This window comes from Lissotriton vulgaris, chromosome 4_1 (assembly GCF_964263255.1).
Source record: "Lissotriton vulgaris chromosome 4_1, aLisVul1.2, whole genome shotgun sequence".
Classification (NCBI taxonomy): Eukaryota; Metazoa; Chordata; class Amphibia; order Caudata; family Salamandridae; genus Lissotriton; species Lissotriton vulgaris.
In genome coordinates this window covers 908,672,565-908,744,653 of record NC_141691.1, presented here as the reverse complement: position 1 = coordinate 908,744,653, position 72,089 = coordinate 908,672,565, and positions in this window count along the sequence as shown.

The window sequence follows — 72,089 nt, the reverse complement described above, 5'->3', positions numbered from 1 at the left end:
GAAGCTTGGATGCGCGCGCAGCTGCATGACGTGTGATTGACGGGGTGCAGGGGTCTTGACATTTACACTGACGGAAAGAGACAGAAGTCTGGCATGTCAGATCAACTTGTACTTCTATCATATCTGATATCTGATGTTTAGGAACTATACTATCTGGGCGGAAAAGGTCTCTAGGGTAGAGGCTGTTCTATGCTAACTGTGGATGCGTGTATGAGCGCCTAAGTGTCTACATGTGAAGCGTGGGGGCACGGGGCCTTCCATGGAAGCATGGCAACGGAGGCTATGAATTACTTGCATTAAGACAGATCGGCCCTTTTTGGCTCTGCAGCTGGAGAGGATGTTTACAGGATCTAGTAGGCAGGAATGTATTCTCGGGGAGCGGAACAGATAACTCGAAGGTTATAGTCAGTCTTGGCAGAAAGCAGGCTTGAGCTGAGCGCAAGGGGCCGCGCTGAATGTAGGACAGAGTTCACGAGTACAGAGGTAGCCTGGGCAGAGTCAGGAGCCACAAAAGAGGTTCAGATGGCAGGAATTCAGGGCCTACTCAGGCTAGAGCAGGAAAAAAGTGAAAAGTGTACTACAAAAAGACGGTGGCATAGCATACTTAGGAACGGACTATATAATCCATTCATGGTGCTTCTGAAAGAGGACAAGTTGACGGTGGACGCAAATGTATTTGCGTCTTCATAGCTGGCACAGGAGGGAAGTTACATGCACGTTAAGCTGGTACATGGAGTCGGTGGGGTACGCGCTAGGGAACACATCATGACCAAAATTTAATTTTCCTCATTCCCTCCTTGTTCCCTACGGACCCTTCATGAAATATCGATCCTCATGAATCGATCAGTCTGTTCTTGTAACATCATTTGTTCTTCTTTCTTTTGGTTACGTTTTGAGTGAAAACTGGAATGTTCAATACAAGAGGTGGCACACAGTCCACAGATCGCTGGCCCACACTGCAGGCACAGGCAACAACTGAATACTAGGACTAGGCCAATGCCTAGGAAGGATAGGATCTTCCATCCCCAAGCTGTTAACGTTGTCCAGAACCAACCGGACCAAGTCCAGGTGCCTGGATTCTGATGTATCTGATTTGCAATTTTATGAAGACGGGTGATAGCTTGATATACAGATGGTGCATTCTGTGGAATGAAAACACAGCAGCTTGACCCGATGACCTTACAGGCTCCACCTCTATCTGCCAAGATGACGTCAATTACAAGACGATTCTGAAGAACAACAACCCGCATAGCGGACTGCTCTTCTGTTAAGTTACCTAAGGCGGAGGTAGTTTCATTTACTACGGCTTCAAGTGTTCTAGTTAATCTGCGTATTAATTTACTATTCTGGACAGGGCCCAAGAAGAAAAAGAATCCTTTATTAAAATCAGTGTACTGTTCCCATGCCGTTTCCGTGTAGTCGACAAGGGGGGCACCTCTTCTGGCTCTATTCTTTACTAGATTGCTATTTCTATGGTAATCGGAAGGGGCTAGAAAAACAGGTGGCAGAAGGAATGCAATGTAACAGGTACCATCCCAATCTGGAGGTAGGCGAATGTATGCGGTATGACCACAAACAAAGTAAGAGTGACTGATAGCTTTGAAAGATGATTTTCCATCATCACTGAATTCGACCACAGTAGTGCATTTACTATGACCTAAGTGTACTGAACCTTTCTTCTTGATACATAATTCACCAGTGACTGGCAGTACTGACATAATAGGTAGAACTGGTGTGGCTTCGGATTCGACAGTAAGAATCATAAGGCTAATTGTATAATTACCTAATCCATATACTTCATTTTCTAGATCAGTTCCTATTCTAGTGGGGAGTCCCTCCTTATCTGGGTAACAGATGTCTAGTAGGACCAAGTTCAGGTTTCCCCAAACCCAACCCCCATCGAAAACAGCAATGTCGGGATCTAAAGAATTAATTATCTTAAACCATGCTCCACAGGAGCCATTGTGAGAGAACGGATACGGAAAGAGAGGCAGTGCTCCCTTGTAATTCTGGTAGGGAGGGAGTCGGCCACATATCCAGCAATTTGTAGCATTGTTAGTTTGATGAGAATGATGTAACATACTAATGAATGTATTGTTGCGCAGCGCGAGTCTGTAGGAAAGCTCATGAGGAGGTAACTCACTAAAAGTGTGTTCAGCAGAGACATTGTAAGCAGATTGTTCACGCTTGAAGATAGGATAGTATATAGGTAACAAGATGCTAGCAACAATTATTAATATACTTAGAATAAACATTATTATTAGTGTCACTATACAGTGACTACGAAGTGATTTGCAGTATGTTCTTTTCTTTTCCTCTCTCTCTCTAACTCGATCTAGGGGATACATGTCAGAAACTATTTAACCGATTCACCTAGGGGAGGACTTAAACAATTAAACTGTCTGACTTGCTAGATCGTAACTTCATACGGTATTGTTCTTGAGGAGTCTTTTCTTTCTTGACTTCGGTAAAGTCTTTGGAATCACAGTCTCTGGTGGGGGTGGGTGTGTCTTGTTCCGGTTTCAGTCCTGGGAATGTTTTGATATGGCTTAGGTGGACCCACCCCTTTCTGCCTTCCAATTTGACTGCGGTCTTTGTTGTAAGAAGAACGGTCTTCGGAGACTTCCAGCGGGGCTCCAATGGACTTTTCCTGTCGAAGTTGCGGACGAGGACAACGTCCCCGGGGCGGACGTCATGCGGCTTCACATCGGTGTTGTCAGGGAAGGCTGCGGCAACCTGTGAACGACATGATTGGAGTGCAGACATCAAGGAGGCAAGGTAATCTGTCAACATATTAGAATCAACATCGGTTATCTTTTTAGGAATGGGCGTCCCCCACATATTCGGTGGTCTGCCAAAGACCACTTCGTACGGAGATAGCCCTGATCTCGAATGGGCGACCATTCTCATATAGAATAGTGCCACCGGCAGGGCGACTATCCAGTCGACCCCTTTCTCCTGACATATTTTGGCAAGGCGAATCTTTAATGTCTGATTATGCCTCTCAACAAGGCCTGCGGCTTCTGGATGTCGGACACAATGGAACTTCCACTGGTATCCCAATAACAAGGAAACTTCTTTCATTAGAGCAGACGAGAATGGCTGACCGTTATCTGAGTACACGACACGGGGCAAGCCGTACCGTGGGAAAAATTCACGAACCAACTGTTTGGCAGTGGTCGGAGCAGTGTAATCTGGGACTGGGTATGCTTCGGTCCAGCGGGACAGAGCACAGACAACTACGAGAACATATTTAAATCCTCGACAACGGTCCATCTGGATATAATCCATCTGGAGGACTTCAAAAGGGTGATCGGGAGGATGAAATCCACCTTGCTCTACAGGGACGCTTTTACCTGGATTGAACTGACAACAGATCATGCAAGTACGCACTTTCTGTTTTGCTGCTGCTCGTAAGTGTTTATTGTTCCAGAGATTTTGCAAACTGTCTAGCATTGCTTTTTCTCCTAGGTGGGCAGGACTATGTGCTGTATTTATCATGACTTGAACCATAGAGTCAGGGAGAAACCATGTAGATTTTCCCTTCGTCATCCAACCTTGATCTGTCTGGATCCCTCCTAGTTCGGTCCATTTCTTTATTTCGTCTGCAGTAGCATGTGTCTGAATGTCAATAACATCTAGTGTGGGATCCCTGACTGTCATGCAGTTTGTCGGATCTGTTATCTTCGTCGTGTCAGTTGTCTGAGTGTGAGTCAGTGCTGTATGTTTTGCTGTCTGATCTGCCAGGTCATTACCCTGGGAAACAGAATCTGTGGCTTTAGTATGTGCCTTACACTTCATGACTGAAATCGCTGAAGGCAGATGTATTGCTTCTAGCAGTGCTTGAATGAGAGGACCATGCTGTATCTTTGTACCATGAGAGGTCAGAAAACCTCGTTCTTGCCAGAGCATGCCGAAGTCGTGTACGACTCCGAACGCATAACGGGAATCTGTGTATATGTTAACATTTCTGTTCTTCGCTAGAATACAGGCTTGGGTCAGAGCGATGAGCTCTGCTGCTTGGGCAGACAATGTATCAATACGATGTGTTTCTTTAACTTCGGTTTCAGTGGTCACTGCATATGCGGCTACTAACTCTCCTGTACTTGTTCTCATGCATGAACCAGCCACATAAAGTGTCAGGTCTGGATTTGTCAATGGAACATCTGTTAAATCTCGTCTGGGCTTTGTTACTGCATTAATAATCTCTATACAATCATGTGGAGCTGGATCTGTCATAACTGTAGGTAACAATGTTGCTGGATTCAAGATACTGCAGCGTCTGATTTCTATGTGTGGCTGGAATAATGTCAATTCGTAACCTGTCAGTCGTGCTATAGTCAAGTGTTGAGTCTGGGTTCTGTTTAACAGAACCTCTACAGAATGTGGAACTTGTACTGTTAACTGATGACCTAAAACAATTGAGTCGCTTTGTCTGATTGCTAACGCTGTTGCTGCTACTGACTTTAAGCATGCAGGGAGTGCCTGTGCTACTGAATCCAATGTGCTTGAAAAATAAGCGCAAGGCTTATGTGAACCTGCTTGATCTTGAGTGAGGACAGACAATGCTGTACCGTCACGTTCTGTAACAAAAAGTGTAAACGGTTTGCTGTAACATGGTGTCGCTAAAACTGGTGCTTGGCATAAAGCTTTCTTTAATTCCTCAAAGGCTTGTGTGTGTTCCTGAGTCCAAGGGAGGACAGTCGAAGTTGCTGCCTCCTGTGTTGTTAACTGGATGAGTGGTTTAGCTAGAAATGCATATTGAGGAATCCATTGTCTGCAGTACGAGGTGAGGCCTATGAAGGCCCGCACTTCTTTTTGTGACTGGGGTCGGGGCATGTTTACAATTAACTGAATGCGATCGGGAGTGAGCTGTCTCCCCACTTTGGACAGCAAGTGACCCAAGTACACAACTTGCTGAACACAGAATTGTAGCTTCGAAGGAGACACCTTGTGTCCCTTGTCGGCCAGAAAATGCAGAACTATCAGAGATGCTTGTTCACATTCGGGCTCACTTCGTGCGGTGATCAGTAGATCATCGACGTACTGTAGTAAAGCGGTATTAACTGGCATTTGGATACAATCTAGTTGTCTTTTCAGTGCTTTACTATAGATGCTGGGGCTTTCTGTAAATCCTTGAGGTGCGCGGGAAAATTTGAAACTTCGTCCATTTAAACTGAATCCGAAGAGATATTGGCTCTCCGGGTCAATGGGTACACTGAAGAAGGCGTTCTTGAGGTCGATTACAGTAAAGAACGTTGCTTCTGAATCAATGGCAGTTAACAGGGAGGAGATATCGGGGACCACAGGATATTGTGGTACAATGCATTTGTTCAGTTCTCGAAGATCAATCACCAGCCGATATACTGGCGGTGCATTGCGGTCTGTACGTTTAAGAATTGGAATGATGGGTGAATTACAGATATTGGAGTCGGTCTCTACGACCACTCCCTGGGCGATAAGCTCTTCAATAATTTTCAGTAAAGCCACTACAGCATCGGGTGGTAACTTGTATTGTCTGATTCTGGGTAAAACAACTCCTGTCTTGAGGGTGACACGGTATGGTGTGATATGCATACAACCTACATCTGCTGGGCCTTTTGCCCATAAGTGATCTGGTACATTCTTCAATCTGACATCAAAGTCACGTAAAACATAATGACCCTTGAAATCCCGTAGAAAGAGTCTGACTCCCTCCGGGGAACAGCAAATTATAGCTCCTAGAGCCTTCAGTGTTTTAATTCCTAACAGATTTTCGGGACATGATTTCGTAAGTAACAAATCTGTAACTCGAGATAATGGGCCCACAGCTAGTGGTACTGGTTCTGATACTTCATTTACAATAGGCTGTCCTGAAAAACCAAGGGAAACATTCTGTGAACCTGAGAGGGGTGCCCCTGGGACTTCATTATGACTTATAGTAGTGCGACTTGCCCCTGTGTCAATTAAAAACTTTCTGTCTTTTCCTAATACGTGACTATGTACATAAGGACCTTCTTGATCTACAGGAATTTCAATAAGAGGCAAATCACTTTCCCTCCCTAGGCTGTTTCATGTATAACGCTGATAATCTGGGTATGCCGACTGGGCATACTGGTACATCTGTTGTGATACTTGTCTAGTTGCGGCAGCGGGCTGTGTTTGAGCATGCTGTGGCTGCGGTACTGCTACTGTCTGTACGGTATGGGACTGATCATGCATAGGCTGTGTATTCTGCATTGGCTGTTCGTTCTGTGAGGTCTGTTGTTGACCCTGTTCATGTCTAGGCGGACGCGGTCTTTCTTTAGTTTTACCTGTCTCGATGTTATGTTTCAGGACTGGACATTCATGGACGTAGTGACCTGGCTGCTTGCAATAATTACATGTCCCTTTAACGGGAGCGGCAGAATGATTGGTCTGGGCCCCACCTTTTCTATGACCCTCGGCTGGAATGGTCTGAGCTACTAACATTTTCATTTTCGTGTCTTTCATACGTTTCTGTTCCTGATCTTGTTCTTCCCTAATTCTATTCTGGTGATATTGTAACATTTGTAACATCTGTGATGGCGTATTTGCCTGCCAAGTACTTTCAACCTTGTACACTCTATTTTTAACTAGTGGTAGGGCGTTCTCTACTAATTTTGTTACAAAAAGATGTGAATATGACTCGCTACTAGTTTTTAGGCCACTATTGATAATGAAACATTTCTCGAATCTTGAATAAAAGTCACTAGTATCTTCATCTTGTTTCTGTTTACAGGACGAGATTGCGTCCCAATCTTCCTTTCGAGTTGTCAATAATCTTGGCAGAACCTGTACTATTAAACCTGGTAATGCTTTAGTCAGATCCCCAAGGCCTAACCCTGGGACTCGTTTCTTTTCTTCGTCTTCTATTTCCGCCCATGCTATCTTTGACTCTCCCACTTCCCAATCCTTCTCTTTTAATTTCTCGTAAATGCCCGTGGGCAACAATACCTTTAGCATTTTCATAATATCATCATACGTGTAATCTCCCATCAGTAACATGTCTTTAAGCTCTCTGTGAAAACCCGCAGGGTCTTTATCATGGCACGGAACTAATTTCTTCATTTCTAACAGTTCTAACTTAGTCAGTGGTGTGTGAACATACACACGTTTCAGAGTATGATCCTCACCCATAACTGGATGTACTTCTCGTAAGGGATTCTGACTTTCAATGCCACCACCGCATTGCATGTGGTACATTTTTCTTTCTGGAGGCGGGGCGGGAATATATTCAGAGCTCAGGAAGGTGTTATACTTACGTCGTTGTTCTAGAATTATTTGTATTAATTTGGTACTAAAACCTCTCCATCTATCCATGAGTAGTGCTTCTAATGTTTCATGTAAGGGACCTGGATCAGAATGATGGTTTCTGAACTTGATGAGGAGGTGCTGAATCATGTATACACCTGCTATTTTCTGTTCTTCCGGGGAAAGGTTCAAGAATGTCTGCACTAACGTGTCATCATTATATATGTCTGGGTTTTCGGCCCACAACACGGCTGACCGGGCTAGTTCCTGTTCATCCATAGAATTGAGTACATGGTACCCTACTCGATCTCGAAGCCTTTTATCAGTTTCCTGGAACTGATGCTCAGAAGAATTCGGATTTGTTAAAGCAGAGAAAAGGACTCTCTTGCTCTCCGGACGGACACCTTTCCTAAGGTAGTTTCCCCTACCTACATATGCTATAATGTCTGTAGATTTTCCTGATGTTTCATCTTCATCTTCCTCCTCGGAGGAATTTTTATCATTTTCTTCCTGATGTGCAGTTAATACTGCCTTACTAATTTTCTGGGACATAGTGGCTATGCAAGTCCCCTTGTCATGTTTTGCGTCTGCTATATTTTGGCCCCACTTGTTCAATGCGTCTAACTCACTTTGATCTGTCCCGGGCCTATCTCGTTCTCTTATCACACAATTAATGAAGAATCGTAATATCTGTTTTTGAATGTCAATTTTCTGTTTATACATGGCAGCTTTGACACTGTCGGGGTCTTTCCCTGTCTGTATGAATTTGTATAGTCTGTCGAGAGCTTCCTGCATTCCTACACAGCATAGCAAGTTATCGGTGGCAGATCTTAAGCGTAGTGATGCTAATACCATTAGATCGTCTTTTCCGGGTACTGGATCATATCTGCAGAATGACATCCTATCTTTGAATGCCTCAAGCCGGGGTGAGTAGGGAGACTGGAAAGGATTCTGTGTGTCCTTTAAATGCAATCTGTGTGTCGGTGGCGGGGTCTGTAGACCCGTTGTCGCACCTCCTGAGGCGGATGCTTGGGCATTATCTCTCCGCGGAGTCTGTATCTGGACTTGAATCTGTCGTTTAGTAAGATTAGGTAGTACTGGTTTCGTTAGATCCGTCTTGAGTGGAGGAAGTGGCGGAGGTGGCGGAACAGGGGAGGTCTGTCGCGGTACCGGCGGAACATTATCTGGGGGCGCAGTGCCACCCCCATCCCTGTCAGTAGGCAGGGCACGAACAGGCAGATTGGTGTAAGCTGGTGCTACATCCTCTAGATACGAATTCAGGAATATGTCTTTAGTAGTTTTATGCATTACTTTAGTTGGAACTAATGGTGTCGGTAAGTTTTTCGGTATCTCTGATTCAGGTTCGGATGTGCCATCTGCTATGAGATACATACCGTTTACAAGATTATTTCGGGCACGGTCTATTTGTTCTGTTTTTACTCGGATCCCTTCAGTAACTAATTCGTTTTCTCGTTCTTTATCTGATTCTTTAAGTCTGTCTTCTCTACGAAGTGCTTTGTCAGCACGCTTACGTGATTCCTTACGCCAAAATTCTATGGCGTCCTTCTGGGATTGCCTAGCTTTCTTTTTCCATAATACTTCTTCTACCCTCATGATGCACTCAGCATCCCACGTTCCGGTAACAGGCCATCTGTGTCTCTCATCTAGGTGCTTGGTGTAATCGGCCCATAAATCTAGATATAATATGGCATCTATGCCGTGTTTCTGATACATAAAATTGCCTGGAGTGTCCCTAGGGGGGATAGGAATTTCTTCCTCTAGTAACCCTTTCCTAGTTCCGATCTGTTTTAACTTGCTGAGGAACGGCATCCTGCTTACTTATTGCTGAACGCTAGGTCTTTTATTCCTTGATACGAGTTGCTGGTTGATACAAGAAATACAATAATACACAGTAAAACAGTCACATTCATACCACAACATTAATCACATGAAAACATTGAAGACATAGCTAACTAAGTGTACTGCTCAACAGTACGGATACACTGCTGTAACAGTGCAGAAATTCGGAAGACTTGATATACTGCTAAACAGTACAGATACACTGCCTAAAAACAGTGCAGACCGGACTTGCGTACCCAAACCCGTCTAGATACGACCCAGCAATGGTACTCACCGGGAAGCACGGAAACAGAAGGCCTCGGAAAACTCGACTGGACTCGGCTCGGAACTTCGGAAAACTTCGGAGAACTTTCGGAAAACTTCGGAAAACTTCGGAAAACTGGTGGGCCTCTTCACACCTCGGACCTTGCTTCTTTCGGCTGGGCTCTGGTCGGGATCCTCCGCACTCCTCACCGCCTCGTCTGGGTACTGATCGCAGTCTTCGTCACCTCCGTGGGTCAGAGGGGGATGCAGGAAATCCTGCCAGTACACGTGTAGTCCGTCTAACTGATGGCAGGGGACACGGATTGCAACGCACCTTCCGGCGCGTGAGGTGGGGGAGGGGTCCCTATTCGGGCGCCAAAATGACGTAAATAATTAATTTACTCTCTTAATTTCTATGCAGGTAAGTACTTAATCAATGATAACTCAATCAGAAGGAAAGAAAACAGAGTCCGTGGTGTTAGAGTTTCTAAGGGTTTTATTCCTCATAAAGGAATCAGGATATCATGTTCTGACCACCACAGGGGTGTCAGAAGGGATAGATGAGCGCGCTCTCGTTTATTGACAATACATAGCTTATATACTTGATTTACATCATAAGGTTCAATGTAAGAGGCGTAACAGCTGAGAGAAGACAAGATAACAGTATACACGTGGTACCAATACATCATCAAGAGGCGTAAACTAGGCGTGAACTAGAGGTGTGTGCTAGAAACGTCACTGATAGGTGACGCAAGTGGGTGGCACCAAGGGGTGGTGCCAACAGAATGTTGCAATGTCAGCAGAAATCGGAAGCTTGGATGCGCGCGCAGCTGCATGACGTGTGATTGACGGGGTGCAGGGGTCTTGACATTTACACTGACGGAAAGAGACAGAAGTCTGGCATGTCAGATCAACTTGTACTTCTATCATATCTGATATCTGATGTTTAGGAACTATACTATCTGGGCGGAAAAGGTCTCTAGGGTAGAGGCTGTTCTATGCTAACTGTGGATGCGTGTATGAGCGCCTAAGTGTCTACATGTGAAGCGTGGGGGCACGGGGCCTTCCATGGAAGCATGGCAACGGAGGCTATGAATTACTTGCATTAAGACAGATCGGCCCTTTTTGGCTCTGCAGCTGGAGAGGATGTTTACAGGATCTAGTAGGCAGGAATGTATTCTCGGGGAGCGGAACAGATAACTCGAAGGTTATAGTCAGTCTTGGCAGAAAGCAGGCTTGAGCTGAGCGCAAGGGGCCGCGCTGAATGTAGGACAGAGTTCACGAGTACAGAGGTAGCCTGGGCAGAGTCAGGAGCCACAAAAGAGGTTCAGATGGCAGGAATTCAGGGCCTACTCAGGCTAGAGCAGGAAAAAAGTGAAAAGTGTACTACAAAAAGACGGTGGCATAGCATACTTAGGAACGGACTATATAATCCATTCATGGTGCTTCTGAAAGAGGACAAGTTGACGGTGGACGCAAATGTATTTGCGTCTTCATAGCTGGCACAGGAGGGAAGTTACATGCACGTTAAGCTGGTACATGGAGTCGGTGGGGTACGCGCTAGGGAACACATCATGACCAAAATTTAATTTTCCTCAGACTAGTGAGTGTTGCATGGGCCTAGTCTTTCTGTGCGGTGTCTTGAATGTAAGCATCATGGAGGGCATGGCATTGTGCTGATTTTTCTGTTTTTTTTTCGATTTTTTTGGGGGTGTATAACTGAACTGATGTTCCTCTGTCTTCCATTGCTTTTAGGTGCACAAGACTCAAGAGAACCACCAGTGCCAGGAAGAAGTTCTGCAGCGGTGTGTGTGCAGCATAACGTCACGCGACGTCACGTCTGGCCTCAGACAACTCTGCAACTCGTGCAACTGCGGCCTGCTGTTCTGACATGCTCTGAAGAAGATGGCCTCAAAAAAAGGTCTCCGTAGCTCCTCTAGCAAGAAAGTTGCTAGTAAGGAGCAGAAGAAGCAAGTTACCAAGGAGGCTGGTGTGCCGCCCGCCGCGTTTTTTGGGAGTAAAAAAAAAGGTACGCCTGCAGCAGCAGCGGGATCTGCTGGGGACCAAGCTGGGAGCAGCACCCCCGCTTCATTGGGCTCAGTGCCTCCACCACCACGCCAACTTAAGTCAAAGCCCTTGAGTGCTTCAGAGGCAGTCAGTGTACTTCTTCAATCACCATCGACCAGTGATGTTGGCTCATCGCAAGAAAGTAGCAGCAATGTCCCTGAATCAACACAGGTTGTTGTAACTCATCTGACAAGTGTTGAACAACCACAGCCGCAACAACAACAACATGTGCAAGTACAAGCCCAAGTACATGTGGAAGGAGAGGCAGCGCAAGGAGATGCGCAAGCAGAGGTGCATGGAGGGTCACAAGTGCCCACAATAGATGTTCCTCCCGAAGTAGGGGCACATCAGGAAATTGACAATCAGACCGAGGTATCAGTTGAGGAAGCCACTCCTCCTGATGATCATTCATTGTCTTCCACATCCCTAGCAAGGAAAAGATCAAGGGGGGTGTCTACATCTTCTTCAAGCCCACCTCCTTCTGATGATCTGGATGACGATTGGGAACCACCACAGCCGTCTGAGAGTGAGGCACACCATGATCTGACAAAGATACCTAAGCATAAAAGGGAGGTCGTCGAAAAACTCATAGCTATGGAGTGTGATGAGGCTCAACAAGAAGTGACGGATACTGCTGCTGATGAAGCCTCTCACGACGACGAGCCAGTCATCATAAAGGTCACTGCAGCCCCAGCGGGCATGCAGCAAAGAGACATTTTGACCCTATCCCGAGAAGCTGCTGAGCGTGATGATGATGTCGACGAGGAGGCAATGGAAGAAACACCACAATCATTGGAGTTAACTAGTACACCAACACCTACCGCTTCCATATTTCTAAGTCGCCAGAAGGGACCTCCATCCACCTCGACCTCAATTAGTGGTGGTGAAAGTGCAAAACGTACTGAAGTTCGGCAATCCACATCCTCCACTTCATCTGGCATTAGCAGCAGGACCACCACCACCAGTATCGCCGCCTCCTCCGGCCCCCAAAGACATTTCAAGTCTGCAATTTGGGACTTCTTTAGTGTTTGCCCAAAAAATGAAAACATAGCCATTTGTAGCATGTGTAAGCTTCGAGTTAGTCGTGGTAAGTTTGGTTCCAACTATGGTACCGGAGGCCAGAGAGGTCATCTTGAAAGAAAGCACGCTGTCAAATGCTTTGCGCACCTACAGGCGATCAAGGAAGCCCGAATTGCACATAATGCTGTTTCATCTGATGATGACGAGGAGGAAGAAGACGTGTCAAACCCTTCACTTACACCCAGTACCCCTGTCAGCAGCACACCCCATGTGAGCCACACTAAGAGTGTGGGAGAGAGTGATACACCAATGCGAAAAAGTTCATCAGTGAGCGTAACTGGGTTGAAGATATCATTATCATCATCCCGTAAATCCTTGGTCCAGGGCAACATTAAAAAGATGTTGTTTACAGAAGCGCAATATGAACGCAACCACCCACTGACGCGTCTGTATAACACTAAGCTGGCTAAAATGCTAGCTCTGGACCTTCTCCCTTTTTCTTTTGTAGAAGGGGTTGGTTTTCTAGAATTAGTGGCAGCGCTCTGCCCTAAATGAAAGGTTCCTAGCTGGTTCTATTTTGCCCGAGTTGTGGTTCCAGCACTACATGAAGATGTTCTGGAGGTGATTGGGGCAGCTTTGCAGAAGAGTGCTGTTCACACTATACATCTGACAACAGACATGTGGACCAGTGGCGCAGGCGCTGATTACATGTGCATCACTGCACACTGGGTCTCTTTTTCAGGGGTTAAAGCAAAGCTAAACGCAGGTGTTGACGCGGACAAAGTTTTTAAAGCTGCTCGGAAACATGCAACACTAGCCATGTTTGGTTTGGAGAAACGTCACACAGCAGAAAACATTTTGGATGTGTTTAACACAAAGGTCCTTGACTGGCTGTCCCCCAAAAAACGCCAGGTTGGTTATGTTTCCACGGATAATGGCTCCAATGTAGTTAAGGCCATGCAGCTGGGTTACTATTTCAGAGTGCCGTGTTTGGCGCACTGTATAAACCTGGTTGTCAAAAAATTCTTGAGTGATAAAGGCAGTGCAGCGTACAGGGTAGTGGACACCTGCCGAAAAATGTGCAAACATTTCAGCCATTCTTTTAAGGCCCGGAAGCATCTGAGGAGCCTGCTATATGAACGTCAAATGCCAGTGAAAGCACTCATCCAGGAGGTGGCAACACGTTGGAACTCAACCTTCTACATGCTTGAGCGTCTGTATGAGCAGTATACGGTACTCGATCACTATTTCTTAACACAGGGTACAGCTCAGAAGGAGGACCTGAGGATGGGTGCGGCGCAATGGGACATAGTTAAAAGCCTGACACGCATGCTTCGTCCTTTTGAGTTCTTCACGCGTGCAGTCAGCAAGGAGGACTGTAATTTGGGAAAAGCTATCCCATTGTTGTACATGCTGGAGCACCAACTGAAGGAGGTGTGTTCTGTGTTTCAAAAAGATGAAGAAAACCAAGACCCTTTTGTTCTGGCGGAGAAATTATTAGAGCACCTACAAGGTGATGAACGTCTTAAAATGATCCACTCAAACCAGCATTACATTTGTGCTACTATTCTGGATCCACGCTACAAAAAGGCGCTGGCAGGCCAAGCATTCTTTCCTTTTGCTGATGAAGATGTTACAAAGTACAAACAGTGGCTAGCCTCCTCAGCCAAGAGGTTTGAAAGAGAACGGCAGCAAATTGAAGGAAAAGGCAGTACATCAGCATCAGCAGGCCATCCCCAGTCACAACAATCCACTTCTGCACCTGTGGCTGCGGCACAAGTGACCTCTCAGCCGTTAAAGAGACCGGCAACCGGATCATCTGCACCACCAGACACAACAGTAACATTAGAGGCTGAAGAGGATTGGCTAGCTCGGCTTGAGTTTGGTTCTCAAAAGGTCACAGCAACAGCTAAGCAAAGTGGAGGAACCTTGGATGAGGACCTTGAGTCGATGGTGAAGGACTATCTGAATGACTCAACAGAGGTCTATGTTAATGCTGACCCATTGGCGTATTGGCATGGGAAAAAAGAATTGTGGCCACAGCTCTGCTACCTGGCTTTAAACTACTTGTCTTGCCCACTCGCAAGCGTGTCTTCTGAACGTGTTTTCAGTGCTGCTGGTGGCATTGTAACTTCCAAACGGAGCCGCCTCTCGCCCAAAAATGTGGAGAGGTTAACAATGATCAAGATGAATAAGCACCTCATACCACCAGATTACAGAGTACGAGAAAGCACGCCGGATGAAGACGAGGTGGACAGCAACATAGATGAGGGAATTTCTTCTCTGTCAGGTGACACTGAGCTCACCCTGCCTGAATTCGCAGAGTATGATGACGAAGCCTTATTCTTATTCGTGGACCGTGACACCGAGCCCTGAAAATGAGACAATGAATCAATAACTTTCTTTTTCGTCCTTATTCACTTTTATTCCTGTGTGCCTGTCTTTCTTTGTTGTGCACAGTTAATATAATTCAAACTTTAATCACCTAATGACAAAAACAAGCCCATCAGCAGAACTGTCTTCACTTGTTTGCTTATTGATTTGAAGGTGCCGCAGTCTGCATTCCTCAGGTTCACAAGTTCAGAAGAACATGCTCCTCTATCCTCCTCCTCCAGACTCCTATTTCCATCAAAGCAGAGGGCTGGTTTACGCCCAATGAAGAAAGACTCAGCACTTGTGGGGGTGTTGTTCTACCTCTTTGCGGGTGAGTTGACGGCTCTGGGGCCATTGCTGGGAAGCTCTAATACCGGATAAAAGTGGTTTGGACCAAATCCGAGGCGGAATTTTATTTGTGTTTTTGCTGACTTGCTTGCCTTTGAGGTGCTCTTAGGGGGGGTTCCGGCTGTTTGTGGGTGAGTTTCGGGGTCTGGGAGCGCTGCTGGGACACTCTAATCTTGATTGCATTTGCTTTTCAGGAAATCCGTGGTGGTAAACCGGACTTATGGCCTAGCTACACAGCGCGTTTGGACCGAAGGCCGAGAAATATTGTAAGTATGAGAGTTTGCTTTTGGCCTGTTTGGGGGTGTTATGCTTTTTGGCGGGTGGGTTGGCAGGTCTTGGGGCATTCCTGGGAAGGTCTAATACCGGATAGAAATGGTTGGGACAAAATCCACGCTGATTTTTTTTGGCTATTTCTGACATTTTGCTCAATGTAGCGTTTTCGGGGGCCTGTTTGGGGGGCTTCCTGGTGTTTTTGGGTGGGTTTCGGGGTCTGGGAGCACTGCTGGGACACTCTAATCTTGATTGCATGTGCTTTTCAGGAAATCCGTGGTGGTAAACCGGACTTATGGCCTAGCTACACAGCGCGATTGGACCGAAGGCCGAGAAATATTGTAAGAATGAGAGTTTGCTTTTGGCCTGTTTGAGGGTGTTATGCTTTTTGGCGGGTGGGTTGGCGGGTCTTGGGGCATTCCTGGGAAGGTCTAATACCGGATAGAAGTGGTTGGGACAAAATCCACGCAGATTTTTTTTTGGGCTATTTCTGACATTTTGCTCAATGTAGCGTTTTCGGGGGCCTGTTTGGGGGCTTCCTGGTGTTTGTGGGTGGGTTTCGGGGTCTGGGAGCACTGCTGGGACACTCTAATCTTGATTGCATGTGCTTTTCAGGAAATCCGTGGTGGTAAACCGGACTTATGGCCTAGCTACACAGCGCGTTTGGACCGAAGGCCGAGAAATATTGTAAGTATGAGAGTTTGCTTTTGGCCTGTTTGGGGGTGTTATGCTTTTTTGCGGGTGGGTTGGCGGGTCTTGGGGCATTCCTGGGAAGGTCTAATACCGGATAGAAGTGGTTGGGACAAAATCCACGCCGATTTTTTGTTGTTGCTATTTCTGACATTTTGCTCAATGTAGCGTTTTCGGGGGCCTGTTTGGGGGGCTTCCTGGTGTTTGTGGTGGGTTTCAGGGCCTGGAAGCACTGCTGGCTATGGATACTTTACTTTGCAAGAGGTTTGAAGCAAATCCATGGTGGCAGAGGGGAGTTAGGGCCTAGCTGCAGAGCGCGCGCAGAGTGATTTGGGAAATTTGCAAAAAAATGACTAAGTCCCCATTTTTGTACTTTTGCTCTTTGGCTGTTTGGGGGTCTTCTACTCGTTTTCTCCTGGGTTGACGGCTCTTGGGCCATTGCTGGGAAGCTCTAATACCAGATAAAAGTGGTTTGGACCAAATCCGAGGCGGACATTTTTTGGTGTTTTTGCTGACTTGCTTGCCTTTGAGGTGCTCTTTGGGGGGTTCCGGCTGTTTGTGGGTGAGTTTCGGGGTCTGTGAGCACTGCTGGGACACTCTAATCTTGGTTGCATTCGCTTTTCAGGAAATCCGTGGTGGTAAACCAGACTTATGGCCTAGCTACACAGACTTATGGCCTAGCTACACAGCGCGTTTGGACCGAAGGCCGAGAAATATTGTAAGTATGAGATTTTGCTTTTGGCCTGTTTGGGGGTGTTATGCTTTTTGGCGGGTGGGTTGGCGGGTCTTGGGGCATTTCTGGGAAGGTCTAATACCGGGTAGAAGTGGTTGGGACAAAATCCACGCGGAAAAGCCTTTTGGCACTTTCTCTAACTTAGGGTTCGTTAGGGTTAGCCCTAGCAGCAGGATTGCATGTGCTTCGGGGTGTTCTAGATTTTTGCAACTGAGTTCTAGGGTCTTAGAGCAGTCGTGAGAATGTGTAATTTTGGTTGCAAGTCATTTGAAGAAAATCCATGGTGGGAAAGGGGGGATTTGGCATAGTTAAAGAAAGCCTTTGCCACTATTCTTAACTTAGGATTCGTTAGGGTTAGCAGTATTTCTATTGCATGTGTTTGGGTGGGGGGGTTTTCGAGTCTTGGAGCGATGCTGGCTATGGATACTTTTGCTTGGTTGCTTGCAAGTGGTTTGAATACAATCCACGGTGGGTTAGGGGGTATTTGGGCCTACTTTTACTTTCAAAGTACGTTTTGTCACCAGTTTTCTGCTCGGCCTCGTTTTTTGAGATTTGATTGGGGGTCTTCTACATTTTTGCGACTGGCTTTAGTAAGGGTCTGGGTGGGAGCACTGCTGGGAAGATATAATTTTGTTCTAAAACACAGTTTACAGTACACCTAGCTTGAGGCAAAGATCCGCTACATTAATTTGCCCATACTTAGTTATCCTTCAAAAGGTGACTCAGACAGAGTACGCACTTTCAAAAATATTGTACTGTCTACTAGGAAAATCAAAGTGTGACTTTTTGCACTCCACAGCCTACATACCTTATATTTATTTATCAGTGGTGTTGTAATATTATATCACTTCCTGTTTTTCATTGAATAATTACAGGCCAGGTTGCAGTCTGTGCAATGGGGAAAAAAGGATGGAGTCAGGCTTCACCTTAGCGAGCCGCAATTCAGCATCCGCCAGGCAGGCAGTGGACAGGGTGTCTTCTGGTCACCAACATTGATGGACGAAGCGTCAGATGGAATGGAGGAGTGCCGCTAATAAGAGGAATTTATTTCTGCATGCAACTTACTTACCAAATTCAACAGGACAACTACAACAACATACAGATACAGTATCCATTGTTTTTTTCTATGACTCTGACTGCATTTCTTGGATCTCTCTCTGCTTCTAATTTGATCCCTTAACACATCACTTAGTCCACTCCACTATCACATCTGCACCACACATAGTCATTTGTAAGTGCTCCTACGTAATTGGCAAGTCGCAGCACGCCCCAGCCCGTAGAGGACTGGGATGGCCCCAATGATGAAGCATGTCACCAAGGGGCAACCCTGGTGAGTGAGGGGACACCTAGAAAAAGAGCAATTTCTCCTTTTCTATCTACTATACCTTCCAGACCAACCCCATTGAGTGTTGTGAATGGATTTAAAGTGACCAGCAAGGCTCTCAGGTATCTGGTAACAGAGACCTTATGTTGAATATAGTTATCAATATTTCCACACACGCCCTGTACTGTCGCATTCTTTCTTCCACAGTTGTCGAAAGTACTACTTACTTTTCACTGACATGCATGCAGTAGTGCATGCACTTTCAAAGATTGATGGATAGGTTTGTACCCAAAGATTTGTTTATGTTCAATTGTTTGTCCATGCTGTGTTTTTTTTACAGGGTGTCTTCTGGTGACCAACATTGATGGACGAAGCGTCAGCTGCAATGGAGGAGTGCCGCTAATAAGAGGAATTTTTTTCTGCATGCAACTTACTTACCAATTTCAACAGGACAACTACAACAACATACAGATACAGTATCCATTGTTTCTTTCTTTGACTGTGACTGCATTTCTTGGATCTCTCTCTGCTTCTAAATTGATCCCTTAACACATCACTTAGTCCACTCCACTATCACATCTGCACCACACATAGTCATTTGTAAGTGCTCCTACGTAATTCGCAAGTCGCAGCACGCCCCAGCCCGTAGAGGACTGGGATGGCCCCAATGATGAAGCATGTCACCAAGGGGCAACTCTGGTGAGTGAGGGGACACCTAGAAAAAGAGCAATTTCTCCTTTTCTATCTACTATACCTTCCAGACCAACCCCACTGAGTGTTGTGAATGGATTTATAGTGACCAGCAAGGCTCTCAGGTATCTGGCAACAGAGACCTTATGTTGAATATAGTTATCAATATTTCCACACACGCCCTGTAATTGTCGCATTCTTTCTTCCACAGTTGTCGAAAGTACTACTTACTTTTCACTGACATGCATGCAGTAGTGCATGCACTTTTAAAGATTGATGTATAGGTTTGTACCCAAAGATTTGTTTATGTTCACAATTGTTTGTCCATGCTGTGCTATTTTTTCTTGTCTCCAAAACCTTTCCCAAAAACCCCTGTACCCATCCATTTTTCAAACCCTAACCCTCTTCCCCCGGGCTGTGTGGTTTTGATTGATGTGTGACTAAATTACAGCAATAAATCCACACACTTGCTGGGGAGGATAAGGTGATAGCAACAGGCTGGTGAAGAAATCCGAGGATATATTCTTACTCTGCGTGACAAAGACCCATGGCTAATGTCAAAGAACTTCAACCGAATTAGTAGTTATACTTTACCATTTGTTAGGCTACAATGTGGCACTGTTCTAGTGTACTGTCACCTGCTATATTCTCTATTGTACCGTTGTATTGCTCAGGAGGACAAACCAGATTTCATTTTCTTTTTTTTCATAGGCATGCAACTGCCACTGTGTCACACCACTAGTACCACCGCTATGAGGAAATTTTATCCGCCCAGGATTGCCAACCTTATTCGCTGTTTCCTGTGGAGCCAGCCCTGGGTCTAGCCCTACTTTCAAACACAAATTACAGGTAAGATAAGCGTTTGGTGGGAGGGAGTATAATGGAGTATTAGGAGAGACGAGAGACTGACGGTAGTACTACTAAAGTCCTAGGACTCTTGAATTCACTTCACTTACTCTGTGAGAGGCACTTAGTGTTGAAAACATTTGGGCATTTACACTTAAAGGAAGAAAATGGAACTAAACTTTCAGGAAAACAAAGTTACTGTTAAACCCCCACCCACCAGGCAAGCAGTAAAATACAGGTATGCTCAGATAAAGTTTGAAAAAGTATATTTATATCCCTAACAAAATAATCTCCCGCAAGACACTCCCTAACCCCAATGGTTGTCCTTTAAAAGTCCCAAACCCAACTCCCGATTCCCACCCCCCAAAAGTCTCTAAAAAAGGGGCAAGGGACACTATGGGTGGATGCTGTTTACTTTTTGGGCCAGGGCATCATACTCCTGGCGGAGCAAGGCGTGCTCTACGCGGAGCCCCTCCAACACGTTTGTAAAGTGGTGGAGCTCCTGCTGAAGGCGGGACACCCTCAGGGTACTGCGGCGCAGGCGTGCCTTGCAGTTGCAATGGCTGTGAGAGACAGCTGTTGTCCTTGCTGCTCGGCGTCGGCGGTTGGCTTTGGCAGCCCGGCTGAGTCTGGCTGGGCACTGTGCTGGGTGGCAGCCCATAGGGGCACGGAGGCCGATGGCATTGATCCTCCGTTGCCGGGCCGCTCTAGCCAGCTCCTTCCTCCTTGTTGGTTTGGAAGGAGCATCTATATGAAGAAAGAAAGACATAGTCTGTAACCAATGCTCTTTAAGGTTAACTCAATCATTCAGCAGAAATTTGTGTTGCAGTACAACTAGCAACTTGCAAGCGCATTACATAACTATTGAGGCCAGTATCTATCTAACCTCCCACTTCTCCATCCTTGCTCTAACATTAGTGGGAGTTTAAGGAACAAATTCTACGAGCACTATAGACTTCCATTGGAGTCGACTATGAAAGTACACCAGTCTTATTCTTCTTCTTGTCTCTTGTTTAGGAAAATTGGTACGTTATCTTCTGCAAGCCGGCATAATGCCAGCGCAGTGAACTTGCACCTGAGAAAAAGAGACGCACGCCATGATGAGTGACGTAGACTTGCGTTACTGTACCGGTCCAGTACATGCAGGTGGTGAAGCTCTTACTTTTCTATTACCGGTGGCACTGAGAATACTCTGTTACAAGGGCTACTGCTTAATTAATTTAACTTTCACCCTACAGTGCAAATGAGTACTAGAAATGGAAAAATGAAGAAGATAAATAATCTGATTATCTATCACTTCACATGGGATGTTTTTGCTTACATATGGGATGACTTTAGGTGCTTTGCTTTTTATTGAGTGACCAGTGATACATCCACACATGAATGACTGAGCACTACTAAACTTATTAGGAGAGGTAGGGAGTGGCCACAGTAATAACTGGATCTATGCTGTGCTTGCAATACAAACTACTGCTACTGTTGATGGTGGTATTTGGACAAAATTACAACTTCTTTTCCTTGCCTTTCCTACACTGGAATGGACGTGCGGGTGCAGTGTTACATGCTCTTCAAAGTTACACTTAGTTCATCCACTGACCGTCTACTCTCTCTAGATCATGGGTACTCACAAACTTTCTCTCAGGGGCTAAATTTACAGTGTAGTTCGTGGCCGAGGGCCGCACTGGTGGGGGCGGAGTCAGAGGGGGCGGGGCTAAAGCAAAACGAAAACTTGTGACCATGAGGTTGCACACAGGTCCCTGCAGCAGATGCCTTCATCCACTGAGCCACCAGACCCAGCATTTACATACATCTCTCTCCCTCCTGCTCTCCCTCCTGCCCTCCCTCTCCATCTCTCTCTCCCTCCTGCCCTCCCTCTCCCTCCCCCTCTGTCATCTCACTGTGTGTGTTTCTGTCTGTGTCAGCCTTCAGCCCGGGCTGAGACATCTTCCTCAACGCGCACACACAGACAGCCACACCAAAGTACTTAACAGGTCTTTAAAAGACCATTAACATACTATTGAGGCTTTGTTTGTTGTAGCGCCCCTGCATCTCCACCCTGACAATCACTGCTTGCCCGGCCCCACAGAGCAGAGGCGTTGTTCTATTTCACCTCTTTGTGGCCCTGCATCTCCACTCTGCTCTGTGGGGGCCGGGGGAGCAGTGATTGTCTGCAAGGTCTGCGCACCGCCAAGGAAGGCTTGCTGGGCCGCCACCGGCCCGCGGGCCGTACTACGAGTACCCCTGCTCTAGATACACATATGCTATCTAAGAGTCAGATAGTAGCATGATCCAGGTATATGGACACATACAGTTTCTGTGTCACCCACCCAGGCTGTTGTCCTTCCACCAACCATTGCTTCTCATTCACCCAGCCATGCATCTCATATTCTTTCCTTCCCAGCCACGTCTTCAATCTCAATAAGTAAGGAATATATAAGAGCTTACCTCTGCCCGCCACCACCACCGTCTCAACTCTCACAGCCGGCACTGGAACCGCCACCTCCTCCCCTGAAGAATTGCCCTCCGCCTCCGTGTCGAGCACCACCACCTCCGCGTTGGCCCCGACACCAGATGTTCCACCTACAAAGTACATTTAAGAATGTTAGAATAAACCACTCACTAGTATTTGGTCTAGGAATGAAGACATGTGAAAACAATGTAATTTGTGACTGTGTACTCTAAAGTAAAAAAAAATGTCCCTTTTTCCAGGGAAGGGTGTTGTCTTGCTGCACTTTTTGGCACAACTGATGAAGGCTGGCTTTTTAACACGCACCATTTTTCTCCACACAGACAGAAGATGGACTTCTAACAACAAGATCAAGTTGAAACAAGGTGAGAGCTCGGCTCGACCACAAGAAATGTCTTCAATTAATCGTCAGCACTAACCACTTTTCCATTCTCAGTTAAACGTTCAGTTTTTTTATTATGACTTCATTTTAATAAATGTGTTTACTTTTAATAAAGCTTTTAAACTTAAATAGACTCTGTGTTTTTTGGTCCAGACTAGAGTGACTGAGCGAAAGGTTTTGCAATTTTTGCAAGCATGAGTCCGTGCCTCTGACACTTCTTGACTCTGACTCCGTACTCTTGAGCTACGTTGGATAATCATCATTGGGGATCAATCATCGATGAATTCGGGAGGTAAATGACTGTGCCACACTATGTAGTCAGTCAGTAAGGACATTGGGGGTTCAAAGTCTGTTATCACAGAGGTATGTGGAAACTCTAACAGCGCCTATTATAATTGATAAGCAATGCACTATTTATTGTCCATAGTTGTTTCTGCAGAAGAATTGTCCTTGCAACAGTAGTGGTATGGATTGTCCTCCTATTCAAACCAAAAGGTAGTATCTTATTCTTTCTTGGTGGTCATTCACATTTTATAGTTGGGAATTTCCATTCGAAAGCAGATAGAACACTTCAAAAGACATTATGGACAATCCCAGAGGACTGCACTAAGTTGATAGAGCTATTGCTGACTAGAATTGGAGTTTCGCCAACCGTGCAATCTTAGTTAGCTACACAAAAAGACTTAGAAGAATAATCTAGTAATACCACAGGGAGTCATAGTAGAGGCAGGATAAGAATTTAGATACAGTCTACAAGAAGATCAAAGACGATTTTGAAAAAATCAAATGAGGAACGCTAGGAAAAATAGGTACTAGTCTAAAATGAAAACTTACTGGGGCCAGCAAAGGAGCCCTCGCCTGCCCGATCCTGGCCCTGTTCAACAGCATCCGCTGCCTGCTGCTCCTGTGTCCCCTGGCCCCTGGGGGGAGCTGACGTACAACATCAAAGAAAGAACAAAAAACATGGATGATTGTTGCTTGTCAATGTCAACCAAATCAAACATTTCAAAAGAACAATATCAAAATATTTCAGCGAAATTATATTGATTAGGGTTAGTTTTCATTGATTTGCGGACCTGCGACTTCGAAAGTCATGTAACTCACTAAACAAAGTACTGAAAGGTTCACCTAGGACTGGCAGGCAGCAGTCCGCAGGCAAGACGCAAAGTGACAGACAAACTCCATTGTGATTTCAGTCAGATCAGTGACAACACTAACAGTTGCCTGCTACATAACCAGTCATTTAAATAGTCAAACTATCAATCCACCACCACTATTTTTCTTATTGTCAGGGGTACAAAGGAAGGGGCAGAGTTAAGCCCCTTGCGGCTCTTTTGCTCCGTTCTTGCGTGACTTTTGTGACGCAGCAGCTAAACAAAAGAGGCCCCATGGTGCGGCATATAATATTACAACAACGTGACGCATTTGGGAGATGCATCCCGTTATAAAGCCCTGCGCCATCAGGGGGCGTTCCGGCGCAAGGGAGGGCATTCCTGCGCTGGAACACATCCTAAAAGTGGCTGAGGGAAATCTACAAAATTTCAATCAGTCACCTTTAGGACAATGATGCGTCACACAAACCCTGCACCTGCTTGAAGCAGACGTATGGCTTGACCCAGCATTGGGGAGATAGGGTACCCCAGAGCATTGCTGGAGCTGTGCCATCGTTACGACGCAACTCCAGCAGTAAAGCTTCGGTGACGTTTTGGGCCCATGGTGCGCCGCATTGCAAATACGGCGCACCATGTTTGGTGGTGGTAGCGGGCCGCACAATTACTGGCGCATCCCTGCTACTTTGCAGGGATGCGACGGTAATTGCAATTCTGCCCCTTAGGGGCATACTTACTTACGCGTTCTGGCGCATCTCCAGAGATGCACCAGATCAAATGCGTCACGCAAAACTACCCTTGCGACACGGCAGATGCGCCTCATTTACAATGCGGCGCGCCCTGGCGCAAGGGTAGGCACTTGCATGACGCATCTCATCACGTAAGAGCGGCGCATCGCTGGAGTCACGTCGCCAACGCAATGCAACTCCAGTAATGCTCAGGGCCACCCAATACTTAACATGCTGTGTCAGTCCTTACGCCTGCTTCAAGCAGGCATAAGGAATTGAATTGACGTAGCAGCGTCGCAGAAGTGCCTGCGTTAAATCTTGTAGATTTCACGCAGGCACTTTTGCGAGGCGCACAGCCGCCGGACCGCCCACCCGGCGTACTAGGAACGCACCCATTGTGGCACAGGCCCATGGCTTTATAACGTGACGCATCTCCCTAGATGCGTCACGCTGTAAATGACTCGCAGGGATGCGCCACGTTTACGCCGTTGTTGCGTCACGCAAGGCAACGTAAACGTGGCGCAAGGGGCTTGTAAATGTAATCTGCCCCCTAGTGTCTAGCATTACACAGTTCTGTAAAGTACACTCATACATAATAGTTACTCAGGCCAATGAGACCTCAAAATAGAAAACAAATAAGCATAGTAGCAACGCCACTGAGAAGGAGAGCAGTGCACCTGAAATGCACAGAAGATTTTGAAATATAATTTAACTACAATGTAATCGTCAGCAGCATTATTGGCTTGCTCAATGTAAAAAACAAATATTTGCAATACAACAACACAGAGCAGGAGAAAACATAGTAGTGAGTGATGAAATAGCTACTACTACTCACCAAGCCCGGGGATCTCCAAGCCGAGCTGGTCCAGCAGGTCGCGCTCCCGGTCCAGGAGGTCCGTCCAGCGGTGGGTGACCTGACTGTAGGTGCGCTGGACCCCGGAGAGTTGGGACATGGCCCAGCACGTTCAACAACAAATTAGGGAGGGTCTAAGGGCAGGTTTACCGACCGACCAGATATAAATCCCGGACTCAATGCACAACAACAAATAATATCTGGGGGTCAAAGAGTACCCTTCTGTTCTGCCCTCACATCACATCTCGGTCACGGTAACTACTTACCGGCCGTCGTGTCTCCTGGGTAAGGAGATCCCAAATGATGACAACAAGGGCGGTACAGTGTGGCTTCTGATGGGAACAATACATTTTTCTCCATATACTCTTGAGTCTTGACTTGACCGCTCACTAACTATTGTTTCTCACTGATACTGTTTTGCATGCATTTGGTATAGTGGTCCTTCTTGCTTGACTTACTGACCTACTCTTTGACCCCCAGATATTATTTGTTGTTGTACATGGCTCAGCACACCTTCTGCCACCGCTTCCGGCGCTCCCGGATGTTGTAGCCGCCGGCCGCGATCCTGCCGCCTCCCGCGATGGTCCTGGGCAGGCGGCGCTGGACGAAGTAGACCAGCGCGCCTACTTCCTCCGGGCTGAAGATCTCCCGTCGCGTCACCTGCTCCCCCCTCAATCGCCCGCATGCTGTCCTGGCACGGGGTCCAGGACTCCTCCTCCCCGTCTCCGCTGCGGCCCTCAAGTGCCTGGGCAGCTTCACAGCGCCTGGCTTCACCATGGTCTGGGAAGGTAAGGTAGGAAGTAGAAAATTAAGAAAGAATAGGATAGGGAAGAAGAAAAGAAAAGAGTTTAAAAAAGTAGTTTAAAAGTAAACAAAAATAGCAGAAAAGACAAAAATATACAGCTAGGAAAAGAGAGGGATAGATAAGAAGCAAAATCGTTAGAAAAAAAACTGAAAACAAGCAAAGGATGGCAAAGATAGCAAGAGGATAAACACCATGCCCAGACACAGGAAATGAATGAAAAACAAGATGGCCGCCCGTTCACGAGCGCGAAAGTAAGTTCGCACGCGATTTTCCTTGCGATCTCGTGCGAACTTGTACTCGCAATGCGCTTACTTCGCGAGATTATACATAGCGGCCGGAAACGGAAATACGTCACGCAAACAAAATGGCCGCGCCCATACTCGACCTTGGGCTAAATTCGCGTGTTGCGCTGCAAGCGGCTCGCGAATACTGCAAAAAAACTCGCGAAATAACACGCGGCAAAAAAAATATAAAGCTCATTCGCACGAATTGGCGGCTTCCGCAGTCGGTTTCGCACGACGCCGAGCCTCGCAAATAGCGCGAAATTACCGAAAAACAATTTTTGCAAAAGCAAAACAAATGAGCAGGTGCAAAAGGTCAATCTCATGATTTGAAACGATTCCCTGTTGTGCTTCCTGAGGGGGCCCTCCAGAATTCGGTTGCCTGCTTGCAACTATTGTTGTGCGACCCTGCTCTGACCTTAACTGTATGCCACAAAGGTCCTGATTTACAGCTAAGGGAGCAGACAAGCAGGTGCCAGGCTGGAACTTCAAATTCAGTGACACATTAATTAGCCCCTAATTCATTATTGTCAGTTGGGGCAGGGCAGGTGTTGTTAATAAACTAACCCCAAATTAATTCATGTCAGTTGAAGCAGGGCAGGTGTGCCTGCTTTTCCCCCCTATCTTCTACAGTGATGATGAACCAGAGGGTGGCATTGATGTAACAGAGGGTGGCATGGGTCAAAGAGAGGGTGGCAGTGGTGAAACAGAGGGTGCTGGGAGGCTGTGATGATGAACCAGACGTAGAAACAACATAGTCGCGACCGTTGCGAGCCGACAAGTAAGTTCGCAATTGCGAACTAGTATCAAATCCTCGCGAACTGGCAGAAACACTTGCGAACACAAAAAAAAAATTTGCAAATTCGCGGGAATTCGCGGATTTTGCGGATTGCGAGTTCGCAAATTCGCAAAATTCGCGAACGCCAGATTCGCAAAATTCGCCCATGCTTAATCCAGACACTGAAGAATCCGTGACAACCTGGGCTACAAAGGACCTAATGGACAAGATATATTCTACGAGATCAAAATTCGGAGCTTGGGGAATTACTTTGGTGCTACATAAATGTCCTAGGTACCCTAATCCCCTACTAGATAGTCCAAGAAACTAAAAAAAAGGAAGATAAAGCCGAGAAAAGCCAGAGCACATGCGTTTGTGGTGCTCGCGCCACCACGCCAGAATATTCAAGAAGCGGAAACAGGGCCAACACATCAGTAAGTACACAACACATGTGACGTCGAATACTGGACAGGATGGATTGGTCAAGGGTACCAAAGGCGGGTAAAGAGCCTTTACACTGCGGTCAAAACACTGCAGTGCCATTACAACGCGTGTTTTACAACGCAAGTCGTTACCACGACTTGCGCTGGAGGGCGCTCTAGACTAAGGAATAGTAGATTTACTATTCCAACACCTTCCCTACTGTACGTAGGCTGGAGTTGGAATAGTAAATCTTACTATTCCTACGTCCAGCACCCTACAGCGCAAGTCGTGGTAACAACTTGTGTTGTAAAAGATGCTTTCGATTTTACAGCGATCTTTTGGATCGCATTGTAACATCATACAACCCAAAGGCGCTAAGCAAAAAACATACCTAACAAAGATTCAAATATAACAAAGGCAGCGGAGAAGCAGGACCAAATCCAGAAGGAAAAAAAGCAGCATAGCATTACGTTTTGATCTTGGAAGGTCCATGGTTTTCAAGAAATGGCCCAGGACCATGAAACCCTTGTCTTGTTTCAGCAACAAAATATAATCCTGCTCAAGGAAACATGGAAATTGATGCCTATTTAAATCCCAGGATTTAAAGAACACCACATTTTTGCAGAAAGATTTTCACCATTTGGGCATCCACGAGGTGGTTTATCAATATACGTAGCCCAAAAGTACGATTGGTTAACAGAAGAACAGGACGTGGGGGTTAATTGGGCTCAAGTCATTAAAATTGGTGATAAGTCCCCATTAAAGAATCAAAAGTGGCAACTTTTACTAATTAATGTCTATATTCCCCCATAGAGGAAGACCCATAAACAAAAATGTTCAACTTTAATGTCCCTGATAAAAGCAATGCAAAGATCCTACGCGCAATGCCCGATGTTTATCTCAGGAGACTTTAATTGCAACTTCAAAACTAAAAATCAGGTTGAACGGAAGATGCAAGTGAACTGTGGTGGACGAAAAATAACAAACATACTAGAAGACTTGGAATTGACAATTCTGAATAGCAAAACAAAGGCCAACATACCAGCAGCTGCCACATATTTGAGTGGCAAGGCTCGCTCAACAATAGATTTTACAATAACTAGTAATAAGTTACTCCCCAGTATCGATACATTTCAACTCGACCAACGCATAGAAACCAATCACTTCCCCCAAATAATGAGATTGAACATCTCTCTCACTTCGGTCCAAAGAATGAATTCTCTTATACAACACGCCGATAATTTCAACTTAAAAAAACTAAAATGGTGAGGAAGGGGCTTGAAAAGTATCCAGGAGACAGCAAGGGATTATGTGAGTAAATTAGGACCTCAATTAGAGGAAGAAAGCATAATCAGCTGGGAACAGCTGGCCCAGGCCCTTATCCAAAAATTTCCAGCACTGCCGGGTAGTCAAAGAAGACTAAACACCAGGAGCATTGGTTCAACACGGACCTACGAGATCAAAAGAGATCAAAAGAGAAGGGTCGCAAGAGAGGTCAGATTACAGGCACGGGCAAAAAGAATGGGAAGAAGCCCAATTATTAGCAAACTAACGGAAGTAAGGAATGTATACAAGAAGATGTTGAGGATCGCTAAAACTGCACATAAGGAAATCATCTGGAACAAACTATTGTGCGCAGGTAAATTGCCAAATAGTAGGGACTTCTGGGGCATTATAAATGATCTGAACAAAGGAGCAAGTCTCCAACAAGAGGCAGGAATTGGAGAGGAAACGTGGGTTCAACACGTGGGAAACTTGTACTGCAATACAGACTCAAGCATTATTGAAGATTCCCGCGGGAAACTTCAATAATGAAGATTGTGAACAAGAGACTGGGGGCAATGAGCAAAATCCACTAATCACCAGTAAACAATTGCGGGTCATAATATTAAAACTAAAGTCAGAAGGAGCAGTAGGTCCAAATGGGATGCCCAATGCGCTTTTTAAGAACGACCCAGACTTTTGGTCAGAGATCTAAACGCCTCTCTTCAACCACGTTTATGCACATACTGACGTCCCTGTCTCTTGGAAAGGGAGCATAATACACCCAATATTTAAACAGGGAGACCATCGCAAGACAGCAAATTATAGGTTGATATCTTAAATTGATGTTGAGGCCAAAGTTTATGCTTCTTGCCTTCTAGTACTGCTACGAGACTGGATGAACAATACGAATATAATTCCCAAGATCAGGAGAGGGATGGGAACAATAACAAATCTGGCAATTTTAGCACTCTTAACGGAAAAAGCAGTAAAAAAGGGAACATGGTTGTACGCATGTTTCATTGATATAAAATCAGCTTTTGACAGAGTGAGCAAAGAGAACTTCTGGGCAAAGCTAAACACATGGGGACTGCCGAGCCAACTATTAAAGGCAATCATCGCCCTTCATGACGACAATTGGGTGAGACTGAAATTAGGCGATGGACTTGTACAACTTCGAGCATTGCCATGCAGCAAGGCCTAAAACAAGGATGCGTGTTAGCGCCAAGCCTATTCAACCTGTTCCTTTCAGACATCAGCAAAATCATGGAAACTGCTGAATGTCACCCGCCGATTATGGCCAACAAGCCCATCACAATATTACAATAAGCGGATAACATAGTAGTGCTAAGCAAAACACCAATAGGCCTACAAAGAGCAATAAATAATCTAGAATTCTATTTGAACCGGGAAAAATTTGAATTAAACAAAGCAAAAAAAAAGTTGTTCGCTTAGTGGATCCAAAAAAAATCAAGTTCAAATGGACGGTGAATGGGGCAACGGTGGAAGAGCAAGGGTCCTATAAATACCTTGGTTTAACAAAAGGGCAAGTCTTAACACACAAGGAGCATAAATCGGCAATAAAAGCCAAAGCACAATTGCTAATTTTTGCATATCGATTGTTAAAAACAAAACTGGATTGACCGAATCCAACCACCTTTTAGAGGTGATGGCTGCTCAAATGTTGCCCACCCTGTCTTACGGTTTAGTCACTTGGTGTTGCAAGGAGGCATATCTACTAAATGACCTTCAGACAAAGATCTACAAGGCCGTTTTCAATCTGCCAAAATCTGTCTCCCCATCGCAAGTGCGACTCGAATTTGGCCTTCAACATCAGAAGTTCCTGAGCATGTGCGGCTTTGTGAAGCTATGTCAAAAATTTCGTTCCGCAGACCCAGACACAATGGACAGCCTATGTTGGGAAGAAATTACGTATTGGGGGGGACCAAGAACCATCGAGTGCCTGGGGAAGGCATTTGAAACCTTGTTTGGCAGACCTTGAATTAGAAACAGTTTGGGAAATCAGTGCAGATAAAGCAAGTATTAGTAGAGCAGTCAATGACGCAGCAAAAAGGAAATCTTTTTTGGAGGATAAAAACACAATCTCTAAACGTCGGCATGGGTGGACCATCATTAGCTCCTACAAATCACTTAAACCGCAAGCATACTTAGTATCACACTTTAGCAGGCATTTAAAAAAGAGCTACACAGACTATCGGATGGGACAGAACATCTCAAAAGATCTACTGCCTTCCTGGAAACTCAAACAACAAACAGCGCAGTGTCGACTATGTGGATATAAAAAGGAATCCTTAACCCACCTATTATGCGTATGCCCAGTAGTCATGGTCCTGAGGAGACGGTATTTAAAACCCATCTTTAATGAACAGAACATTCGCACATGCAGACAGGCTGTAATAAGCTGGCTGGGAGGCTCCTCCATAATTCTGGCCTGCTGGGGAGTAAAATTCCTGTCTGAGGTAAGAAAACGCTTATGGCAAGCCGAGCAGGAGGAAAACAGAGAAGAATGTTCCTCCAGGCCTGGACCCTATGGGCCAACCACGCAACACATGGACAGAATGTAAAATAAATTAAGAGCTTACCTAGATGGCAGGATCATAGAAGCTGGACTAGATCTAAATTTTAACTATTCATTTATAACATTTTACACGTTAGCCAATCACATGGACCTTAGATATAAAATTAATGGTTAATTTTTAATATTATCGCGTATCAAGAGAGAGAGAGAGGACCAGAAAGCTAGTCCATATATAGTTAATCAAAAAGAGACTAGCTTATGTATATATGGTTAACAATTTTTTTTTGAGTTAACAAAAGTTTAAGGACTCAAGTATGTTTCGTCAGGGGGTAGGAGCACCTGGTGAGTGTGCTCATAAAGCCCTCACCCACTAACCTAGTTGGTGGCATGCTTCATCATCGGGCCCACCCAGTGACACCTAGCGTGTCCCGGGTGTGCTTCGACGCCTGGTTACAGCGGAGCAGGTATGTCGCTGAGTGTGCGGTGAAGAGTGTTATGAATGTGAATTTAAAACGGCTTGGCGGGGGTCCCAGTACCCGGAGGTGAATTTGACTTTAATACCTGGGCCACCGTCAGCGGTTAAAAATAAGGCTGTCGGATGTTAGAGGCGAGTTACGACCTCCCACATCCTTTAGTGGGTCAACATGTTTCAGCCAGTGCCTTATGAATATGCTGGCTTTCTTCAGGACGAAATTAAAATAAGTGTGTGTGATGATTAAACTAGTTGGTGTGTAATTCAGACTATGTGTATACACGCCCTAAAGTGTTTTTCTATGTGTGAGAGTGGGATTCCCTTCTCAAAACACGTTAGTTCAAGCAGTATTCTGCTCCAAGGTTGTGAAGTGGCAAGGGGTTAACCAGCTTTTCTGGGCAGAGCCTGCTCTGGACCTGTAGTGCCTCCTTCGCAGACTGGTTCTGCGAAGGAGGCACTACAGGTCCAGAGCAGGCTCTGCCCAGAAAAGCTGGTCAACCCCTTCACACTTCTTAACCTTGGAGCAGAATACTGCTTGAACTAGCGTGTTTTGAGAAGGTAATCCCCCTCTCACACATAGAAAAATACTTTAGGGCGTGTATACACATAGTCTGAATTACACACCCACTAGTTTAATCATCACACACACTTATTTTAATTTCGTCCTGAAGAAAGCCAGCATATTCATAAGGCACTGGCTGAAACATGTTGACCCACTAAAGGATGTGGGAGGTCGTAACTCGCCTCTAACATCAGACAGCCTTATTTATAACCGCTGATGGTGGCCCAGGTATTAAAGTCTAATTCACCTTCGGGTACTGGGACCCCCGCCTAGCTGTTTTAAATTCACCTTCATAACACTCTTCACCTCACACTCAGCGACATACCTGTTCCGCTGTAACCAGGCGACGAAGCCAACCCGGGACACGCTAGGTGTCACTGGGTGGGCCCGATGATGAAGCATGCCACCAACTAGGTTGGTGGGTGAGGGCTTCATAAGCACACTCACCAGGTGCTCCTACCCCCTGACGAAACATACTTGAGTCCTTAAACTTTTTGTTAACTCAAAAAAAAAATTGTTAACCATATATACATAAGCTAGTCTCTTTTTGATTAACTATAATTTTTAATATTGCTTGGTATTAATTGTGACTGTAAAGTCATTTTCATTCTTTAGGAAGATTGTAAAGATTTTAATTGATCATACAAGAAACTTTTTTTTACTTTGACATACATGCGTAAATCAGTGTATAGAAAATGTTACGTAAGACAAAGTGAACTACAAGGTGTAGGATTCACATCATCCATACAGGTAGGTATGTTTTAGGAGTGCTTTGTCTGGGGAAGCACAAACACTGGATGCACAGTGTTGTAGGTTGTCTTTACTAATATGAATTAATTTCTACCCAAGAAAACCCTTTTTAGCAAAATTGGGATAATGAAAGACTGTGAAAAAATCATACCTTTCTAACCTAGATTATGATTGTAATTTAGGAATTGCACAGTAACAAAAGGATCTATGGGACAAAAGCAGTAACCTACTGAGCTATGCACATAAAATACAGTTTCTGTGATCTGCATAGTACACACTCTTTGCAGCCGGTATATTAACCCTATGAGCTACAATAGATAACTCAAAACTGCCACTAGACATAACTCTGATCATCAGATACTTTTCTCACCAGAGTTATCTCTGCACTTTTATTGTTGCCTGAAAACTGTTGGATATACAAGGAACTCTGCAGTGCTTTTAAAACTGCTGCACTGCTACAAAACCGGCCCCAGTAATAGAAATGTCCCCCCTTCCAGCCTCTCAGGGAAACACCCGCAGCCTGGTAGGGCCAGTCCAGCTTTGTACTCCGCACATCTACAGATAGGGCTGGTTTGTCTTATTACATGCAGAGTTCTCTGCCCCGACCGTGGAGCCTCCGCAGTTGTAAACTTAATATTAACTCATAATTTGTGAATTGCAAAAAAATAGTAGACCTACAAAAAAGTGTAATTTTATCGTAGTGAGTCAGGCCCTGGGTGCCTCTCTTTACTAAAATGTTTTCATGTGTGCCCTTGAACTTCATTCCTTTCCTCAGAAGATAAAACATCAAAAAGGCAATCATCACAAATACATTTGGCATGAATGTCTTCAACTCATGTTACAAAAAATGTCAGGTATTCCTGTGCAGTCAATGGGCTTTCAACACTTTAAATTCTGCTGAACCTGAGAACTTACAAAAAATATCTCACAACTATGGGGTGCTTGGGTCATAGGTCAATAACAAAGTGTCTTAATCTAGTAAAAACTCAGGCCGATATGATTAAAATAATGTACCAGTCAATTAATCAAGACAAAATGTTGTCATACCAACAACTTATATAATTCCTGAACAGCAATTGGACGTGAACTGTTTAATAGAGACATGGCTTTTTTCGACATGTTTGGAATTTTCTTAAAGATTACAATACTAAAAGTTCCTTTATCGCTATTAGTTATCCTATTGGTGTATGGGACAACAGCTTTACTGTTTAGAAGTGTAACCCCTTTTCAGCTACTGATTTCCTTCCTGTAATGTTTATTTTCCTTTTCCTACACTATAGATGCATAGAATGCACAATATTCTTAAAAGGCACTGATATCTCATTTTTAGGCAGTATCCCGGGTTAAAATGGCTACTATCCTCTTTCTTGCCAGGGACTCACTTCAAGACATTCTGGGTCTAATGATTTGTTGAATTAATTTGCCTTCAAGATTTGTTGAATTAATTTGCCTTCAACGCATTTTGTTTTCAACCTCTTTTTCAAGCTTTTTAAGGTTTGATTGATAGACCTTGATGCAATAAATTTGGATTGGGTTTCTTGCTTTAACACTTTAAAATGTACAGCTATCTTAAATGAAAATCATTATTTTTCACTCCCTTTCATTTATTTTCTTCTCTTACATTGCATTGTGGTGAGTGTTCCCATACAAATCCCATGTTTTTTAAACATTCCAAGATTTACTAAACCTGGTAAACTTCGGAATATGCCAAAAAGTATGCCTCCCCAAGAGAGGTGTAATGAGGAGAAATATTTCTTTATTTCTCCTTCTTTTTTCTTCTTTCTACAGCACACATAGAAAGAAGAAAAAACCCTAAGGATTGTTTTTGTGCAGAAAGGTGCCCCTTCCTGCACAAAAAATATCCTGCCTACAACTCAGGCACCTTTGCAACATGGTGCAAGGGTGTTGGCATTGGTGTTAGGTTGCCAAAATTACGCCAGCACAAGGAAAAAGGACAGGAATGTACAATATTGGATAAATATGATGAATTCCTACCCTTTCTCTGTGACACAGGGCAGAGCAGCAAGGTGACTTGCTGCACTGCCCTGCACTACAAAACTCTTAAAAATGGCCCCTAATGTACAAGGGAGCAATTAACATTTATAGATTAGAACATTTAACATTGTGTGGAGTATGAAAGAATATTTCTATGCTCAAAAACCACACACCTAGGTCTTTATCGAGTGTTCTGAAACGAGACAATACCTGAGTTGATCTGCAGTTGAGCTTGTTATAATCTGGTTTTGTAGTGAGGTCGATATGTTTGGAAGAAATTGTGGGCAGAGTACCTTTTTTTTGGTTTTGAAGACTTCATGGCTGTGGTTAGTTCTAATATCAGCCTAGAGAGAGTGTCACAGATTCATGCACTTCCCATGATGAATTAATAGAGAACCCATTCTTTTCTGCACGTGGGCTCAAGCAGGGCTGCGGGTGCCTGAACTGCACATTTCGCAGGGCCACCTCAGGCAATTACCAAATTATTTAGATAATTAGTTAGGGCGGCAGGAAGGGAGTTATCAATGATGCAGGTTAGTATAGGAGTGCTTATAGTTTTAGTACTATGGTCGAACTTGCTGGTATAGTGGACCAAGCTTGCTGAAGTGTGGAATGCTGATTTCAAGGACCCAAGATGCACAATTGGAATTCCTGTAAGCAGAGTGTGAGAAGTTGGCCTGGTATATAATGCTCACTAATTCTTAGTGATCACTTTGTACCATGCCAAGCAACCCTTATGATGATTGGTTGTAATTCAACCTTATAGACCAGTTATCCTAGTGGTAACGTGGACAAATCAGTCTTAGGCTAAACTCTGAAAGGCATGTGAAGCCAGCTGTAATACCATACACAACCCCCTTGAATACCAAATGAAAGGGACACCACACAGATATATATTGAAAATATATATTGATTTATTAACTATTAAATCCCCTGGACTCTTTATGAGTACAGAAGCACAAGCGTTAAATCACAAGACAGTTTAAAATACACAAAAGTTGCACAATATGGATGAGCCCTAGGGGCCACCTAAACCATATACTAAGAAAGTGGTATAAGAGATACCAAATGGAAAGGGAACAGGCCTAGGGCCTTGGGAATCGCTGGAGCTATTCGAGACTAGCAGTGACTAAGTCGGGAAAGGCCCGCGGGACTCGGGTGCAGTGTTCAAAGTGCACGCACTTTCCAATGTAAAGTCTACGGTGCGTAAAAAGTACAAAGTTAGATAGTTCGGAACCTTCCGAGTGACCTATATAGCTGAAACTTAATACACAGGCCCTTGAGATGTGTACCAGTGTAGGAACACCGGCGGAGCTGAGTTACCTCACCCACAGGAAACGGGTGCACAGGGTGAAGTAGTGTCAGGTTTCGTCACGCTGGTCGATGGTGCTTGAAGCTGAAGATGCTGCAGGCGGCTCGATGTGAAGAGTTCCGGTGGATACAAGGGTGGATCTGAAGTTGTGAAGACCTGAAAGCAGAGGGGACAATGTTCAAAGTCACTAGCCAGTGACTACCGTGGAACCAGATTGAAACCAGGCGATGTCGGGTGCAAACAGGCGTTGTCAGGTAGCTTCTCTCTGCAGCCACGTGGACACCGGGGGTCGAGCACATCCAGGAGTCGGTCACAAGCTGTCCCACGCAGGCTTCTCGCTGTTGGCGGTGTCGGCGACCTGATCGGAGCAAACAGGCCTTGGCTAATGCAAGCCACGCAGGAATCGAAAGATGCTTAACACTCGGACCAGCAAGGTCAGAGCGAGTGCTCCTTTTCACAGGAGCTTGGGTGAGTCTAAAGCAACCAGACCCGCTGTGTAGTTTGTCGGTTTCGTCGCCAAGATGGCCGCTGACCACGTGGCTAGTGGCCGGGATGGGGCGTCGAGTGGCACAATGCAAAAGGGCCCCACGCAGATCGTGGAGATGCTGGAGGGCTCTTCTTCGGTGCAAGGGCTGCTCGGTGGTGGGGGTTCTCAGTCCCCAAAGCACAACGTTGAGGATGCCTCAGATGCTGCGCCGTCAGCTTTTCGAGTGTCTTCCAAGAGGTCCGATCCCACGTCACTCGGTGCCTCCACGGGTCCCTTCTTTGCAGGGACTGTGGATCGGGTTCTGAGAGGTCTGGGAGTCTGGTTCTTGTCGGGCTCTGGGCTCGGGCTCCGGTGGGAGGCGGCGGCAAAGCAGACATCGAGTTGCTGGTTGGTGCCTGTATTCACAGGGTGGCCACTCCTAGGCCACAAGGGAGATTCTCTTCAGTCTTCTGTGCAGCAGAATGTCGAAGTCCAGTCTTCTTCTTTGTTTAAAGTTGATTCAGGATGATCTGCTGTGCAATGGCACTGCTCCCACTCTTATTCCCAATCTGAGGGGTGGATCACCTACTAGGTCCCTCCTCTGGGAGGAACCAGGAAGGGGGGCGGTTACACCCCCTTTCCTTTGTCCAGCTCCTCGCCAGGCCTGGGTCTGGAAAGTCCCAGGACCGGTTTGGACTGGCCTATGCACGGGGACACCTTGTGTGCCCCGGGCATGTCTGATTCTATTCAGCCCTGTCCTACCCAATACACAAAACCCTGTCTGGGGTGGTGCTCGCACCTCCCAAGGCAGGAAACCCTTTGTCCAGGCCACCATCTGCCGAGTTTTGGTCAGCAGCTGGAGGCCAGACTCGTGTCTGTGGTGGCAGCATCCATTTTGTGATGCTGAGGCTCTGGTTAACTTTAACCGGGGTTAAGGCTACACACATGTCGTGTCCCTCTAGAAGGGTGGAATGCTATCCCCGTCAACAGAACTGTCGAGGGGATAGTATCCCAATTCGTATGACACCTTACTCGACATGTTTTGATAAAGCCAAACCAAAGATAGCATTTAACCGCGAGGATTATAATGCACTTAAGAGTATATGGTATGGCAATATCCCGGAACAGCTTAGGGAGTGGTTCCCGACAGCTGCAGACAGGCTCAGCTCATGCTAGAGCACCATCTCACATATTTCCAAGCACTCTGCCTCCAGGATTGAAGAGGCCTTCCATAGGAGTGGCTGATAGGAACATATGTGTCCAGTTTAGGGTTAGGCACAGGCATACTGTACCTAAGGAAGAGGTGATTACACCAACTTACCCCAGCTGAGTGATCAGCCAGTTGTGTCAAATATGGAGGCCAGGCCAGGGGTGGCACAATACATGCTGCAGCCCCTGGTAGGCCTTGGAAACACCTATGCCCTGGGTACCTAGGGTACACTGTTACAGGGGCCAATAAGGTGAACCAGTTCCAATTCATAATGCACCTAAAGTGCATTGGCAGTAATTTAGAGAGAGAACAGCAGGCTGTGGGTCTGATTAGCAGGCCCACAGCCACATTAAGTCAGAAACCAGTGAAGCAAAAAGCAAAAATTTGGGGTGACCATAGGATAGCAGACCCTACTCTCCTACACAGAGAGTTTCCAAAAGTTTAACCCTGATTTGTGGCGGCTACCACAGAACAGGGGTGGTCAGTCGGGGGATGAAAACATAATAAAATATAAACGTACCTGCCACCGTCGCAGCTGCCATCAATGCATAAGTAGAAGCACAAAATTCCAATTTGACCGTTACAAATAGAACAAGAATATAATTCAAGGTCATCTTGAGAATAGCAACATGTTTTTACTCTGTGCCTGAATGTAAATGTTGTTTATGTAAATAGTCCTTTGTACTCAATGCAATATTTTGTGATTCATGAATATTTCACTTCACCTTGCTTCGTCTCACTTTCGCACTAGATAATATGTGTATATGACCTGTTTCATGTTGATCCATGGTTTTTGCCATATACAATTTGAATATGCTACATAATAACACAATTAGTTTGTGCCATTTTCTTTGAATATGTGTTTAGACAGATGTATATATAACATTTACTGAAATCCCACGGTAGAAGGGGATAAAGAATTCCGAAGAAATTTTGCTTTGAAAAGTGTGTTGTGGCAGAAATACTGTTCGTTTCATGGAACAGGCAGTTCAGCCTTGAAGCCTGGACATTTTCTCCACCTGGTTGTGCAACACAGCCCAGTGGAGAGCACGCTAAGTCCTCATGAAAGGCTGGCCAAACCATCATGCGCACTAGGAGGAGTGCAAACCACTCCTCACACTGCTCTGATGGCTGGAAGCCTGGGCCGCCCCATCTGACCTGGCTCTGGGACCTTAACGGAGGAGCCGCCACTGATCCTGATAGTATAAGGGAGTAAAGTCAAGAAAGGCTTAATGAAACATTGCACTCTATTTTTGAATCTCACTCCTTTTGATAACTATTTATTGTGAGTTTTGTAAGTTGCTATTTTTGTCCAGCATGAATCCTAATGATTCAAAGTATTCAATGATAGCAACAGGGCAGCTTAGGACATTAAAGAAAGCATTCTGTCTATAATGAACTGGGATTCAGCAATTTGTGCACTATTAATTGGAATCTATGGGTCTATTTACAAGCCCCTTGCGCTACTGGTACATCACTTTTAATATGGGGAAACATGATGCACCGAAGGCACAAGGGGATTGTAAATAAGCCCCTTAGTTTTCTAAAAATATCTGTTCATTAAGTATTCATCAGCTGTATATGCAATAACAACAATCTTTTTGTAACCTGTAATGTGATACTATTTAGATACATTGTATGTCAGCATTATTAAACTGGAAAGTCTCTAAAGGCACCACGGCCAGCATAGTGTGTTACCCCGTATCATTAAATTCCCACCACGTGTCCATATCTTTTCAAATTTCTGTGGGCATCCTCAAACCATGTACACTGGCTTGACCACTTGCAGATACTAGTCCATGTTTGTGGTCCACTGTTCCAGTCTTGGCACTGCTGTCGGGGAAGAATTAAAAAAAATAATATTACACTTCAACTAGTGACTTACAATGAGGGTCTCCAGCTCCTTACCAAATTATTTTCCATTGCAATGGATCTTTGCCACCATTTTAGAAAGGAGCTTCAATAAACATTATCAATTTAGTCATTCAGTTCAGTCAATTATGAGAGGTTTGGATTTTTTTAAATCATTTATTTATTATTAAGAGTTTAGTATTTAGTTTTTGTCCTTTTTTCAAATTAGTAAATCAGATAAATGTGTTTACAGAAATATCAAGAAAAGATATGGTTAGAGTCAATCAAATGAATTACAGTGTGTTCCATATAAGAAATGAATCTCTATTCTACTCTAAGTGGATTCTAACCTATCGGATATATGACGTTACCACGCGTACTTTTAGCACGCATACCATTACCACGCATTTTTTACAACGCAGGTCATTTTACAACGAAAACCTTTACAACGCAAAACACTACTACGCAGATACTATTACAACGCATACCATTACAACGTAAGTATAGGTAAGTATATGATATTTATATATAATGTAAATAATTTTGTTTTAATTATTATATTTAATTATTTATTATTTAATTATTAAATAATTTAATTAATAAAAATAATTTAATTTTTTTTATTTGTAAATATATGTTAAAAATACCCCTGTACCCCAAAACCCAATCCCAACCCTAAAACCTAAAAATACCCCTGTACCCCAAAACCCAAACCTAGCCCTAAAAGCTAAAAATACCCCTGTACCCCAAAACCAAAACCCAGCCCTAAAACCTAAAAATACCCCTGTACCCCAAAACCCAAACCCAGCCCTAAAACCTAAAAATACCCCTGTACCCCAAAACCCAAACCCAGCCCTAAAACCTAAAAATACCCCTGTACCCCAAAACCCAAACCCAGCCAAAAAACCTAAAAAAAACCCTGTACCCCAAAACCCAAACCTAGCCCTAAAACCTAAAAATACCCCTGTACCCCAAAACCCAAACCCAGCCCTAAAACCTAAAAATACCCCTGTACCCCAAAACCCAAACCCAGCCCTAAAACCTAAAAATACCCCTGTACCCCAAAAGCCAAACCTAGCCCTAAAACCTAAAAATACCCCTGTACCCCAAAACACAAACCCAGCCCTAACACCTAAAAATACCCCTGTACCCCAAAACCCAAACCCAGCCCTAAAACCTAAACATACCCCTGTACCCCAAAACCCAAACCCAGCCCTAAAACCTAAAAATACCCCTGTACCCTAAAACCCAAACCCAGCCCTAAAACCTAAAAATACCCCTGTACCCCAAAACCCAAACCCACCCCTAAAACCTATATATAAAATTAAATGATATACTTACCTATACTTACGTTGTAATGGTATGCGTTGTAATAGTATGTGCGTTGTAGTGTAATGCGTGGTAAAGGTATGCGTGGTGAAGGGTTCTGCGTGGTAATGGTATGCGTGATAATGGTATGCGTGGTAAAAATTGTGTGGTAAGAGTTGCATACCAACCTATCGGACCCCATAAGAGTTCCTTTGAAAAAGAGCAAGATTTTAAAGGAGCATTGAAATAGTGTTAATTTGAAGCCAAACTCCACTTGAAGAGCAGTTCCAGGAACTCATTTGTGTCTCTTCTCTCAAATTATCATCAGCATACAGTTGCAATAAAAACTGCCCAAAATTAAGCTAAGAAAATAGTTGCAGCAGTAGCCGTACCATTAAAGAAATAGACACCCACAAAGTAGTAGGTGACAGAACTCAAGCTCAGCAGTAGCTCACAGCAAAATGTGCAAAAAAGGCAAAATGATAGGAATGGTCGCTGGATAATAGCCTGCATTTGTCACCATGAGTAGGACGGGTATGCCCAGTTGTGGGTCCCATGCTCTCCATTCCACTGTAGTCAAGCTATCCTGGCCGATGAGGGATAAAAGCCCAAAACCGTCCTAGGATCCTTGTTTCCAGTACAGGGAGGATCTGGCCTGGCAGTTTAGGCTGGACAGTTCCCATTGGGCGCAGGGTCAAGACTGATTTGCATATGGCTAGGTCCAAACTGGAATGAATGAATGATTATGCACTTGTATTGCGCATGGCTACCCTTAGGCATCCCAGCGCATTGGCACGGTGAGCAAAAAAGCAATGGATTTAGGCCCAGATCTCTGTACTAGGGTGAATGTATGACATCGTTCTGCATTCTGTCCATCAATTGCTCTATTTGCATATGTCACCCCAAGTGTGACGGGTATGCCCAGACGTAATTCCCATGCTCTCCATGCCACTGGAGTCAAGCTATCCTGGCTGATGAGGTCTGAAAGCCCAAAACCGGTACTAGGATGCTTGTTTCCGGTCCAGGGAGGACCTGGCACGGCAGTTCGGTCTGGACTGTTCCCATGAGGCACAGGGTCAAGACTGATTTGCAAACGGCTGGGAATAAACTGGGGTGGCATGGTGAGCAAAAGAACGACTGATTTAAACCAGATCTCTTGACTGGGGGTGAATGCATGATTGATTCAGCATTCCGTCCCTCATTTGTTTGTGTAGCACACTTCACCCTAAGTGGGATGGGTATGCCCAGACATGGGTCTCTTGATCACTGTGCCACTGGATTCAAGCTGGCCTGGCTGATGAAGGGTAATACCCAGAAACCAGTCCAAGGATTCTTGTTTCACGTTCATCATTTGTTTGCTTAATACTATAATATTGGCAGTCAGAGAGATACCCGCGGATGGATTCCACTCCACTTCCAACAGGCTCACAGAGCCCGTCAGGGTTGAGGGCGGAATTATAATCTCATAATGATGGATGGTTATGATGTCTCTTTCAACCTGCCCTTTCATGGCGGTCTGCCCGCCATGAAACGGCAGGCAGAAAGTGATGTAGGGGTCCCTAGCAGGGTCCCCTTTGCCCTTCGCCCTCTGCTATGGGGCCTTGGGGCACCTGTTGTGTCTCCAAAAACATCCCTGCACCATGTGGTAGGCATCGCATGGTGCTGACCACACAGTGCAGGGATGTTTAAAAACATCCATTTTATAATTATAGGATGTGTTGCAGGCCTTTCCTGCCCGCCGCACAAGCTGCAATTGTAAAATGAATGTTTCTGACCGTCAATAAGGTGGTTGCATCCAAATACAGCTGATGGAACTGCCAACCATTCCGCTATGATGTCAGTCGGACGCTCGTCCAGCCAACATCATAATTATCCCCGTTAAATTTTACCATTTTGAGTCCATATTCTTATTTATGACATGTCTGTCATAAATAAGAATATTAGTGCTAAAGTTGTTCATTAGAAGACTGGGACACTATGGTGGAACACTGAGGACTTAACTGACAGACTGCAGCTGGTGTTGAAAGTACATTTCAGTTTGCGGCCCGATAGGTAAAAAGCATTTTGCCATATACAATAGGCAAAATGCAACCTGGTAACCTGGTACCTAATCACATTTTGGTTTTGCAATTCATTATTAGGAAGGAGTGTATCAGGATTTAAGCCAGGGATGATGGCACCACATCTGTCATGTACCTACTCAGTGCTGTGGAAAAAAAGATTTTTGGCCCTCAGAATGGGTGAATGGCCATTTCTGTATCACCTGCCAAGATGGCGCTGTGCAAATCCCAATGTAACGTGCAGGGGCTGCGGGAGCAGTACAGAAGTATGTCTTTCTCCTGCAGTTCATGAAGATCGAAAAAAATTGTTAAAGAGCTTATGAAACAAACTTGGTATCTGTACACGCCGTCAAGCCATTCTTGCATCAATGAAGCTGGATAATCCACAGCTTAACATCAGGTTCACCAAGTTTGTAACAGGAACAGCAAGAACATTTACAAACAGCCAGACCCTGTAAGCCATCAATGGTTAACCATCAAAAGACAGGCAAAGCCTTGCGCTCCAGTTGTACTCTTTTCCGATTTGCATAGCACTCTGTACTACACTAGAGTAGCTGACAACGGCCCTGGCGTACAGGTTGACTTGTCTTCCTGTGCATCCCTGGAATCCTTTGAAACACTGTATGCAGGAGGTTTATTACATAAATGGATTCCAACCCCAGGATCCTCACCACAAACACAGAACTATAATATTAAAGTTATTAATTGTTGCTTCTTAATAGCAAATGTCTGCCTGTGGTTAGAGTAGATGGAAAAACTAGAAGACAATCATGGTTTAGAACTGCTTTTATAAATAGGTTTTTAGGATTTTAAATCATTTTCTGATGAATTTTATCTTTCATTCCCATCATGATGGTACGAATGTAAATATTTCAATAACTATTCTTGATATATGTTTTATAATGCTCGCATGTTCACCATTGTAATGATTTTTTATTAATCAAACAATAAAGTATACTAGTCTAGGAGTGTGTTTAGGGCATCCCTACCTAATCCCAAATAGCACTAGTATGTATGAATGTTCTGCGACCGGAATGTGGTCTCAAATCATTCATAATTTGCCAACTCTGCAGAGGATGCAGTAACCCATTCACAAAATGGGAAGGGGTCACAAAGGGATCCCTTCTCCGTTGTGAATTTGTGAATTTGGGTGAAAACATTTTTTGAGAGTAGACCACAACCTACTCTTAAAAAATGAAATAAAGCAAATCATTTTTTTGTAATGCAGCCTGTTTTCCTTTCAGGAAAATGGATATAATCGGAAAAAAAATATTGCAATAATTAAAAATCAATCACAGACATGGTCTGCTGACCCCAGCAGGCCCCAATCCCTGTGATTGTAACCAATCCCAATGGGTGGCAAATTACGACCTGCCTCATGAATATTGATGAGACAGGTCCATTTGCAACCTATTGTGAATTGCAAAGTGTCTGAGACACTACTGTACATAGCTGTTTTAGATTTCCTAATTGCAAATCACAAATATTTGCAATTAGGAAATCGCAAAATGACTTTTTTTGTACATCTGGCCTTAGAGGACTAACTATTTTCTCCAACAAACAAACACCCTCATTTTGTTTATTTCTGAAGAAAATGCTTTAACTTTTACAGATTAGAATATGTCAAGATGGTTTCAGGTGTGACACTGTCATAAATACAGAATGTTAGCTCTAGCTTTCAAGTTGTTTATTGGAACACCTTGGGATGCTGTCATAGAAAACTTAGGAATCAACTGTCAGGCTACTTCTGCTTCTGTTGGAAGTACATGTGTTACTTTATTCTCATATGCTTGGGAAAGATAGTGTGATTTTATAGAAAATATGCTCTTAATGTAGCTTCTGGAGCACCTCCATACTCTGTATGAGAAATCATTACATAAAATAGTTTTGCTTCAAGCATTGTTCTTTTTTCACTCAGTAAAATCACCTTAGAACAAACTAAAATTCCTAATATTGGTATGGTGTCACCCAAAAATTATTCACATTATAAATAATATAATTTATTTAACTCTCAAAACCTGCTATTCACTAGAATACATTTCAATAGGCAATGTTCCGAATACTGTATTAGCTGCCATGACATATTGTCCATGTTTTGACCAGTCAATCAGTAGTGTGTACCATTAGAATGTCCCATGGGGTTATGGGTGAGCTCATCTTGACCCGGTATATATTTTTTTAATTCTTCTCCGAGTCCTGTATTGGCTGCCACACCCTATTGTTCAGGAAATGGCCAGCCAATCGGGATTGACTAGTTCCGTTTAAAGTGGCCAAACAGAGAACATCTAAACTTAAACAGTCCAGATAGGCCTGTTTTTTTACCCCTTCTTGACCACTTTAGCACCTCTTTCAATTAAATGTTTTTTGACAACAGCTGAATGTTTTTTACCAAGTAACAAAAAACAAGCTTTCCACATAAATTTCGTACTTACAGTCAAATTTAGTGTAATTCTGTTCAGCCATTTTCTCTGAATCACTTTTTAAAATTTGTTTTTGGCCACTGCTTGACAAGTCACCCCAACAGTTTCCAGGAAGGCGTTAAGGTAGAAGGTACTTTTTGGGGAAAGTTTTGTGAAGAATCCAGCAACATTATTTGCGAAATATGCCCTTCGTGTGGAACTCTCACCTAACTCTCACATATACATAGTTCTAATGAGGACCAAAGTTTCCATAGGAAAAGCGTTTATTGTTTTGCTAATAACTTTGATGCCACTTGACGATCGGGGTGATCCATCAAGCGGAGGCTGAGAAAAAAGGGGGGGGCCTAACCGCGTTTTCCCCATGTTAAGTCAATTTTTAATATGGCTACAGCCTGAACTGCCGAAAGGATTTAAACCAAATTTGGCTGAAAGCTGGATGTTGGTCAAGAAAGTGTGCTTTTACTGATTTGGTGTAAATCCATCCAGTAGTTTTTCAGATATATATCTTTACAAAATAGAGATCTCTGGAGACCTCTGGGGATGCGAGTCATTTGATTGGCTTCCACCGGAAAGTGTGGGCACCTTCTTGGGACTTGGCTTGAAGCTGAATCCCATAAAAAAGTTTAAAAAAAGAAAAGGGGGCAGGGTAAAAATACCTTGACCCCCAGACATGTTGGGGTGGTCTCTGAGAGATACCGCCGGGGGTAAAAAGCATTTTTTAAAACAAAATTGCAGCAGATCTGCAGATCTGCATCAACAACTTTTTCAAAAGCAAGTGCGGGCTTCCACTCTTGCTTTAAAATAAAATCCATGTGGGCCAAAATCCGGGGGCATATTCTAATTATGGGAGGAGGTGCATGGGAACGCCATCTATGGCTTATCATAGCCGCGGGACCGCCACCTCTCTGGGGCTGTTCTTATTTTATAAATGAGAAAGGGCCCAGTGAATCCATCCACCTCCCCGGGGTTATTTCCTCTTATGTGGGGGTGCCTCACAGACCCCCCTGCCTGTCTGAGGAGATAGACAGAACTATAGACATGTATAAAAGTCCTCCGTGGAATTAAGACCATTAGGGCTTTTGCTGTCCATCTCCAAGATGTATCTGGTCTCAAGAGCCCTTAAGATCCCTTCTCGGTTACCTCCCCTCCTAAGTGGACCTATAGCGTCAATAGCATAATATCTAAGGAGCCCACTGTTATTGTTGTGGAACTCCTTAAAGTGCCTGGCTACAGGGTATGTGGCATCATTTGTGTTGATTGCTCGGATGTGCTGGAGCACCCTCTTGTGCACCTGCAATTTGGTACTACCAATATATTGCAGGCCACACGGGCACTCCAGCACATACACCACATACTCTGATTTATAGGTTAGCTGCTTGGTAATTTTACGGGGCACTGTAGAGAATGCTGTCAAGAACTCGGTTTTGTTGAGCCCCTGAGAGCAAGCCTTGCAACTAGAACACTTCCTGAACCCGCGGCTTGCTGCTAGCCAGTTTTTGGGAGGGATCACTTCCGGGCTGGATTTAACCAGGGCATCTTGCAATGAAAACGCCTTCCTGAAGGTGATCGCAGGTCTATTGGGCATGTGTTCTCCTATAACTGGATCTAGTTTAATTAGATTCCAGTGTTGATTGATGATTTTTCTTAGCGCCCCATGTTGACTATTATAGGTCCAGATGAGTCTAACTGGTTGCTCACTGCTGGCTGCAGTAGTTCTCTGGGATTTTCTGTGGGTCAGTGCATCAGTACGGGATAGGGCATTGGCTTTCCTGATAGCTATATCAATGAGATGTTCTTCGTAGCCCCTAGCAAGAAACCTTTGTTTACTCTCCGCTTGTGCCACGGTCAGTGACATCACTGATGACATCACTGATGACATCTCAAATGAAAACACTGATGACATCACTGATGACATCTCATTTGACATCACTGATCACATCACTGATGATATCATTCACGTGATAATACGATGCACCTCCTCACACTCTAATATAACCTTTGATACACCCAGTGTTAAATAAAGACTACCATTCTTGAAACCATTGACACACCAATTCCAATTACAACATATGCACTCACTGATTCCTAGGTCTACACACACATTCACTCATTCACCCATAGAATCACTCATACATACAGTCACTCATCAATACAACACTATCATATGCACTCATACACCTCTACAGACACTCACACACTGCCACTCATCCATGGAGTTACTCACACACCTAGTCAGTCATGCAAAGAATCAATCACACTTCCGTTTCCTCAACTATACAGTTATACACACAACACCTTACTTATTCAAACATATACTAAAACATACTTACACTCTTATACAATAACTGATACGAGTACACAATGATCCATACAGCCACTCGCACATTCACTGGCTCTCATGTATAGTCATTTATATATGCCAACTCTCACATGCACTGTGTTTTACATATGTACTTACTTGGACATGTAGCACTGAGATATCCATTCACTTACCAACACACCCATGCACACAGTCAACCGCCCATATAGCTGTTTCCACATGCACTCTTGAACTCATACACCTAGTGAATCAACTGCTCACACATCTATGCACAGAGTCACACACCTCCAAGCCACCCACACTCACATTCAGTCTCCCATTCAAATACTTGGGCAACCAATCAATAACCCATATAGCCACTCATATAGCTACTGATAAACACATGCAGCAGCTTACACAACAACAGACATACTGATGCACACATTCAGACAGTTTAGTCACTAACGCATGCATTTACTAAGACACATTTAGGGCCCGATGTAGGTCACCAAATACCGGTCGGTAACGGCCGAATTCGGCCGTTACCGACCGGTATTTGGTGATTGAGATGTAAGGCCATTATTTTACAGAATCGGTAAATTTACTGAATCGGTAATTTTACCGATTCAGTAAATCCCAGATGTAGGTAGCACTGTTTACAGGGCTACAGGCCTTCAGAATTCGGTAATTTATCACACAATACAATTGGGTGGTAAAATACCGAATTCAGGTGTACATGCACATCTGTGCATGTACACATGTGCCGTGTGACACACAGAAATGCCCTTAGGGCATGTATGTGTGCCACATGGCACACAAGCCTGGAATTAGGGTGCTACAGGGTGTCAAAGTGACCCCCCATTCACCCTTGCAGGATTCGGTATTTACCGATTCGGTAAATACCGAATCAGTATTTCCCATTGATTCCTATGGGCTTCAATGCCCATAGGAATCAATAGGAAATACCGTTTCCGTATTCACCGAATCGGTAAATACCGAATCTTAAAGATTTGGTAATCCTAAAATAAGAATTACCTACATCTGCCCCCTTCCTATTTACCTACTCTTAAATACCGAATCGGTATGATTCAGTATTTAAGAGTAGGTAAATAGGAATTACCTACATTGGGCCCTTAATCACTGACTCATACAGTCAGTCACGCACCTACTAAATCCTTCATCCAGACACTTATACATCCACTCATTCTTCAATATGTAAAACATATTTAAACTTTACAAAAACACACATTCACTGGATGATGTCATCAGTGATGTCATCAGTGATGTGAAATGAGATGTCATCAGTGATGTCATCAGTGATGTCATTTGACATGTCGTCAGTGATGTCACTGACCATGTCATGAATGATGTAATATGTGACATCATCAGCAGTGGATTGCCGGTGCGCAAAATATAGTTAGTACAACTAACTATACAGGAGCAATTTCAATGGTTTTTTAAATGCTAATTCCTAACTATATAAGGCCTGAAACCTATGGTTTTTTAAGTGAATTTGCAAGGTTATTAAAATGAAAAATTCCTAACTATTTAAGGCCTGAAACCTATGGTTTTTTAAGTGAATATATATATATATATATATATATAAATATTACCTACTGGCGGTCACAAGTAGGTAGTTATAGTTAGGACCTAGTTTACATAGTAAAAGCGTTTTTTGTTTTCTTAATAACTTGTGGTGATTCAACAAGCGGGGGCCGAGAAAAAGGAGGGTCCCAAAATGAATTTTTACAATGCTATTTTCCTTAAGAAACTTTAGACAAAGCTACAGCCCGAACTGGTGAACGGAACCACCAAATTTGGCAAAAGCCTATCTCTTGGTTCAGAAAGGGTCCTTTTTGATAAATGCTGTGAATTCAATCAGTAGTTGCTGAGAAATTTAAAAAAGAAAAAAGTTTCGATATCTATGGCCGCGGTGGATTCGCGAACCCTCCCGACCACGAGCTTCACTGTGATTGGCTGCCAACACCTCAAACCAGGAAGTGTTAGCAGCCATCTTGTGACTTGGTAGAACCGAGTCACAAGAAAACAGTAGAATAAACATAAAAAAACAAGAAAAGGGGGAATGGTAAAAAACACCATGACCCCCTAGGCCTGCTAAGGGGGTCCCACAAGGACTTCCCAGGGCCAGAAAAAGCATTTTTTGTAAAGAAATAATTGCAGTGGAAATCACAATGGGGTTGCAAATCCCGGCAAAGATTTTTTTAAAGACAAAGCGTTTGCTCCTGCGCTTCATTTTAAAAAAGTCCCTGGGTGGTCCAGGTCCCGGGAGCACAGCAAATTAATTAGGAGCACTCTTGTGAGAGACCCAGCCAAGCCTTAATGCATGAAGAATGCGCCTTCGCTTTTGGTTGTGTCGTAGTCTTCCAGCCCCTTGCGGCCCTTGGTGGAGTGTAGGTCCTGGTAGGCTCGCTTCTGCTCGTAGATGGGGTCTCAGAAGAGCCCACTTCACTTTACCTTCTTTTCGTTTTCTACCAGCGACATCAGCAGACTGAGGTCGTCGGCAAAAGAGTCATTTTGGAACTCCCCCTGGCTGTCTGCAAGACCAGCGACACGGCCGAGCGGTTAAAGCTTCTACTGGTTAAAGCTCTATACTTACAGGGGATGACATCATGCACGTGCCAGTCACCTACCAGTTGGCATCTTCTTACTGGCTGCATCTGCCTCGGAAATTTGGTAGCGTGGAAGAAACAAAAATGCAACTGGTCATTTTGTACCCAAGTATAAAGTAAAATGAGCCACTGGGTGTCGTGACCCGACAGCATAGCGCTAGGACCCTGTGGGTCCTGGAGGATGGGGACAGGTCACCGGACACCACATCCGGTCAAGGGGGCGGGGGACTGCAACATGACCAGGACAGACGTGCCGAGCATCCGCTGTATACCAAATGAATAAAGATGTAAACCACTGACCTGCGTGATTTGCATGGTGTGACCCCCGGTGTCCGGAAGAACATTACAACTGGTGACGAAGGTGTGCGATGGATCGACGTGTGGTTTGACGTGAATTTCATTGACTGCCACTGGGAAGTAACTAGGAGCCCACCCTGGATGTGCAGAAATCGCAAAATAAAGAAAGGAGAAGCAGCGACACAGGAGCCCACCCCGACCGCCACTGAGGAAAGATCCAGCTGACCGCGGTAAGCGCTAAGAGCAAGCGCGTGAATTCAAAATAGTCTCGCGGCCATTTTAAGGTCAGGCGGCTGGGCCAATCAGAGGCAAGAACAAGATATTTGTTTTGAGGACAGGCAAGCGAGATTTCGATCGCAAAGTCTCACGGGAGCGAGATTTTGATCGCGAAATCTCGCGAGAACATCGGCGGCCATCTTAAAATAAGACAATTGAGCAGAAGAGCATAGAAAACAGCAGAGCAGCCATTTTGAGGCCGGGCTAAGTAGAAAACAATGGAAATATAAAGAAAAAGAGGCAAAGAAAGAAAGAAACAAGGCGAAACAAGGGCAAACAGAGGAGAAAAGAAAAGAAAGAAGGGACAAAGATCCCAAAAGTGGAAATGATAAATGGAAAAAAAAGAATAAAGGAAAACAAAGGGAAACAAAGAACAAAGCACACATAAGCCACAAAAACAAAAAAGGAAAGAAGAAAGAAGGAGTAAAACAGGGGCATAACAAAGGAAACAGAAACAATGCATAAATAAAGAGAAAAAGAACATGGCTGAGACAAGACCAAGCGCACAGTATCACAGACCACTCCCATTTAGCGTATCGGAGCCACAGGTGAGAATAAGATGGGAAAAATTTGAGAGGTACGTGGAAGCCACAGATGTGGTAGAAGCCAAACAACTAGGACTGTTCCTAAACCTGGTGGGAGATAAGGTAGATGACATTTTAGTAACCCTACCAACAAGCGAAACAAGCACATACAAAGGACTGATAAAGTGCCTCATGAACAAATTTGAGCCCCAGAGAAATATTCACTTTGAAAGGTACAGTTTCAACATAGCATTTCAACAGTCTGATGAGTCACTAGATGATTTTGCAACTAGCCTAGGAAAACTAGTCACCCACTGTGAGTTCGAGAAATATGACAATAAGCAGGCCATCCACCTAAGAATAATAGAATGATGTTGAGACACTGACGTTCGCACAAGAATACTAAAAGAGCCAACCACACTCGAAAAGATCTTGGTACTGGCAAGAGCAGAAGCAAGAACGATGGCACATGCAAGACAAATGGAACGACGGGTTGAACAAGCTCACAGAATAACAGACAATGGTCGATCAGGACACTGGAAAAAGGGGTCAAATGAACAACTGACAAAGAAACAAAAAATGTCACAGTGCTACAGATGCCGGCTGGAATTTCCACACCGAGGTGCATGCCCAGCATTCGGTCAAACATGCCGAAAATGCAATAGAAGCAATCATTTTGCAAGCATGTGCCAAGGCATGCAGTTCAAAAATGAAAGAGGTAGACCAGGGAGACCACGAATGACGACGAACTGGCATGTACGGCCCATGGACACAACAACAAGGAGCTCTTCGCTAGAGTCAGGAGAAGAAGAAGAAGAAGAAGAAGAAGCAGAAGAAAAAGTAGAGCGGTTATACCTCATGTCCACAGCTGAAGAAAAAAGTGAAGAAAGCATACGGCTGATAGATAAGAAGACAATACAGAAAACAGAATCCGTGACCATAGATGTAGGGCCTCACCAAGCGAAATTTGTACTAGACAGTGGCGCCACGTGCAACATAATGTGCGCCATGGAATATGAGAAAATGAAGAAAAAACCATCCCTACAACCATCCAGAGTAGAAGTGTTCACCTGGGGTGCGAAAAAACCAGTAACAAAAATGGGATAATTTACAGACACTTTGACATGTAAGAACAGAACGATCATGGAGAAGATTCACGTGCTAAGAGGGGACAATCCAGCACCATGTTTACTAAGCAACGTCACGGCACAAGTAATGGGTCTGTTGGAGATGACCTATCACATGTCCGACAAAGGAAACATCCTAAGAGAGTATCCAAATTTAACAAAAGGACTAGGAAAACTGAAAGGGCTACAGATCACACTGCACATCAACGAAGCAGTCAGGCCTGTTGCTCAGCATCATATACGTGTACCGATACACCTACAACCACAAGTGGAAGAAGAAATCAAGTCATTGCTGGATCAAGACATCATTAAGCCGGCTGAAGGACCAACACCATGGGTATCACCGATAGTAGCCGTACCAAAGAAGGACACCTCACAGATCAGAATATGTGTTGACATGAGGATCCTGAACACAGACATCGAAAGAGAACGATATCCCGATCCGCATCTGGATGACATGATTAGCTGCCTGACGGGAACGAGACGATTCTCCAAGCTGGACCTGTGCAAGGGATACCATCAGTTAGAACTTGACACACAGTCAAGATACATAACGACATTCTCGACACACCTAGGTCTGTTCCACTACAAGCGGTTGAGTTTCGGGATCTCCTCAGCAGCTGAAATTTTCCAAGAGACAATCAGGGAAATAATTAGAACAATCAAGAACAGTCTCAACTATAGTGACGACATTCTAGTGTTCGGGAAGTCAGATGAGGAACACGACAGGGCACTGAGAGAAATCTGTTCACAACTAGAGGAAGTCGGACTAACATTAAACGAAAAAAATGTGAACTAGGAAGGGAAGAATTGGTGTTTTTCGGGCACATCTTCTCTAAAAAAGGAAGGAGGCCAGGTCGCAGCAAGGTAGATACCCAGGAAAAGGCAAAACAGCCCAGTGATGCCGCTGAAGTACGATCCTTTCTCGGTCTTGCCAGCTATTGCGCGCGGTGCATCAAAGATTTCGCGACAGTGAGTACACCACTGCGAGAGTTGACGAAGCAGGGACAAATTTTTGTATTGACCACAGAATGCAGCAAGGCTTTCAAAGAGATAAGGGCGTCAGTGACAGCTGTAGATCACCTGGCGTACTTTGACTCGAGTTTATGCACAGAACTGACTGTGGATGCCAGCCCAGTGGGTTTGGGCGCGATACTGGCACAACACAAACAAGGAAAGGAATCACCAAGATGTGTCGTGGCCTATGGGAGCAAAAGTTTGACGGACGTTGAGAGAGCATACTCGCAACCGGAAAAAGAGAGTCTGGCGGTTGTGTGGGCCTGTGAGCACTACCACATGTTTATATATGGGAAGCCTTTCACGCTATTAACTGACCACCAGGCGCTAATAACAATCTATGGCAACCCGAGTGCCAAGATACCGCCCCGGATAGAACGGTGGGGAATCCTGTTGATGGACTACAACTTTAAAATAGTTCACAAGCCCAGAAAAGAACACAATCCTGCAGACTACATCTCACGACACCCGTTGCCCCACAAAGAGGACACCACGACCATGGCAGAAGAGTACCTCAATTTCATCCTCAAGCAAAACACTCCGACGTCAATAACAATAGCAGAGCTAGAGCAAGAAACAAAGAGAGATCCCACCATGCAAGCAATCCGGAAGGTGGTGAGACAACAAAGATGGAGATACATAAATATTAACAGTCCCACAGAAAAGGGGGTAATCAAAGAAGAACTACTAGCGTTCAAAAACATAAATGAAGAGCTATCAGAAACAGAAAATGGCATCCTGATGAGAGGAGCACGGATAGTGATACCCTACAGGCTGAGAAAGCGAACAGTTGAACTGGCCCATGAGTCCCACAGAGGCATTGTAGCTACAAAGAAGATGCTGAGGGAAAAGGTGTGGTTCCCAGGACTTGATGGCATGGTAGAAGAAGCAATAACACGCTGCCACGTCTGTCAAGTAACGGGACCACCATCAAAACCAGCACCACTACAAATGTCGGAACTGCCAAAAGCAGTACGGACAGAGCTAGCAGCGGATTTCTATGGACCTCTGGAGACTGGAAACTACCTGCTGGTTGTCATTGACTAATTCTCGAGGTTCCTGATAGTGAGGCAGGTATCGTCGACATCAGCAAATGCCACTCTACCTATGCTGGATGACATATTCGCTGACTGGGGCTCCCCACAAACATTAAAGACGGACAACGGCCCGCCATTCTCAGGACAAGAATTTCGCTGTTTCATGGATTACCTTGGAATAAAACATCGGAAAATAACGCCCCTGTGGCCACAGGCCAATGGGATGGCAGAACATTTTATGGGGACTATCAAGAAAGCCATCCAAAGAGCAAAGTTGACACAAATATCTACTGGGCAGGCACTGTGCCAGGTGCTGCGGGACTACAGGAATACCCCTCACAGCTCCACAGGTCGGTGCCCGGCTGAACTGGTACTAGGACGTTCAAACAAAACAAGACTACCACAAATGGAAGCAAAACTGAGTGCAGGCAGAAGCGACATTGAAAGAAGAGATCAGGAAGCAAAAGGGAAAATGAAAGTGTTGTAATCTCCTTTTTACTGGTTGTCTATAATGGTATGTTCCAACACCCCTCCCCTTCCCGTGTTATCAGAGCTCTGGAATGTTAGCAAGGCGTCTGTGATAGAACGTTGGTGTGAGGCGGCGGAGTGCGAGAGACCTAGACGTGATTAAACCAGCTCTTCCTCATCTATTGCCTGCTGTGTTTATTCTAACAAATTGGCGACGAGGGTGGGATCCGAACCCACGCGTGCATAGCACAATGGATTAGCACTCCGTAGTAGCTTCTCTTCCAAAGAGAAATGGTTGTAAACTGTTGTTATTTCCGTACAGAGGGAGATGTGTTGTAATCTCTTTTTTACTGGTTGTCTATAATGGTATGTTCCAACACCCCTCCCCTTCCCGTGTTATCAGAGCTCTGGAATGTTAGCAAGGCGTCTGTGATAGAACGTTGGTGTGAGGCGGAGGAGTGCGAGAGACCTAGACGTGATTAAACCAGCTCTTCCTCATCTATTGCCTGCTGTGTTTATTCTAACAGAAAGCATATGCGGATCAACGGAAACATGCAGCTGAACCCAAACTGAACGAAGGAGACCTGGTGGTGGTGCGACAGAAACAACAACGGAAGTCCAACAGCCCATTCTCCAGAGAACCACTGACGGTAACGAAAGTGAAAGGATCAATGATCACGGCAGCCTCCGACCAACAACGAATTACAAGGAATAGCTCACACTTCAAGGAGCTGAAGACGGAAGAAGAAGAAATGGCAGCACCACCAGCAGCAGCCTCGAAGGAGGAAGACAGAGGACAAAGAAACGATGGAGATACAAGACCAAGAAGAACATGCAAGAAACCGCAGAGACTAATTGAAGAGATGTAGGCCGACAAGTCTCTCTCTCTTTCTCTCTCTCTCTCTCTCTCTCTCTCTCTCTCTAACTCTCTCTCTCTCTCCCTCTCTCTCTCTCTCTCTCTCTCTCTCTCTCTCTCTCTCTCCATTTCCTCTCCACCACTCTATCTCTATGTGAGTATGATCAGTAAGTAGCGACAGTATTGTGAAAGTTCATCATGAACATTTGTTTGTAACAAGGGGGGAGATGTCGTGACCCTACAGCATAGCTCTAGGACCCTGTGGGTCCTGGAGGACGGGGATAGGTCACCGGACACCACATCCGGTCAAGGGGGCGGGGGACAGCAGAGTGACCAGGACGAGTGACCAGGACAGACGTGCCGAGCATCCGCTGTATACCAAATGAATAAAGATGTAAACCACTGACCTGCGTGATGTGCATGGTGTGACCCCCGGCGTCCGGAAGAACATTACAGTGGGTATGTTTATGTTCTAAGAGGAGAGGCCCAGATGACCTGTGAGAAACGAGTCCATTGAATATTGGTTGTTACTCTGAACACTAACTGTGCTTGGCACACATATCTCTTCCCTACAAGCAGGCTACAGTAATCGATTTTAAAGTCAGTTGAGGGGTCGGGGAGGCTGGGCTGAGGAGGGTTCTCACTTATCAATAATACAAGTGAGGCAGCATAGCCACACTTAGGAGGAGAGGATATGACTCAATGGCCGGAGCTGCCAACTTTAGAACTGGGGAACTAGGTTTGAGCTCAGTGTCGACTCAAGATCCTGTGCCTACCAAAAATGAATGTGTGCTTGTGTAAGTAACTAACCGGCGCTCAGGTAAAGTGCTCAGGTTGAGTTTGCGCTATAAAACTGCAAAACAAACTAAAAACCTCTGGCGTTGTGTCCTTGCCTTCACATGAACACCTCAATAGCCATGGGACAGAAGGACATGTTTTCATTGTGCGGCCAGGTATCCCTGACCCACGCCCAATCCAAGCTTCTGAAAAGAGGCCACGAGCCAGGACGCTTATCGGTTGGAGCAGCAGCAGCAGACTGAGAGGAGCCAGGCCTGGCAGCTGTGCAATCAGAGAACTCTGTGGAAATGCTGTGACTGGAGAAAGCTGATCAGCGGTCCTTGGAGAAGGGGGGGGCATGGGGTTGGAGAAGCAGGCTGACTGGGGCAGTGGCGTTGGGAGAGAGTCATCTGCTCCACACAGTAAGGCCTCGAATAGGCGAAGGCTCTTAGCTGTGAGGGCTTCTTGAGTCCAATCAAGAGATAATGTTGGGAATAGTGGAAGCCGATTTGTGACTAAAAATAAATGTTATGTGACAACTGGTTTGAAAAGGAGGATGCTGGGGTAGAATTTAAGAGAGAGCCTGGGAAAGGTCCAATGTAAGGTATAGCCCCGATTTCATTGGTTTAGCCAAAGGTATTCATTGAATGTTTCACAGCTCAGAAAGAGCCTGTGTGACGTAATCTGCCACAAGTAGTGTCAGGCACAGCTGTGTGCTGGAAACAAGGGTCTTGCACCGAATTCAAATGAAAGAAGCAGAATAGTAAATCCCCAAAATAAAACTAATACCAGTGACTACTGCTGACCTACTCCAGCCATGTAGCGGGGAGCCTGCGAGGCAGACCTGGCAAGAATGAGCGCATCACAAACTTTTGGAGCAGTGGTATTGCCTTTCTGTTTGCCGTCAGGAAGCATAATTGATTTTTGCTCACTTTACACTCTTCATGGCACACGAGCAACAAACTTAAAATATATGTTACTGTCTGTTTGTGCAAAAAGAAAATGAACCGAACGAATCTCAGCACGATCTTAATGTCACTACCTGTTCCTCCAGAGGCCGCTCCACACTCAGCTCCCTGTTGTGCATATCGGTATCTGCAACACACAAGATGCATGTTAGTGTACTTAGCGTGACGAGGTAACTACGCACACACCAGGAGGGGAAAGTATGTCTAATGCAGTGTAGAGCACCTTGAGAATATGCACTCATTCATGGACAGCAGTCAGCGAGCAAGGCGCTAGCATCCTGGGTAAATGACTGTCTTAAGTGGTGATGCATGCGCGTGTGCCAACAAGCGCCCTGTCAAGGTGGCATCATTCAGTGTAGTAAAAAATGTGTGCAGTCCGGCGGGTGTGTGCACTTGTTTCCGATAGCATGTTCTATAGAGCAATATTTAATTCCCCTGACATTGCGCTCATACACCGCACCACGTGCCCCCTCCACCCTCCACCACCCCTAACACATGCACTCTGCCTGCTCAAATACATACACACGCACTTGTTTTTGGTGCTTATTAAGTGAAAGGTGGGACATGGACCTCGTCGTGTACTTGCACAAATACATTAGTTTACATTTTCACATACATCATTTGCCATCGTTGTCAGTTGTGTAAGTGATGTGCAGATTTCAGAAAGTTAAATCTTCACTTATTTACATTAAAAGTCAATTCAACTATATAATCTAAATGCCAACTTATTCCCCGATTGGGCCTCAGATTTCCCCTTCTCCTGTTGGGGGTGCTCGGTGGCTGTGCACTCTCAAATGCAGACATTAACATAACATTCTTGGCAATGGGAACCCCGGAGTGTTTTGGCTCCTGTCCTAACTACTTCCACGACAGCCCATGCATATACACTAGATTTATAACAAGTGAGTGAGGACGTTTCTAACTTAAAAAACAAAAACACCAGCCCAGCGTGCATACAACGTGAGCCGGAAATGAACGAAAATAACCATGGCATAATCGGCTTGGTGTGATTGTGAGATTGAAAGCAGGAGAGAGCCAGGCCATCATCTTTAAGACCCACTAGTTCATCGCAGTGCATCACTGCACTACATAACATTTAGTGTGCAGGTATATACTCGCACGGCCTCAAGCCAACAGAACATATACACAAAAAAGGAGGAAGATACGGGACCTAGAGTGATGGGAATCAAAATTGGGCCCCACTGCCACTATCTTAGGCAGACCCAGACGTGCTCACTTCAAGAGTTAAGAAGGATGCAATGGGCCCGGTTGTACGTCTTACCTTCAGCACTCTGGGGCTTTGGGATTGCCCCAGCTGAAGGACTGGGTTCTTTAAGACCCAGCGGTGCCAGGGCACAACACCTGAAACTTTCGTGGGTAACCTGCTCCGGCGTACGAATGACAGAGACACGGGACACTTCCTTCGGCGTCAAAGATTCAAGGTTTATTTGCTGCAGGGAACACAGAAGTCACGACAAGTACAACACGTGCTACTTGGGGAGACTGCTTCAAATTGGTTCTGTGGATCGCTCCTTTTATACAGAATTTACCCATAGGACAACATGATACACAAAGGTTTACAACCCGGTTCCCATAATTATCCCCCAGAGGGGTCGCTTTGGTCACTTTGTTACACACAAGGTCCGGAACATAAGTGCGGAAACATTTGGCGGTTCCCAACTGTAAAAACCCATCTTCCCAACATTAGTGCATTCCAATCGGCAGTAAAACAGATCGAAATAGGAACAAGGACAGGTGCAGAGGAAGAGGGAAACAGTGGGGAGATCGGAAAGGGTGTAAAAGGGGAGGTATCGGGAAACACGAGATGCAAGCATCAAAGGGACGTGCCTAATGAGATGCACGGCTGAGACAATAAACCGGCACGGCAAGATGAGCCTCGAGCGGGGCCATCTGCCTTACAGTATCATCCCCCTCATCATAAAGACACTTACAAAGGACATGTGTCTTCCGCAAACATCTTGGGAGTCCCAGGGTCGCGAAGCGGACAACGTCCGTTCGCTGGCTACTTGAGGGCAAGAGACAAAATGGATGCCGTATCTAAGATGGAACCCGTGGGTACAGATAGAAATACCCACGTAACAGACGAACGGTTTAGGTTAGCACAGCGAAACTGCGCACACTTACTAAACTCGTCATTTGCGGTTCATAGATACCAGACTCGACTATATTCGTGCGAGTCGAAAACATCACTTACGATTGTCACGGAACCTCAGACGCTCCTTTTGCCCTCATGTAGGCAAGCACTAGTCGGAATCATACTCGATATTCATCAGACCATCCAGATGTTGTTGTAGCATAGCTCTGTCCAACCGAGTCCCCTTGGTAACAGGTGGCTGTCTCATACACGTTGTAGCACAGAGGCCACATAAGGCAGGACCGCACTGCACACAAAGGCAACACGTGAACAGGAACGCCACGACAACTCCGATAATCATCAGAATCTTCCAACCCCAAGTCGACATTAGGCCCCAAAACCACCAAAGTAGCGTCCAATCCCCTACATCCACGTGTATGGATTCAGAGATCTTATGCAACTTAGAGATGGCTTGATAGACAGTCGGAGCATTATCAGGAATGAAAATGCAGCAGCTCGAATGGATCACCTTACATACCCCACCTCGATCTGCTAAGATGACATCTAAAACCATACGGTTTTGTAACGTCATAAGTCTATCCGCCTGAAGTTCTGTGGTGATATTACCAAGGGCACTGGCAGTAATATTAGCTGTCGATTCTACCACTCGAGTCAATTGTCTCAGGTTCCTACTACTAACTATAGGTCCCCAAAACGGGAGGAAACCCTTGAAAAAGTCTCCTGCCTCTTGACCCGCAGTGTCCTCTTCGCTAATTACGCCTCGCACAACTCTAGTCTTGTGATAATCGGCATCTACAGTGAACGTCGGAGGCAACAAATTTGCAATGAAGCATGAGCCCATGAAGTCAGCGGGCAACCATGCGTATGCACGATCATGGCAGATAAAGTATGTACCCTTGGCAGCCAGAAACACAGGGGACGAGACCATTGGCAGAATGTAATTTTCAGTGCAAGCACTCTCTCCAAGTCGGGCTTTCGATCATCGGCCACGACCCATCAGACAAAAATTACCAATGTGGGGTACGACCCATATCGGAGGTGAGCTTTTAAGCTGCTTTTCACTAGTGAACACACTATACTCGCCTCTACTCAGGACCCTGTAAGCTTGTACCTCTTCTTCGGGAATAAGCGAGGGATCATAGATATCGCTGTCTAAATCCTCTATTGCTATCGACAAAGGTTTTTGATACGAGGTAGGACCAGAGTAGGGGGAACGTGGTTCTCGAATGGGGTGGAAACCTAGTGCGCTTCGAAACATTGTTTGAAATGCTCGAGCAGACCCTTGGGAACTATACGGTAATACCAGATATGGAATTCCCTTATCCGTAGTATGTGGCATCAACCCACACACCCAACAATTAGTAGTGTTAACCACTAACTGATGCTGATGAAGGAGCTGAATAAAGGAATTGTTGCGGAATTCTGCACGTCTAGCCTGCTCGTGTTCAGGTAGGATATGGAAAGAATGAGGAGAAGCAGTGGAGGTGAGTTTAGGGTCAGGGGTAGGAGTAGGTGTAGCAGAAGGTAAGAAGTAAGACATCGTGTAATACACCCCACCCGCCAATAATGCAGAAACAGTCAAAAACAATATGAATATTTGGAACATAAAACATTTGGTACGACTGAGTTGCTGCAGCTTGAATCTATGCGCTTGAGCTCCTTCCAAGTCCGTCAGCTTCGAAAATGCCATTCCCTATGACCGTCCGCAACGTTTCTTGACGCACTTCGTTCTGTGTAGCAATAGTCAATCCCTAGGAGTTCCCAGGAACCGACGGTCTTTAACCTAGCGTCAAGACCTACTATCCAGAAGGAAGTACGCGCGCGGCCCTACGGCCTTTAATTCACAATATATATATATATATGCGAAAACAACGTCTCTCAGCTGTGGAAGCAAAAAGTATAAGGAACGAAGCTCAATGTATATATACACAGGAATAATCACAATAATATGAATGTTCAAACTGATCACGGAAAACGGGATAAATGCAGTTGTCAATACAGCAAAGCAGGATCTTTTATTAGTCTTTGGTGCTAGATCGCAAAAAGTATCGGGTTTTCCCAGGACGTGTCTGCTCGTCAAACAAAGGATCCGTTGAAGAGACAGCGTCCTGCTGATCAGTTGAGTGTTCTGGTCTTGAGTCTTTTGGTGACAATTGTTCAACAGTGTCTGTCTGCTGCACTGAGGATTCTCCAACAGGCTGTGCGTCGCTAAAGGGTACAAACGCTGGCAATCCTTCGGTTTCAGTTGATGCAATGCCTCTCCTCACCCACGGGTCTGCCGGCAAAGGAATAGGGACCTTTTTGGTGTGGGTGGCGTGCACCCAATTCTTCCGTCCCTCAAGACGAACAGCAGTCCTCGTGGCAAGGAGAACCTGGTAGGGTCCAGTGAACCTCGGATCCAAATTGTTCTTGCGCGAAAAGTTTCGCGTTACCACCCAATCTCCGGGCTGGAGCTGGTGGCCTGGACCCTCCGTCTGCGTCGGCAGTGCTTCGTAAACCTGTTGGTGAATTAACCTCAGTTTAGCAGTCAAGTCATGAAGGTAATCGATCAACATCGGGTACTCAAGATCACAGAACACACCTGGCCTAGGAACCCCCCACACATTCGCAGGGCGTCCGAACACTATTTCATAGGGACTAAGCCCTACTCGGGAGTGTACAGTCGCCCTAGTTGACAGTAATGCTAAAGGTAAAGCATCAAGCCACGAAAGGCCTGTCGTAGCCTGAATCTTTGCTAGTTTCAGTTTAAGGGTGCCGTTATACCCTTCAACCAAACCAGCTGACTGGGGATGATTGGCGCTGTGGAATTTCTGATTAATTCCAAGGCCCTTACACACACTCTTCATCACACTTCCCACAAACTCACTTCCGTTATCTGACCACACAACTCTAGGCATTCCATACCGAGGAAAATATTCCTTCAGTAGGATTTTCGCAGTAGACAAAGCAGTATTGTCTTTGAGAGGATAGGCCTCGATCCATCGGGAGAATGCGCAAACCACAACTAAAACGTATTTCAGGTTATTGCATCGCTCCATATGGATGAAGTCCAATTGGATCACCTCAAAGGGACATGAAGGGGGAGCAAAACTGCCAGGAGGAGTTGGGGTTCCTTTGCCAGGATTGTACATCATGCACACCATACAATTCTTAACCAGACGTTCAGCACATTTTGTGATACCATCATTCTTCCACACAGGAGACAACAACTTACAAATACCTTTCGCGCTAATATGTGCTAACCCATGCGCCATTGTCACAACGGCCAGCACATACGCATCGGGCAACAACCATCTTTTCTGATCCGACAAATCAATCCAACAACCATTCGCATCCAACTTTCCCGTACTTTCTTTCCACTTCGCCTTTTCAGTCTCGGTGGCCTCATTCTGAATTTCTTTCACACTTTCGATAGTGTCTTCACACATGCTCGACTCTGTAGGCCACCTAACCGAACTCGTCACATACATTCGAGTGCTAAGGTTCCGGGCAGTCTCCCTAGCAATCTCATCCGCAAACGCATTACCACGACCAACATCATCCGTCACCTTACGATGCGCACTACATTTAACAATCGCTACCTGCTTAGGCAACGTCAGTGCATCCAAAAGATCATTCACAAGCTGGCCATGCTGAATCTTCGTACCATGCGACGTCAGAAAACCTCTCTCTCTCCACAATCGTCCAAAGCTATGTGCAACACCAAACGCGTATTGGCTATCGGTAAACACATTCACACGTTTCCCTTTTGCTAACACGCACGCTCTAGTGAGAGCGATCAGCTCTGCAGCTTGGGCAGAATTCTGATTCAACCTTGCAGTCTCAACAACAGTATTCAACGTTACAACAGCATAAGCAGTAGTCACATCGCCATTCGGCAACTTAAAACATGAGCCATCCACATACAGTGTTCCATCTGGGTCTTCCAATGGGGTGTTTTTAAGGTCCACTCGACCTTTTGTTTCTTCCTCTGTCCTCAAGTAACAATCATGTTCTGTTACTTCATCTGACTCTGAGCTAATTGGTAACAAAGTCGCCGGGTTCAGAACATTACAACGTTTTATTTGAATGTGGCTTGCCAACAGCGTCAACTCGTACCCAGACAACCTCGCACTCGTCAAGTGCTGAGTTTTCGTACGATTCAAAAGAGTGTCGACTGCGTGCGGAACCATCACCGTAAGCATATTATCCATGACCAATCCTGCTGATTGTCGGATGGACACCGCAGCTGCCGCTGTTGCTCGTAAACAACTCGGCAATGCTCTAGCTACCGGGTCCAAGGTCGAGGAAAAATATGCACATGGACGTTGTTTACCACCAAAAGGTTGCGTTAAAACACTCAAAGCACAACCTTCCCTCTCGTGAACATATAATGTAAACGGTTTACTGTAGTCAGGAGTACCCAACACAGGAGCCGAACACAATGAATCACGTAATTCAGAAAAACTTTTCTGACATTCTTCCGTCCATGGTAAAGGAGTCGAAACATCCTTACACGTAAGAGCCACTAATGGTTTCGCCAGCAATGAAAAATTTGGAATCCATTGCCTGCAATATGACGTGATACCTAGAAAGGCACGCACATCTCTTTGGGTTGTTGGCACAGCCATTCGCGCAATTGCTGCAATTCTCTCTGGGGTCAACCTCCTTCCCTCCTTTGACAATAAGTGACCTAGATAGGTTACTTCTTGACAACAATATTGGAGTTTAGAAGGGGACACCTTGTGATTCAACTCACAGAGATGTTGCAGCAACGACACCGTAGCAATTTTGCAAATGTCCTGAGTATCAGCAGCCACTAATAGGTCATCGACGTATTGTATTAAGGCCGCACCAGCCGGCAACCTAAACGCATCCAGTTGACCCTTCAAGGCTTGACTGTAAATCGATGGACTTTCACAGTAGCCCTGAGGAGCGCGTTTAAACCGGAAGCTGCGTCCACCAAGAGAGAAACCGAAAAGGTCTCTGCTCTCTTCTGCAATCGGGATGCTGAAGAACGCATTCTTCAAGTCAATCACCGAAAACCACGATGCAGAAGCTGGAATCAGAGTCAGTAGCGCCGTGATATCAGGCACAACGGGGAATTGAGGAACCACAATTTTATTCACCTCCCGTAAATCAATAACAAAGCGATAAACAGGCGGTTTTGAAGGATCAGTACGTTTAAGAATGGGCAGTACAGGGCTGTTGCACACATTTCCCCGAGTCTCTTCAATAACGTCTTTCTCGATCAGATCATAAATGATCGCTAACAGTGCTCGTTCACCATCAAGAGAAATACGATACTGGGGAATACGTGGCAATCGCACATTGGATTTCAACTGAACAACATAAGGTGAGATGTCAAGAAGGCCCACATCATTGGGACCTGTTGCCCACAAAGACGCAGGAAGAGAACTCAATTCCGGTGGAAGCTTATCGAGAGACAAATACATGGGAGAGACAACCCTCTCTCCCAACGTAAGCTTTACACCCGCAGGAGAACAATACAAAGTTGCATACAAACGTTTAAGCAAATCCAGGCCCAAAAGATTTTCACCACAACCAGTAGTCAAAATCAACGGAGCTTGAAGCTCACGTGGCCCAATTGTAAGGGGCAAAGGGCGAAAACTGGATTGCTAACGGGGGCGCCAGAGAATCCAACGGAAACATTTGTTAAGCCAGACAAAGGTGCGCCAGGGAGTTTCGAATGCATAATAGAACTTTTCGCTGCACCAGTGTCCAACAGAAAAGGCTCAACGACGCCCAATGTAGCAACTGCGACGTAAGGCCCTCTCTGATCAACCGGAACTGATACCACTCCCTCTCCTTGTCTTTGGCTGTCCTAGTAATTACTGTCGTCAGTTCCATGATCGACGTAATAATCGTCTACATTGTACTGCGCAGATCGTCCTTGTGATGATCCACGTTGATCGAAACAGTTATTAGAATTAGATGAGTTATCAGATCGATCATTCTGAGCACCACGACCCCTACCGCGTGATACCTGATGCGAACCACCACGACCTCCTTTAGACGAATTACCACTATTACGATCATTCAGAACAGGGCAATTGAATTTAATGTGTCCCTCCTGTCTACAATAAGCACATTGATTGTACCCTAACGATGATCTTTGGGAGGAGGAGTCATTACGAGGCTGCGATCGATTCGATTGCGACTGCGATCTATTCTGTTGGGGTGCATTCTGATTTGAACGCGGAGGATACGCTTGTTGCAGCAACACTTTAGTTTTGAGCTCTTTCGTCTTTTTATCAGCACGGTCGTTCTCCTCTTTCTCTCTATTCTCATAATATTGCGCTGTAGCCAATATCTGAGCTGAGGTAGAAACGGCCCATGCACTTTCTGAATTCTTTAATTTATTGCTCAAATCGGGCAATAAGTTCGAAAAGAATTTATCCACAAACAACCGCTGACCACCCTCGGTACCCATATCCTGCCCACTATGGTCAATGAATGCTTCCTCGAACCTCGTAAAGAAGTCGGAGACGCTCTCATCCTTCTTTTGCTTACAAGCTGACAATTTGTCCCAGTTCACCCTCATAGCTGGCATAAGAGTTTTCATTAACGTTATTATTCTTTGAGGAAGAGCAGTAATCATCTGCTCAGGTTTAGCTCCACCAGTTTGTAAAGCATCCGACGCTACAATGGCAGCCCAATCACCACCTAATTCATTCGGATGATTTTCCTGTCGAATCTTGGCCCATACCGGTTGCGGTACGACATTGCCGAACAACATATCGATATCGGCCAGATTCATTATCGTAGCGTCTATGAGCTGCGATAATTCTTTGTAATACCCTGTAGGATTTTTGCGAGGGTCAGGCAAAGATTGCTTTACCTGTAACACTTCCGAGCGTTTCCATGGGAGATGTATCCACACTCTCTGGAAGTGCGCCAATGTCGGAGGAGCAGCATTAGGATCAGCTGGCATCCAGACTGGTGGAACTTCTCGCATAGGAAATTGACCAGACTCATCTGACTGCCTTTCAACATCCTCAACAAACAAGGCTTGGGGTATCGGAGTGGGACGAAAAGATAGCAACCGCTCAACAGCACGTCGAACGTTGGTATCCACTATCAGTCCAGTCGAAAACTGAAGCTGTAGATCAGACAAAGCGGTCAGCACCTCGTCAGGTGCATCGGCCGATATCTGATCACGAAGGACCTTACACATTTCCTCGAACACAAATCTCTGGGTTGGTATATTGAATTGACAAAATGTGTCGAGCACAATACGGGGTGGATTTCTAAGAGGATGTGTCATCCAACCCATCGCCATATTATATAGCGAAGCGCGTTCTCTATTACCAGGAAGCTGACTACGTCTCTGAGGACCATCGGAACCAGCGGACCCAAGAACAGGTCCGAGCGAATGAAAGAAACTAGCCGCAAGAGGAGAATTACGACTACGAGTAGAGGGAGAAGTATAGGACACAGGACTAACAAGTGAAGGGGTAGAAACAGTAGCGACAGCAGGAGTTAACAGAGCAGGAACAGTAGCGGGAGCAGGAGTATGTGGAAGCGGAGGAGCAGTAGGGATAGCAGTAGGCAAAGGAGCAGGAACAGTCGGAAAAGCGGGTGCATGTTGAGGAACGGGCACAGGAAGAATAGGTGGAAGAATAGGTACAGGGGGAACCACAGGAGCTGCGGCACCCTGTACGTACGGAGGTGGGGACTTCATAAGATAAGAAATTAAAGGATCCTCAACTGCCTCTTCCTTCTTGTCCGACTCCGTAGGCAAAGTAGGATAACATTTATCGACGGTCATACGCTGTAGTCTATCAAACACTTCCTTTTCCTTAACCTCCTTATCGCGCTGAAATTGCTCTGCTTTCTTTACTATGGTAGCAACATTATCTCGCTGATTTCGTTTAGTCTGTCTGATTTCTTTCTGTCGGGCTTCTTTACGCCACAACCGAAAGGCATCAAACATGGCCGGCCTTGACTTTCTCTCGAACAATTTAGCCTCTAGATTGTCTAGAATCGGGGTCTCAAAGCTACCATGAGGTGGCCAACGAAGGTCACCGTCCTTCTTCGTGTATCGGATCCAGTATTCATTAAAAGTAATCGGGCCTAGCCCATGTTTACTATACAGTTCATAAGTGGGAGTTCCAACCGGAGGTATCGGACACGAGTCCTCCAGTCGGGAATCCATACCACAAGGTCTGAAACAACTAAACAAAGTACTGCGACCAGGCATCTTGCACACTAGCCGAGTTTCACAAACGTCAAGGGTTACGGGATTTACCAAGTCCCAGCAAAGAACAAAACCCTCGGTTTTTGGCGGCTGCAGTCGTCAAACAACACAACAAAGTACCAAGAACTACAAATGCAATGGAACCATGCAACCACTAAGCAACCACAACCAAGAACTCTGGGAGCGACCCACAAATACTTAACTCAAAGATCGATGGCGTCACCAGGAAGGCCCGTCAATCGTCTCGCTATACCAAGGTCTACGCCAGGCGCCAAAACAGGTCTACAGTCAGGGCAGCAGTCCGTCGCAGCCATCAGGAGGCGGGAATCTTCGCGGGAAAAGTCTTCGGGCCACTTATTTCGACAACAGGATCGATGAAGCGGAGTGCACCTTCCCTCGGAGATTTCACACGAAGTTCCTCACGATCGTCGGGCTTGGACCGGTACCACTGATGCAGCCCCACGTTGGGCGCCAACTGAAGGACTGGGTTCTTTAAGACCCAGCGGTGCCAGGGCACAACACCTGAAACCTTCGTGGGTAACCTGCTCCGGCGTACGAATGACAGAGACACGGGACACTTCCTTCGGCGTCAAAGATTCAAGGTTTATTTGCTGCAGGGAACACAGAAGTCACGACAAGTACAACACGTGCTACTTGGGGAGACTGCTTCAAATTGGTTCTGTGGATCGCTCCTTTTTTACAGAATTTACCCATAGGACAACATGATACACAAAGGTTTACAACCCGGTTCCCATAATTATCCCCCAGAGGGGTCGCTTTGGTCACTTTGTTACACACAAGGTCCGGAACATAAGTGCGGAAACATTTGGCGGTTCCCAACTGTAAAAACCCATCTTCCCAACATTAGTGCATTCCAATCGGCAGTAAAACAGATCGAAATAGGAACAAGGACAGGTGCAGAGGAAGAGGGAAACAGTGGGGAGATCGGAAAGGGTGTAAAAGGGGAGGTATCGGGAAACACGAGATGCAAGCATCAAAGGGACGTGCCTAATGAGATGCACGGCTGAGACAATAAACCGGCACAGCAAGATGAGCCTCGAGCGGGGCCATCTGCCTTACAGTATCATCCCCCTCATCATAAAGACACTTACAAAGGACATGTCTCTTCCGCAAACATCTTGGGAGTCCCAGGGTCGCGAAGCGGACAACGTCCGTTCGCTGGCTACTTGAGGGCAAGAGACAAAATGGATGCCGTATCTAAGATGGAACCCGTGGGTACAGATAGAAATACCCACGTAACAGACGAACGGTTTAGGTTAGCACAGCGAAACTGCGCACACTTACTAAACTCGTCATTTGCGGTTCATAGATACCAGACTCGACTATATTCGTGCGAGTCGAAAACATCACTTACGATTGTCACGGAACCTCACAGCCTGGCAGAGGAGCATGGTTAGGCCCAACAAAAGGACAAGCAGTTTGGAATCCATCCGGGAGAGTAGATTGCGTCGCCTGGGGCTGTTGGTGCTGCACCTCCGCATCCAGGGGTCCTTAACGAGGGATAGGACCTATGTGAAATTCCTTAAATCACTTATCTGTACTATGTACAGAAGAAAGGGCCCTATACCTTAGGGAATCTGGCCAGTAGATGCCCTGTGGTCGAGGACAGGCACCGCTAGAGTTGGAACTGTGTGCTTGTCAGTGCTGAAGCGCTTAGAGTCCTGCCTCGGGGCTCCCAAAAGGGGCAGTATGTTCTGGTGCTGAGCCGCTCCAAGGAGCTGTCCTCCTCCTCCTCCCCACCTCAGTCATCACCTGCGGCCAAAGGAGCTGTCTACGCTTCACAGGGCTGAGCAGCTCAAAGCCCCCTCTGAGAGACAGGGGATCCTAGTAGAGGTGAGAGGTGTAACTGGGCTCCCCTTTCCCTCCCCCAGGATTCTCAGGTGAGTGAGAGGCACGGACTGTGTCGGGGTCCTCCTTTTCTTCTCCGCTTGCTCTCACAAACATTTTGTATTTGTATTTGTTGTTTGTATCGCGCATAGTTCACCCGTTAGGTCTCGTAGCGCTGACAGATGGATAAAGACAAAACAGAACCAGTATGTATGGGAAGTGGATGACTAAGGTTTGAAGAGCAGAGTTTTTAGGTTCTTACGAAAAATGATCAGGTTAGGTTCTGCTCTCAGATCTAAGGGAAGTGAGTTCCAGAAAGAGGGACCGATTTTTGAGAAGCATCTGTCCCCGTTCCTCACTGTGCGGACTCTAGGCGTCTTTAGCAGTAGTTGGTTGGAGGAGCGAAGATTTCTCAAACATACTGTGCCAGACCATGCAGACAAATCTGGGGCTGAGGCAGGGAGTGAAGGATCAGGGATAACCGGCTCAGAGCTCCTCCCTCCTCAACTGCAGCAGAAGAAGGAACTTTCCCCACGCTGGGGGCTAACTACTCCTCCTGTTACCTCAAGTAAATCCCACACAGTGGAATTGCTAAGAGGTGTTTCGATGGCCACGCTCACCTTTCTCCACCACTCTGGAAATGCGACTGGTATGTTATAGCTAGAAATGATAATTTAAAAAACATTTAAAATTCACTAAAAAGACAAATGTTTCAGGGACGTTATAGTTAGAAATTAGCATTTTAAAAACATTGACATTCACTGAAAAAAACCATAGGTTTCAGGAACATTATAGTTCGGAATTAGCATTTAAAAAACCTTGGAAAATCACAAACATAGGTTTCCAGAACGTTATAGTCAGTTGGACATTTAACACATACAAAACCAGAGAAATTCGACTGTTATAGTTAGTCGAGTTAACTATAACTTGCGCCCTGATGATGACATCACATATTACATCATTAATGACATGGCCAGTGACGGGAGCCACGCGGCTCCCACCCTGTCATTGCACACTCTGCTCTGCTTTGCTTCATGTAATGTAATGTATGTGTTCTTGTAAAGCGCACTGCTGCCCTGAGGCGTCGTGGCGCTGTAGACCGCTGGGGAACCCGTCCTGGCTATCCCTGTGAGATGGTCCCTACTGGGTATCTCCAAGGTGAAACCAGGCATCCCCGGCGAATGTGGGGGGCCGTTGTAGAGATGAGGCAAGCTAATCCCCAGAGTTGCCGAGTGTGATCCCTGGTTAGAGTAGGCACCGAGGCGAGAATTATCGAGTCCGCTGACCCTGGTCCACGACCCTGCCGCGTCGGGAATTGAACCCTGGTTCCGGGCCGTTCTCTGCTTCCGGGTCTGCTGCCTCTAACCAGTGAGCCACTCCACTCCATGTCAGCAGCTGCCCTTATGGAAAAGCAATGCCGGCTCCTGCAGGAGGCGGGGAGTGGCAGGACCGTGGGGGCATTGGGGCTACCCCCATGATCCCCAACAATGAGGCCAGGCACTGGGGGACAAGTAAAGCATATCTGCCATGCAGAATGAGTGAGATACTACACTCGTCCCCCGCCAGACTAAACCCGAAATCGCTGACCACGACACTGCTGGTCATTTTCTGATTTATTCACTCCATCCTCCGTACATCGCCTCCCCTGCTGCTAGTTGAATTCAGCCCTAAGACCGCAGCCCAGCCTCGTACCCTCTTCCTCCAATAGATGTGGAATTTCAGCATTATACCGCAGCCTAACCATTCTTGAGGATGCCCCCATTCAAGAGACGCTTTACAGCAGTTCCAGACTAACAGTATCCACCCCCCCCGGACTCTCTTTTCCTCAGGTACAGTGCCAGCAGGTATGCTATCTACTTTTCCAGTGTTGTCCCTCGCTTCTTCATTCTTCTCTCTCTGT